Genomic DNA, 71,736 nt, shown 5'->3' with positions numbered 1-71,736 from the left:
CCTCCTAAGGAATCGGGCCCACGTGCACCTATCGTTGTCTTAACAGACCTCGGATAGCATACACGAGTTCCCAACAACTCAATAGGTCTGTCGGGTGTCCTCGGGAGACCCGAATCATCCACGATTCTCTTTTAAAACATGATCCCAATCACAGTCATTATAGATTACAACAGTTTTTTTTCAAACATATATACCAGAGTAAAAGATAGCAGAAGTCTTAAGATAACATAGTTACAAACTAGTTGTTTTCAAACTTATAATACCATAAGTGTCATACAACTATAGTAGCGGAATAATATTACATTAACTTTATTTATCATACAAACTAGTGCCTTGTCCAAAGGCCATTCATTACTCCTCATCGTCATTGACTTCAAACACAGACATGCAGCAAGGACCAAAACAAGCCTGCGCATGGGATTCACCTGCAACAAGGGTTAACAAACCCTGAGTACAATGGTACTCAACAAGACTAACCCGACGTAACGGGGTGTAAGACTTTTAAAGATGCAGGGGTCTAGGACAAGGTACGGATGTAGCAAAATTCAAAGTCCTTTGCCAAAAACTTACTATTCTTATCCTATTTTCAAATTTTACCCTTAAGACCTTTAGTTCATTATCTCAAACTAATTGTACTTTTCCCATATTCCATCCCTTCTCATTCCATTCTTTTCTCATATTTTAGTAATTCACCAGTCCTGCATTGCTTCTGTAATGAATCGAGTCTCCATATCCGTGGAGCACCGGCAATTCGAATTGATTCAAGTCCCAGCTGGGGATTCCTTATCACACGACATATGTAGAACTTAATCTTGCATATATCAACCTCGCTATCGGATCCTCCTATACTAAGCCGTCTCTATGCCACCCGAGAGCACAACACACCTCAAATCCGGCCACATTCTAGCCACGAGGGTACACGCTACTCCTGCCATCTCTCCACTCCCAGTGCGTGGGCATTCGTCTTAGTATCGGATTAGCCGAAGTAGGCTTACCGGAGTATGTGACCAGTACTATAAAGTGTCTCGTTCAGAAGATCTACAATGAGTGGCCTTTAAGCGACATAGCCGGCAACATTACCCAACATTCAAGATAAGTCACCCGACTAGTCTCTAGTTCATTCTACATTCTTTCTTTCTTTGGCCAGTATGCCATCTTTGATTGTATCGAAACTTTTACTTTGAAAGCCTACCATAAAGCATACTAAGCATACTATGCCTTTATAAATGAAAACATCTTCAAGGATGGTAAACAATTATCAAGGTTGGTAATGCATCAAGTAGGTAACATCAGAATTAAACAACTTAATGCAATAAATAACATAGGTGATAAACTTTTCAAAGTAAACAAGGTAAGGGTTTAATGCATAAACCGGGGCTTGCCTTCGTTGACGATCTCAGGTTTCGGATCAGTATCACGATTACCGAATCCCGTGACAACCGAGGACTCTTCCAGAACTTGCTCAACTAGAATCGTTTCACTCTTGGGTTCTACACGAAATGATAACATATGCCTTAACATGATGATAATGTAAACATGATGCTTTCATGGTACATGAAATGTAAAAACACCCCGAATACGATTTTCCTTCACGGTACAGTTGCAAGGCAACAAAACCAACTTGTAAATCTACCGTCAAGGATCACACATGTGACTTGACCAAACTAATCTTGAAACCCTACTGGTCACACAACATGACCCAAACAAAAATTAAACCCTAACCCTAACAATTAGGGTTGCTTTTATTCAATTTTTAATTAATTTGAAATAAGCCCAAAAATAAACTTGTTCCAAATGACCTCAAAATTTTATGTAAGCTTCCTCATAACAAATTAGGGTACCAAAATAAATTTCATAATTTTTTGAGCTATACAGTGGCCTACAAAAATCATGGAAATTGCAATTATTAATTAATGGACTGAATATTTGAACATTAAAAATTTATTCAAATTTCAAGTTTCAAATTTTTAAACTATACAAGAGCATGTACAAAAGCTACACAAAATTTTTCAGAATTTTTGGATGTGTAAATAAATTCCTACAAAATTGAAAAATTGCTGCACTATTCAAAAAACAGAAATTAGAAAAACTCTCTGTTCTCTCTCTCTCTCGCTGACTGGTCGGCCCCACCCGTCAGTGACTCATACGCGAGCTCGGCGGCGCTGCCCGACTCCGACCGGCCAATTCGCGCCGTCGACAAGTGCTCCGGCGATACGGTTGGCATCAACACGATCAACATCACACGGCGGACCAATCTCGACACTCATACCAGTCGCAGGCACACCAGAGAAGGTATCTCGCCGGCCATGGCGGCTACGGCGGTGAACTCGTGGCGGTGCATGGTGGAACACCGACTATAACACGGTAGCGTCTAAAGCGAAGGGATTAACACGATCAGGGACTCACCACCAACACGTTGATGTGCTCGGTGAAGACGGAGATGCTCTGGAATGACCTGGCCACGGTGAGGTTGACGGTGGCGGAGCTCCGGCCGGTCCTAAGGAAGATGACGTCGCGCGGTGGCGCTGGACTTCTAGGGGCGACACGATCAGGCTTGGGAGGAGCAGAAAGACGAGGCGGAGCTACTAGCGGATGCTACTGACTTAGGATGCTACGACGGCGGTGAATTTCACGAGCACAGTGAGGTCGTCGGCGGCGAGCAGAGGCAGGAAAGGAGGAGAGGGACGACGACGGTACGACTATTTATAGCTAGGAGGAGCTCGTCTGGCTTCGACAGCACACAACGAAGACGCTACGGCGATGATGACGTGCCAGGGCACGAGGAAGCGGCGCAAAACGCTCGGCGGCGGCAGTGGCGTGGCGCCGGTGGTAAGTGGTGATGTAAATCTTGATTTTTGAATTATTTACAGAACTGCCACTGAGTCTATTTTTCAAATTACTCCCAAATTTTCTAAAGAAGTTGAAAATCTCCAAAAATGAAAGTTGTTCAATTTTTCAAACTCTACAACTTTGCTTCTAGGAACATTTTCAAATTCTACCTCCATTTTGAAATTTGAATTTGGGGTGCATTTGAGCATTTGAATCATTTCAAAATTACTCCAAATTATATATGTAAACTTGAAAAACTTTGAATACCAAAGTTGTTCCTCATAAAGTAATCTCCAACTTTGCTTTTTGCCTCAACCCCAAATTCCACATGGATTTTGAATTAGTCAAAGGGGCAAAAAGGACTTTTATAATTTGAATTTGAATTCAAATTTGATTTGTCTTCCTTTTACTTAAATTTTGATTTTTAACCAGTAACATGGCCCATTAGGGTTATTTGAGTCAAATGACACATGACCTCAAATGATCACATGAATTTTGACCCTTGTGGTCATGATCTTTATTTAGGGTTTTGAATCACATCACATGAAATAACAACATTATGAAATAAACCTTATTTAGTGAATGCATTCAAAACTTTATACTATATGAATGCTTTGCAATGCATATGATGACATGTCAAATTTTAGTGTTAGGTCAAAACACCAGAGGTGTTACAACCCTTCCCCTTAAAGAAATCTCGTCCCGAGATTTAAAACTTAAGGCTAAGTAATGGAAAAGGAAATGTGTCAAGCTAACACATCATAACTTTATTCAAAAGGCTAGTGAGGGGGTTTTCCATTCTGTAATTCAACGAGACAAGTTACAACATAGATAAGGTATTGCAACTAGATAGAAGCGAAGAAGTCAGGAAAGTTCTCTTCTAAATAATCCTTGGACTCCCAAGTAGCTTCATCTTCAGTGTGTTGATTCCATTATACTTTGTAGAACTTGATTGTACATCTTCGAGTGACTCGATCTTTCTAATCTAAGACTCTAATGGGGTACTCGGCATAAGTCAAATCAGGTTCTAGTTCTACATCACCAAAGTCGATCTCTTGGTCAGGTACTTGAAGACACTTCTTTAACTGAGATACATGAAAGATATCATGCACCGCTGACATGTGATCTGGTAGCTTGACGCGATAGGCGACTGGTCCACATCGTTGTTGGATTTGAAAAGGACCTACATAACGGGGTGCCAACTTTCCCTGAATCCCAAAACGATGAACTCCTTTCATCGGTGATACCTTGAGGTAGACATAATCTCCCACTTTGAATTCTAGCGGTCGTCTCCTCTTATCAGCATAGCTTTTCTATCGGGATTGAGCTACCTTCATATTGGCTTGTACCAGTTTAACTTTCTCTTCAGCATCCTTGACCACATCCGGTCCAAAGAACCAACGTTCTCTAGCTTCTGACCAATTTAAAGGTGTCTGACACCTACGGCCATACAGTGCTTCGAATGGTGCCATTTTAATGCTCTCTTGATGGCTATTGTTATATGAGAATTCAGCTAAGGGAAGGCATTCATCCCATTTAGCACCAAAGGAAAGGACACATGCTCTCAACATATCTTCAAGAATTTGATTTATCCTTTCAGTCTGTCCATCTGTTTGCGGATGATAAGCAGAACTACGGATAAGTTTAGTTCCCAAAGACTCATGTAGACTTTTCCAAAACTTGGATATGAACAATGACCCTCTGTTAGAGACAATAGTCTTGGGTGCCCCATGCAAACTGAAGATTCTATCAAGATAAAGCTTTGCATATTGTTTCGCTCGATATTTATCTCTAACTGGTAAGAAATGAGCTATCTTGGTTAGGCGATCAACAATAACCCATATGGAATTGTAGCCTGCAGATGTCCTAGGCAATCCCACGATAAAGTCCATACAGATATCTTCCCACTTCCAAGATGGAACTGGCAATGAATGTAATGGACCTACAGTCTTCATATGAACTGCTTTGACTCTCTGACAAATATCACACTTGGCTACATATTGAGCTATTTCTATTTTCATTTTGGTCCACCAATATCTCTTTCTCAGATCATGATACATTTTGTTGCTACCCGGATGAATGGAATATCTTGTCGAATGAGCTTCATCAAGAATCTGCTTTCGTAGCTCCGGATTTTTGGGTATTACCAATCTATCCTTGAACCATACGACACCCAATTCATCAATCTTGAAACATGTTGGTTTTCCAGATCTGACTTTGTCCTTGATATGGGCTATGCCCTTACTTTTCTATTGAGCAGCAATGATTTGATTTTTGATAGTGGACTCAACTACAATATTGGATAGGGAACCTTGTTCTATGATTTGTAAATCTAGATGCTCCATCTCTTGACACAATGTTCTCTGCATAGATTCTACAATTAGGCAATGACAATGACTCTTGCGACTCAGGGCATTGGCAACCACATTAGCCTTGCCCGGATGATAGTGCACTTCTAAATCATAATCTTTAATAAGTTCCAACCATCTTCTTTGCCTCATATTCAACTCTAACTAGGTGAAGATGTATTTCAAACTTTTGTAATCCATATAGATATGACATATGTTGCCCAATAAATAATGTCGCCAAATCTTGAGTGAATGGACAACAGTAGCTAATTCAAGATCATGGGTGGGATAATGTTCTTCATGCTTCTTGAGTTGTCTGGAAGCGTATGCTATGACTCTGCCTTCTTCTTCACGAAGATTGCAGGGCATCCCCAAGGTGATGAACTGGGTTGAATGAAACCCTGGTCTAACAACTCTTGTAGTTGCATTTTTAATTCTGCTAGTTCTTTCGGTGGCATCCTATATGCTCTTCTGGACACTGGTGCTGTCCCTGGTTTCAGATCAATTCTGAACTCTATGTCTCGGTCTGGTGGCAGACCAGGCAGATCATCGGGAAAGACATCCATAAACTCACATACCACTGAAATTTTCTCGACTCCTTCAACAATAGTTGCACAGACTGTTTCCACTGTACTCTTAGGAAAGGGAAGTTGGATGAGAAGTTGGGTTTTGCTGCCAAGTGCATTTACCCTTATGGTTCTACGCAGGACATCTATGATAGCCCCGTGTTGAGTTAACCAATTCATACCAAGGATCACATCTATATCTTGATCTTTTAATATCAGCATATTGGTAGGGAACTCATAACCTCCCAAATCAATAGGTACATGCTGAACTACCTCCCTTGTACAGATTCGTCCCCCGGGCGACTGTATATGATAGGGTTCTTTTGTTTCCCCAATAGCTATCCCATGCTTCACAACAAATGTACGATTGATGAATGTATGGGATGCACCAGAATCAAATAAGGTAATTGCAGGATGCTTAGCAATGGGAAATATACCCATCATAACTGGTTCTCCTTCTGGAATAGATTCCACTTGAGTATAGAAGACCCTTCCAGTTTTCTTCTCAGCCTGACCCTTCTGATTGTTCTGAGCATTGCCCTTGTACTGATTCTGAGCTTGATTAACAGGGGCTTTGGGTGCATCAGGATTGTTCTTCCTAGGATATGGACATTCTCGGGAAAAGTGTCCGGGTTTACCATAATTATAACATGGAAAATTGTGATTCTAGGGAGTAGCATTGCGGTTTGCATTATTTGTATTATTTTGTTGCTGCGGTGCTTGATGAGTATAAGGCATATTAGTTGCAGGGCGAATAAAGATCTGCTGCCTGCTTTGGCCTTGTTGTGGGCGTAATGATGCACGGCTATGATTCTAAGGATGGTAGACTATCTTTTGATGCTTTCCACTCGATGATCCGGAAGCAAATATTTTCTTCTTCTTCGCCTCCTTGTGTCGGCGGTAATTCTCTTCCGAAGCGATGGCAATGTTGATTGTCTCGTGGTAAGTTGCATTACCACAAGTTGCCATCATGGTCTGAAGTTTAGTGTTTAGGCCTCTAAGAAAATGATTCTTTTTCTTCCTGTCAGTATTCACATACTCAATAGCATACTACGATAGGTGGTTAAAACGCCCAACATAATGCATCACTGGGTGCTCCCCTTGCTTAAGAGCCAAGAACTCTTCTAACTTCATGGTCATCACACCGTCTAGAATATAATGTGCCCTAAAGGCATCTTTGAACTCCCTCCAGTTGATTTGGTGACCAGCGGGCTGTACTGCTACCAAATTTGCCCACCAGGCACCAGCAGCTCCTCGAAGTTGCTGTGCCGCAAACCTTGGTTTCTGAACCTCAGTACAGTAAATTAGCTTGAACTTTTGCTCTATTGTCCTAAGCCAATCGTCTGCTTCTAAAGGTTCGTCTGCCTTAGAGAACACAGGCGGACGTGTGTCAGTAAAATCCACATAGGTTGACTCATCGTTTCCATTATTACAACGGCCACGATTAGGGTATAGTGCCTGCTGGTTCTACGCCAATTCCCTTAACAGCCTAGCATTCTCTGCCGTTGCGTTGATGAGTGCGGCTATGGCATGTGCCATCGTCGAAGGCATTGGTGGAGGATTTGGGCACTCATCATCGTCGTGCGAGCCACTAGCACCAGTTCAGGTGATAGGACAAGGCATCTGTTGGAGAAACACGTTTACTTACATTATTCTTTATTGAAAGCATTTAAAAGGTTTCATACTAAAAAGGGTCCTTATTTATATTACATGTCTTGTATCCCACAAGACAACCCTGGTTTTCTAAGAAAGCAGTAAAGGAACTATTTCTACTCTGAGCTCTCAGTCTTCGGCATCCATGCCCATATCGGACGAAACCTCATCTTCATCTGAGAAGTACACTAACTCCTCAGGATCCTCCTCCTCTTCTTCATTCTCGACTTCTCCTGGAGCTACAATCATTTCTTCATCGGTAACTTCACCATCCCCATGAGGAGGATGAAGTTGAGCATACAGCATGTGGACATTCTCATGAAGAATGGCATTGTCCATCTCTAGGTCTTCTACGTAGAACTCCAACTCATGGACGCGTTCATTGGCCGCATCCTCTCGTGTCCAGGCTTCATTCCGCAGCTCCATGGTCATGGTGATGCCCCTTTGCATTTTCGCCAGCTCTTCTTAATCTTTGGCATGAGCTCGACGAAGAGTGTTGAGCTCCTTGTTAATGTTCTCGATGTTGGTAGGATTGCTTGAAGATCCTTCAGCTCCTAGGGTCTTGTCACTTCCTTCACCAAGCTCGTGGTTTCTTGGTGCCAACTGGTGATGAGGGACTCCATGAGGTCCGGTGGACTTGCGTGCGGTTTTCTTGGTCTTTGCCATAGCCTGTAGAATTTAGGGTAGGACTATAAGAATAGCTTGAGGATAATGGAGGTTAGCAAGAATGGGATTGACATTACTTATCCAACCACTATTAAGGGGAATTATTATGCAAGGTGCTCAAGCATGATGCATGAATCGATCTTACGAATCTAGGTACAAAAGATTTATATAATCATAAGTACTAGATTTTTAATACATAGGATAACCTAATCATATTATCCGCCACAAAATTTCAAATAAGACAGGATTGAGGCTAGATCAAAGGTAAGAAGAAAGAAATTTGAACTTTAAAATATCAAGTTTACTTTCTTTTATCCAAATCAATTTGAAGGTTTTCCAAAGTAACCGACAATGATCTTAGATGGGAACTGCTCTGATACCAGCTGTGGCAGAACCTCCTAAGGAATCGGGCCCATGTGCACCTATCGTTGTCTTAACAGACCTCGGATAGCGTACACGAGTTCCCAACAACTCAACAGGTCTATTAGGTGTCCTCGGGACACCTAAATCATCCACGATTCTCTTTTCAAACAGGATCCCAATCACAGTCATTGTAGATTACAACAGTTTTATTCAAACATATATACCAGAGTAAAAGATAGCGGAAGTCTTAAGATAACATAGTTACAAACCAGTTGTTTTCAAACTTATAATACCATAAGTGTCATACAACTATAGTAGCGGAATAATATTATATTAACTTTATTTATCATACAAACTAGTGCCTTGTCCAAAGGCCATTCATTACTCCTCATCGTCATTGACTTCAAACATAGACATGCAGCAGGGACCAAAACAAGCCTACGCATGGGACTCACCTGCAACAAGGGTTAACAAACCCTGAGTACAAAGGTACTCAACAAGACTAACCTGACATAACGGGGTGTAAGACTTTTAAAGATGCAGGGGTCTGGGACAAGGTACGAATGTAGCAAAATTCAAAGTCCTTTACCAAAAACTTACTATTCTTATCCTATTTTCAAATTTTACCCTTAAGACCTTTAGTTCATTATCTCAAACTAATTGTACTTTTCCCATATTCCATCCCTTCTCATTCCATTCTTTTCTCATATTTTAGTAATTCACCAGTCCTGCATTGCTTCTGTAATGAATCGAGTCTCCATATCCGCGGAGCACCGGCAATTCGAATTGATTCAAGTCCCAGATGGGGATTCCTTATCACACGACATATGTAGAACTTAATCTTGCATATATCAACCTCGCTACCAGATCCTCCTATACTAAGTCGTCTCCACGCCACCCGAGAGCGCAGCACACCTCAAATCCGGCCACATTCCAGCCACAAGGGTACACGCTACTCCCGCCATCTCTCCACTCCCAGTGCGTGGGCATTCGTCTTAGTATCGGATTAGCCAAAGTAGGCTTACCGGAGTATGTGACCAGTACTACAAAGTGTCTCGTTCAGAAGATCCACAATGAGTGGCCTTTAAGCGACATAGCCGGCAACATTACCCAATATTCAAGATAAGTCACCCGACTAGTCTCTAGTTCATTCTACATTCTTTCTTTCTTTGGCCAGTATGCCATCTTTGATTGTATCGAAACTTTTACTTTGAAAGCCTACCATAAAGCATACTAAGCATACTACGCCTTTATAAATGAAAACATCTTCAAGGATGGTAAACAATTATCAAGGTAGGTAATGCATCAAGTAGGTAACATTTGAATTAAACAACTTAATGCAATAAATAACATAGGTGATAAACTTTTCAAAGTAAACAAGGTAAGGGCTTAATGCATAAACCGGGGCTTGCCTTCGTTGACGATCTCAGGTTTCGGATCAGTATCACGATTACCGAATCCTGTGACAACCGGGGACTCTTCCAGAACTTGCTCAACTAGAATTGTTTCACTCTCGGGTTCTACACGAAACGATAACATATGCCTTAACATGATGATAATGTAAACATGATGCTTTCATGGTACATGAAATGTAAAAACACCCCGAATACGATTTTCCTTCACGGTACAGTTGCAAGCCAACAAAACCAACTTGTAAATCTACCGTCAAGGATCACACATGTGACTTGACCAAACTAATCTTGAAACCCTAATGGTCACACAACAGGACCCAAACAAAAATTAAACCCTAACCCTAACAATTAGGGTTGCTTTTATTCAATTTTTAATTAATTTGAAATAAGCCCAAAAATAAACTTGTTCCAAATGACCTCAAAATTTTAGGTAAGCTTCCTCATAACAAATTAGTGTACCAAAATAAATTTCATAATTTTTAGAGCTATACAGTGGCCTACAAAAATCATGGAAATTGCAATTATTAGTTAATGGACTGAATATTTGAACATTAAAAATTTATTCAAATTTCAATCTTCAAATTTTTAAACTATACTAGAGCATGTACAGAAGCTACACAAAATTTTTTAGAATTTTTGGATGTGTAAATAAATTCCTACAAAATTGAAAAATTGCTGCACTATTCAAAAAACAGAAATTAGAAAAACTCTTTGTTCTCTCTCTGTCGCTGACAGGTCGGCCCCACTCGTCAGTGACTCATACACGAGCTCGGCGGCGCTGCCCGACTCCGACCGGCCAATTCGCGCCGTCGGCAAGTGCTCCGGCGATACAGTTGGCATCAACACGATCAACATCACACGGTGGACCAATCTCGACACTCATACCAGTCGCGGGCACACCGGAGAAGGTATCTCGCCGGCCATGGCGGCTACGGCGGTGAACTCGCGGCGGTGCACGGTGGAACACCGACTACAACACGGTAGCGTCTAAAGCGAAGGGATTAACACGATCAGGGACTCACCACCAACACGTTGATGTGCTCGGTGAAGACGGAGATGCTCTAGAATGACCTAGCCACGGTGAGGTTGACGGTGGCGGAGCTCCGGCCGGTCCTGAGGAAGACGACGTCGCGCGGTGGCGCTAGACTTCCAGGGGCGACACGATCAGGCTTGGCAGGAGCAGAAAGATGAGGCGGAGCTACTGACGGATGCTACTGACTTAGGATGCTACGACGGCGGTGAATTTCACGAGCACAGTGAGGTCGTCGGCGGCGAGTAGAGGCAGGAAAGGAGGAGAGGGACGACGACGGTACGGCTATTTATAGCCGGGAGGAGCTCGTCTGGCTTCGACAGCACACGACGAAGATGCTACGGCGATGATGACGTGCCAGGGCGCGAGGAAGCGGCGCAAAACACTCGGCGGCGGCAGTGGCGTGGCGCCGGCGGTAAGCGGTGATGTAAATCTTGATTTTTGAATTATTTACAGAACTGCCACTGAGTCTATTTTTCAAATTACTCCCAAAATTTCTAAAGAAGTTGAAAATCTCCAAAAATGAAAGTTGTTCAATTTTTCAAACTCTACAACTTTGCTTCTAGGAACATTTTCAAATTCTGCCTCCATTTTGAAATTTGAATTTGGGGTGCATTTGAGCATTGGATCATTTCAAAATTACTCCAAATTATATATGTAAACTTGAAAAACTTTGAATACCAAAGTTGTTCCTCATAAAGTAATCTCCAACTTTGCTTTTTGCCTCAACCCCAAATTCCACATGGATTTTGAATTAGTCAAAAGGGGCAAAAAGGACTTTTATAATTTGAATTTGAATTCAAATTTGATTTGTCTTCCTTTTACTTAAATTTTGATTTTTGACCAGTAACATGGCCCATTAGGGTTATTTGAGTCAAATGACATATGACCTCACATGATCACATGAATTTTGACCCTTGTGGTCATGATCTTTATTTAGAGTTTTGAATCACATCACATGAAATAACAACATTATGAAATAAACCTTATTTAGTGAATGCATTCAAAACTTTATACTATATGAATGCTTTGCAATGCATATGATGACATGTCAAATTTTAGTGTTAGGTCAAAACACCAGAGGTGTTACAAGCATAGTCAAAGCCCTCCCACTCATCTCCATCGTTGATTCTTCATCTTTGTGAGATTGGGAGTGAATCTAAGTGCATTGCTTGAGTGTTTACATCTAGAGGCACTTGGTGTTCATGTTTTGCTGCGGGATTCGCTTGCTACTCTTGGTGGTTGCCGCCACCTAGACGGCTTGGAGCAGCGAGGGTCATCGAGCGGAGGGTGGTGATTGTCTCCGGCTCTGATCATGGTGATTGTGAAGGGTTCTTGACTTTTCTCCAGCGGAGAGCCAAAATGTACTCTAGTGGATTGCTCGTGGCTTGTGTGATCCTCATCTTGTGTTGGTTGTGCGGCACTCTATTGAGGGTTTGGCGTGTGATGCCAATTTGCGCTTAAACCTCCAAGTGAGTGAATCACCACAATGAGGAGTAGCTTGTCGGCAAGCAAGTGAACCTCGGTAAAAACTCATTGTGTTCATCATTTGATTCCGAGATGATTGGTCTTTATTGATATTCATTCTTATGATTAATTGGCTCCTACCTCAACACGGCGGTATAAACAAATTGCTCACTCTTTTTACATTACTACAAACTAGTTGTCAAGCTCTTTAGTGTAGCTAGTTGTGAGAGCTTGTTAGTTTGGTTAGTGTGGCTCTTTAGTTAGCCTTTGAGAGCACACTAACTTAGTGTAGTGACATAGCTATTGTGTGGATAAAATCTATATAAACTAGAATTATGGTAGGTGGCTTACTTTTTTAGTAGGCTAGCGCAACATTTGCTTCGTCTCATAATTGTCTAACCGTTTTGTTAAGTGTTGTTGTAGAAATTTTTATGAGGCTATTCACCCCCCTATAGCCATTAGGACCTTTCACACGGGCATGCATGAAAAATGAAGATATCTTTACACTACAGAAATCTTTCAAGAAGATCATGCATAGATTATTCTTGTATTGAATATTATATATATACAATCACCTAAATATTCTAATTAAACTATAAAATTTTGAATTAGGATACGAGGTAAGACATGCAAAAAGATATGTCAAAACTACCTGTAGAGTCCAAAGAACTTAATAAATAAATCCTTCTGGAGGCAATGCAAATTCTCTCTAATCTTTCATTTGGTGTAGTTAGTGTTATCATAGTACCCGCATGTATTCATGGGAAATAAATTGTGAACAAAACATGTATATTTTTTGGTGCGATATTTCAACATGGGCCCATCGTCATGCCAATATCATTGAGGCAGATCACATAAAGAATGAGAGTCCCTTTATGAGATTACTCACAAGAGACTCAAACTTATATCTAATCATGGTAATGTTGAATTGTTTTGCATCAAAAGCATCGGCAATGATAAACGGGGACATAGGTTTTAGTATGCATAGTGGAGAAAAACTCAACCTTAGCCTTCTCAACAGCTTTTCTGAGCCTTTGCAGTGCTAACTTGTCCTTACCCAGATAGTCAAAAGGTACACCATAAAATTATGCACCACTAAGAAAAGTGTCACCATTGGTTGCCTTGACCTGAAAAATATGTCGAAATTAAGAATTACAACACCTAATTCAACATCTTGGAACATACACTTAAGTGGATACCTTATTCTACAATATATGTCTGTGTGGAATAGTCATAACATACTTTGTTTTAAATTTTTATGAGAGATTTTTAAGACACGCAGTATTATCCATGTGACAGGCACTAATATTTACATATATACTCGAACCTGTATGTACAAGATTATATGGAGATGCAGCGGAACTTATTCATGGATTTATTGATGCATGAAAGAAATGGATATCGAAGAATTCTTTCTGCCGATATAAAATATTATCTTAGCCATATCACGAAAAGTCTATACAGTAGAGTTTGTGAGCCTGCGACGTCGCGCTCTCCGTGACTGTGTTAATTTCATGAACTTTGCTTTTTGAATTAAATGTCACTTTAACGTCGGTATTTAATTTAACAGTATTGTTATCTTATTGTGCGATCTGTGTTTTTAGTATAAAAAATTTAGTTGTTCCGTAGCAACGCACGGGCACGCTAACTAGTAGTCATTTCAAAATTTATAAGTATCACTAATATTCTTTATCTCATAGCTCATTTTTAGAAAAAAAAAGAGAACATTTTCCAGGAAGGCTTTTTTTTAGGGGAACATTTTCCAGAAGCCTAGAACCACTCGATTCCTCCCTGGGCCCTAGCCACAGTTCCCACATCAAAGCCCAGCCCATAAGACCCAACCCGACCAAGCACTCCGCGTCTCGCGCCGGCGCGCCCACACCAACCCCCTCCGACTACACCGATCTCCGCCCCCGCGTTCCGTCGAACACCTCGTCCGCACTCGCACCCACCGCACCGCACCACCAACACCACGACCACGACCACCACCCACCTTCCACATGTGCACACGCGCCCTTCTCCCGTCCACCACCGCTATATATCCCCGCACCCCCTCCTCCCTCCCCCGTCCTTCCCTCCGCCTCCGCCTCCGCCCCCGCCCCCTCCTCGCCTCCGCCACTCCTGTCACCCCCTCCCACGCCGCCGCAGCCGCCATGGACCCCGTCGCCACATGGGGGCTAACCCCGCTCGCCGGCGCTGACCCGGAGATCTACGACCTCCTGGAGCGCGAGAAGCGGCGCCAGCGTCGCGGCATCGAGCTCATCGCCTCCGAGAACTTCACCTCCTTCGCCGTCATGGAGGCGCTCGGCTCTCCGCTCACCAACAAGTATTCTGAGGGCATGCCCGGCGCCCGCTACTACGGCGGCAACGACGTCATCGACGAGATCGAGAACCTCTGCCGGTCACGCGCGCTCGCTGCCTTCCGCCTCGACGCCGCGTCCTGGGGCGTCAACGTGCAGCCCTACTCGGGCTCCCCCGCCAACTTCGCCGCCTACACCGCGCTGCTCAACCCGCACGACCGGATCATGGGGCTCGACCTTCCCTCCGGCGGACACCTCACTCACGGGTACTACACGGCCGGCGGGAAGAAGATCTCCGCCACCTCGATCTACTTTGAGAGCCTGCCGTACAAGGTGAGCGCCACCACCGGGTACATCGACTACGAGAAGCTTGAGGAGAAGGCTCTTGACTTCCGCCCCAAGCTCATCATCTGCGGTGGCAGCGCGTACCCGAGGGACTGGGACTACGCCAGGCTCAGGGCCGTCGCCGATAAGGTCGGGGCCCTGCTGCTCTGCGACATGGCGCACATCAGCGGGCTCGTCGCCGCTCAGGTACAACGTTCATTGATAACAATGATCTCGATTAACTAGTTGGTTTCATGAAATTAGATCTTCATGCTGTGCAGTCCTGTTGAAATGGCAATTGGATGGATATGGTAGATGTGGTGGTTTAGATTCTACTTGGGATCAGCAATCAATTCTGGTGACCGAGCGAAATGTTGGATTGTTTAATCGCATATTATAGATCTGAGTGTTTTGCAAGTTTACTGATTTAGGAACATTTTATATGGACGCTTTGCTGCCTGTCGTTTTGTGCATTGCTTTGTTTTATATATATCAATATCAAAATGTGGCTTGTAATCGTGGAAATGGATATTTTTGTCCTGCTTTAGTTTGTCTAAAAATATATTCCTTTGATGGTGATAGATCTGATATTCCATTTATTTTGGTGTTTTGGAGTATTCTCAATGGATATAAACCTGTGCACTCAGATAGTCACGTACCAATTGAAATCAACCTTTGCACGAGTTCTCAACAATTTTTACTCTTTGACGACAATATATAAGAGAACTTGTGCATAGTTGTGCTTTTGCAAATCACATTGCGCATCCTTGTGCACATTACTGCTTATCAAATTTGGGTTCATGCATGTTAATGTTACAGTAGTGACCTTTGGTCTACTTTTGTTATGCAATAATCATGCATATATAGGCAATCCACAGTGGAATCTAATAAACAGTCTGCTGTAATACGAGGCATACAGATTTCTAACTCAACTTTAGTGTGTAGACTTAGCTAATGCACTATTTTAGGGCCATAGTACAGAAGGTGATAAGATTTGGCTAGTTCTTCCATATCGTCCTTCTTTGAGTGCTGGGGTCGGGAGGCACAATAATGCACATTCTAGGGCCATAGTACAGAAGGTGATATTATTTGGCTAATGCTTCCATATTGTCCTTTTGAGTACTGGAGTCCGGACGAGACCTGAAGAGATTATTCACTGCAAATGTTTAGTTAGTTGAATAATCGGTGTTAAAAAAATCTCACTATTTGCCTTACTCCATTTCAGGAAGCTGCAAATCCTTTTGAATATTGTGATGTAGTTACCACTACCACACACAAGTCTCTCAGAGGGCCAAGGGCTGGCATGATCTTCTACAGGAAAGGCCCTAAGCCCCCGAAGAAGGGCCAGCCTGAGGGTGCTGTGTATGATTATGAAGACAAGATCAACTTTGCTGTGTTCCCATCTCTCCAAGGTGGCCCTCACAACCACCAGATTGCTGCACTTGCTGTTGCTCTGCAGCAAACTATGACACCTGGCTTCAAGGCGTATGCAAAGCAAGTGAAGGCCAATGCTGTTGCAATTGGAAACTATCTCATGAGCAAGGGCTACAAGATGGTGACTGATGGAACTGAGAACCACCTTGTTCTCTGGGATCTCCGCCCTCTTGGCTTGACTGGTATGCAAATTAGCATCTAATTGGGTTTCATTTTCGAGGGGCTATATTATAACTTGTTTTAATGTTGTCTTATATCTGCAGGAAACAAGGTTGAAAAGCTCTGTGACCTTTGCCACATCACATTGAACAAGAATGCTGTCTTTGGTGACAGCAGTGCATTGGCTCCGGGTGGTGTCCGCATTGGTTAGTATCATTTAATTTGTTCATTACTTCTGTTGTGGTGCAAGCCTAAATAAAGTATTAGTACAACATTGCTATCCACACGTCACTTTGAAAAATTGGGATGGTCTTTGAGCCTTTCTTCTTAATGAAGAGGTTGTCTAGACATTTCCTTGGTGTCTGCCCCTCGTATGCCCATTGTCGCCAAGCCAAAATTTGGCTACCATTTGGTTGGGTGCCAAAATTTAGATTAGAGCTCTGATTTGGCCATATAGTTCATCTTAGTGACCAATAAGCCAAAATCTTGGCCACCAAAGTGGTGGCCCTGATTCTGGCATGCAAAAAATTGACTTGGCCTGCCCATGGAAAAATTTATGCCTAACTAAACAGCCCCAAAATGATTCCTGAAAGCGGTAAAGTTTCAATATTTCCGGACATTTGTTCATGATGCATCTGATGCCTGATTCACATGCCCTCTTTTGCCAAGTGTAATCTTTTAAATTCTGAATTGCAAGTATATTTTATTGGACCGTTATACACTGGTTACCATTGTCCCAAATCCATATAGAATGATGCTTGTGCCTTTATTTGGTCCTTGTTCCCTGTGAAGGGATGCCTCCTGAAGGATCATCTGATCTCCTGAACTGTTGCAGTTAGATTAATAGTTCTGGTTCCATTTCATACTATTCTTCACATTTTTCCTTCGCAGAATAGTTTAGCTCTTGCAAATGTTAATTCGTGGTTGTCAAGATCCAAAGTTCCAAACCTTGCTTTATTGGTGTCACAAAATACATGGCCTACATGTGTAATCCAAGACTTATTGGTTGTCCAGTATCGTCCGCTAATGCTTTACCCTGAAAGTGCTGTTAACACCATAACACAGCTAAGAACTCTACTGGAAAACAATGTCATACAATAAAATACTGTAACCCAATCTTCAGAGTAGAATATGTTTTCATTTGTATTGATGCTATTCAGCGCTGCTGGTATTATCTCATATTAAGCTCTGGAAGGAAATTCTATTGCACCACAAGTCTACAACATTCCTGGAATGCTTAAACAAAGTTTCTCATATATTCTTGCTATATAGTACAATATTAGTCACATATCTTTGCTATCCACTTCAGGTGCGCCAGCAATGACCTCGAGGGGTCTAGTGGAGAAGGACTTTGAGCAGATTGGAGAGTTCCTCCACCAGGCAGTGACCATGTGCCTGAACATCCAGACTGAGTACGGCAAGCTCCTCAAGGACTTCAACAAGGGCCTGGTGAACAACAAGGACATTGAGAACCTCAAGACCCAGGTGGAGAAGTTCGCCGACTCCTTCGACATGCCTGGGTTCACGTTTGAGAGCATGAAGTACAAGGAGTAGATGCCTCACATGTGCGGCAAGGCCCTCCTGTACCAGTGTCTTTCTTTGCCGTGGCGCAGGGTGCCATGGCACTGCACCGCCACACTTATGCTGATGGTGGCTTATGGATTTTATCTACAACGTCAGCAGGATAGGCTCACAAGTGCCCCCTGCCCTCTGGTTTGGTCGCCTTCCTGTGTTTATCAGGTTTTCTTTTGGTAGTTGTTCGCAGGGAGTCATATGAGAATGTCAATCAGGTGTTTGCCAATAATAATTCGGTGGTTTCTGCTCTTGCCCTCGGCATTACCATGCGTTCTTGATTATGGTGGTTGATTGATTTATCTCCTGCGGGTACTGTCGATGGTCGATTGATTATCATGTATGAATCTTCCTGGAGATCTATCGCCGCAGACTAGCCCAGAACTGACCTAAAAGAGGACATTGTGAATTGAAGTGTCAGTGAAAAAAAAATGTAGAGCTGGTGTTGCTTACTTGCTTTGTTACATTTTGATGAACTATAGCGCCTGACTTGCTTAGGGCATGCACAATATTGACATTAAGCGTGGGATCCACATCTGTAGGCTTTCCCCGGCTGAAACTATTATTCTCTCTATCTCTGGCTCTCCAGATCCCATTGCCGCCGGTCATTCGGTCACGCTGCCATCCCCGCGCTGCCGCCAGGCGCGATTCCACCACCACACGTTGCCAAGGACTTCATCCACCAAATCGAGCTTCTAGATCAAGCAACCTAAGAGAGAAGCGATGCTCGAAGAAAAGGGAGATTAAAATTTTTAATTCTCTTGTGGTTAATCATAAGCTTAAGGTGTTTACAATGTTTGTGGTGTATTTCTATAGCAACATTAAATGCTTAAGGTTATCTTTTTTGCAATATTTTGGTTGCCATAAGTGGGCGTTTGGATTGTGGTCTCACAAGGGGAGCCCTGCTCATAGCTCACGCACGTCAATCCAGTCCCAGGCCTTAGAAATTGACAGCCTTGGGGAGCTGTCTGGCTCAAGCATCACACGTCAATACAGTCCCAGTCCCTAGAAATTAGCTGTCTGGCTCAAACGTCTTTCCTAGGTACCGATCCAAATAAGGCCACGTTTTCAAAAATTTTCACCCTAAAGTGTCACATCGAATCTTACGGCACATACATGGAGTACTAAATGTAGATAAAAAAAAATTAATTGCACAATTCTCGGCAAAATCGCGAGACGAATCTTTTAAGCCTAATTAGTCCATGAAAAGCCTTAAGTGCTACAGTAACCCGCATGTGCTAATGACCGATTAATTATTATCATTAGATTCGTCTCGCAGTTTCCTGATGGGTTCTGTAATTTATTTTTTTATTAGTATCCAAAAACCTCTCCCGACATCCTTCCGACACATCGATGTGACACCCAAAAATTTTCATTTCGTGAACTAAACACACCCAAGTCTTATGAACATCTCTCCTCAATACCCAATAAGGGCTCCTTTGGATTGAAGGAATGGGAAAGGGATTTTGTAGGATTCAAATTCCTAAGGAAACTTTCCTATCCTACTCTTTGGTTCACAGGAAGAGGCAAAGAAGCATTCCATAGGATTAGAAACCTACAACTGAATTCCACAGGAAAAAAATCATGAGCTCAGACCTCTTGGAATCTTTCTCGACGGGAAACGAGCGCATCGCTTCGCTCGTTTTTCTTTTCTACTTGGCGGTGCAACTGGCTTGGCGTTCTTTTAGTGGTAATGGAGATAATCCAGTACTACATTTTGGATTATTAAGGGCGATGCGGTAGCAGATGACCAATAATCTCCCCAAATACATGTAATCTACTCGATAGATTACATTTTATTTATTTTCTTTTTTTATTTCTTTCCTCTTTCCTCGGTATATCTTCTCCCACACTGCGGCGAGAAGTCGAGCCTGCCTTGCACATTTCACTGTGCCACCTGTGCCTCCACCTTGACTTCCTATTGTAGGCAGAGTACTTATTGAGTCGTCCGCCATCCCTTGTTCTGTGCTTCCATTGGCCTTGACCTCGCATGCGTTGAAGGGTCTAGGAACTTGCCCAAGCGACATGGATGGCTCTAGGTGTTCCACCGACATCGGTGAGGAGGGTGCATGCTATGTTACAACCATATGGTGCACAGTGAGCTCTAGTGTGGGTAGTGAGCATGGAAGAAGTGACACATTCTATTAGAGGATATATGCAACTTCCTCTTTATTTGAGGGGGGATAGTGAGTTTTTTAACCATAAAAAAGAAAAGCTATTGGAGGATAACTTGAGCAAGAAAAAAAATCCTATCTCTTCTAATATAGTTGTTTATGGGGATGATGAGTAGTCAAGGAGGATGGTACCCGTCTTTTCTAATATGACTATTTATGGTAACGCTAGAAGCTGATCCTCCGTTCCATTGGGCACTACGTGTGTAAGGAAAATAGACCCTTGGCCCATTTACTTTGGATTTTGGTGTTTGATGTCCAACACAACCAAATTGGACTAATGAATTTGCAAGTGTTTGTTTTGTAGTTCAATAGGGTGCAAGACGTAACTTGGACGAAGGCGACGTGATGATCCGATGATCAACACCTCAAGCAAGACCTTAGGAGCACAAGAGAAGACCCAAGAGATCAAGCAAAGTCCAAGCATGAAGATTGGAACCAAGCCGTACGAAAGATCGCTAAGAAACGAGCTCGCAGAGGCGACCGGACGCTGGACCGGACGCTGGTGGCTTGGCAGTCGGGACGACCGGACGCTGGACCGGTGGCTCTGCAGTCAGGACAACCGGACGCTGGACCGGTAGCTCTGCAGTCGAGATGACCGGACACGGGCGGCGAAACCGTCCGGACGCAGGAAAGCAGCGTCCGATCGAGTACAGAGAGGTTCCAGAGCGGTAAATCTGTGACCGGACACGTCCAGTGGTAGGCGATCAGATGCTGGCCAGCGTCCGATCAGTATATTGCCGGCTCAATGGTCGGGACGACCGGACGCGTCCGGTCAGGATGATTCAGCGTTCGGTCAGTAGCAGTTTCGCGGGAGTTCGACCCCAACGGCTACTTTCTCAGTGGGGCTTATAAATACAACCCCCAACCGGCTATTTGAGATCAGTGGAGCCGAGGAAACATACCAAGGGTGTTGATACACCATTTTAGTGATCTCCACTTGCATAGTGCTTAGTGATTCATCAGGTGATTAGCATAGGTGCTTTGCGAAGTGCTTAGGTTGATTAGACCACCGCTTATGCGCTTGCTCTAGGTTTAGGCCTAGTGTTTAGTGAGGTTTGCATACCTCTTACCACTCGGTGCTTTGCGAGCACCATTGTTGTACATTGGAGGAGCTTGAAGTCTTGCGAGATCACACCAACCGCGTTTGTGGTGTGGCTACCACCGTGTACCGAAGGGAACAAGGCCCGCGGCGTTTCGGCCGGAAGCTTGATAGTGAAGACGGCAGGGAGCATCCAGGAGAGGCTTGTCGGAAGGCATGTCGAAGACCCACTTGCGCGTGGGGAAGGCCCGAGGCTATCCACAGAGTTACCCGACCGGGAGCTTGGCCCTTGCGAGGGATTCCTTGCGAGGGGCTCCAACGAGGACTAGGTGAAGCTTGCGCGCTTCTCGATACCTCGGTAAAAATACCAGAGTCGTTGACGGGAGTTTGCATATCTCTACCTTGCTCTTTAGCTTCTGCATTTACATTGATTACTTTATTACGTTTGTGGTAGAGATAGCAACACACTAGCAAAACTATAGTTGCACATCTAGATAGTTTATCTATTGCATAGGTTTTACTAGGGTTAGAAAAAGAGGCCATAGTTTAGCGTTAGATTTTTAAGTTGCCTAATTCACCCCCCTTTAGGCATCACGGTCCCTTCAATTGGTATCAGAGCCGGTTGGCTCAATTTGGACCTTTGGCTTAACCGCCGTTGAGCCGACGCTATTTAGAGTGGTTGGGATGGATACCGCTAGGCCTCCGCACTTTGATGGCACTAACTTCCCATACTATAAAGCTAAAATGGCTTGCCACCTTGAGGCAGTTGATTTGGGTGTATGGAGAGTCACTCGGGACGGGATGAAACCCATCAAGAATCCCGAAAAACCCACAAAGAGTGATGAAAAAGAAATGCACTTCAATGCTAGAGCTAAAAATTGCTTGTTTGAATCACTTAGTATGGATGCTTTTAACCAAGTATTCACTCTAAATACGACACATGAAATTTGGTTAAAACTCGAAGAGCTCCATGACGGCACAAGCAATGTCCATGAGCAAAAACATTGTCTAGCAAAGCAAAACTATGATTCCTTTACTATGAATGATGATGAGCTTGTTCATGATATGTATTCTCATTTGAATCTAATTATCAATGAGCTCCATTCTATAGGATTATTAAAGCTAGATGATGCGGACATCGTGAGGAAGATCATCTCCGTGCTACCATAAAAGAAATATGCAAGCATCATCACCATCCTTCACAACATGGAGGACTTGAGCAACATGACCCTGGGCATAGTATTGGCAAGTTAGTGGCATTTGAAATGTCATGTAAGATGGGTCAAGAAGAAGCTTCTTCATCAAGCAAAGGCAAAGCTCTCGCTTGTAGCGAGAAAAAGAAGATGAAGGGCAAGCAAGTTGAGACAAGCTCAAGCTCAAGTTCCTCAAGTGAAGATGAAGAAGAAGATGAGTACGATGATGATGATGATGATGATTCAAGTGATGATCAATCTTCCTCCTCCACCTCTGAAAGCTCTAGTTTGGTTTTGGTTAATTGATGAAACCCTAAGTGCTAACCTAGTTTATCAAGATGATTATGAGATAGGTAGCACTACTCCAAGTGGTGAAGCAATGACGAAGATCATGACAATGGTGATGGCATGGTGATGGTCAAATGCTTAAACTTGGAGAAGAAGAAAGAGAAAAACAAAAGGCTCAAGGCAAAGGTATAAAATATAGGAGCCATTTTGTTTTGGTGATCAAGACACTTAGCGAGTGTGATCACATATAGGATTGATAGCCGTACTATTAAGAGCGGTGAAACTCATATCGGAATGCGGTTATCAAAGTGCCACTAGATGCTCTAAATCATTGCATATGCATTTAGGATCTAGTGGAGTGCTAACACCCTTGAAAATGTTTGTAAAAATACGCTAACACATGTGCACAAGGTGATACACTTGGTGGTTGGCACATTTGATCAAGGGTAGTGAAGTTTAGGTGCAAGGGCAAGAAACTCCACCGGCGGAGTGTCCGCCCGTAGAGTACGGACAGTCCGATGGTGCCACCGGCACCCTAGACAGAAAAAATTGGAGGTCAGTATGAGTGACCGGACGCTGATCTTGGGTGGACCGGCGCGTCCGGTCAGGTGTGGTAGAGAGGTCGCCAATTTCAGTGTTGCACCAGACGCTAGACCTGAGATGCACTGGACGCTGGTTTCTGTGTCCGATCAAACTGACATGGCAACACAGTGACTAGGGTTTAGCACCGAATGCTGGTCTGTGTCTGGTCAAGGTGGACTGGATGCGTCCGATCGAAGAAAACTGGATTTGGACCCTTACTGTAAATGACCAGACACTGGTGGTTCAGGGTCCGGTCAGTTTTGCCGGAGCGTCCGATCAGTTAATAGCCGTTGTGATCTGGCGGCTCCAGTTTAACTCAGAATGACACATGGCTTACATCTGTGGACCGGACGCTGTGTCTAGAGTTCAGTCAGTATGACTGGAGCGTCCGGTCAGAGCGCATTTTGCCCAGTGAAGGGGTACAACGGCTCTATTTTGTGGGGGCTTCTATTTAAGCCCCATGGCCGGTTCAATCTCACTCTCTTGCACATTTTCATTGACATAGCAACCTTGTGAGCTTAGCCAAAGTCCTCCCACTCATCTCCATCATTGATTCATCATCTTTGTGAGATTGGGAGAGAATCCAAGTGCATTGCTTGAGTGATTGCATCTAGGGGCACTTGGTATTCGTGTTGCGCTATGGATTTCGCTTGTTACTCTTGGTGGTTGCCACCACCTAGATGGTTGGAGCAGCGGTGGAGGATTGGCATGAGTTGGTGATTGTTCGTGGCCATCTCTGGTGATTGTGAGGGGAGTTGTACCTTCCCCGACGGAGCGCCGAAAGGTAACTCTAGTAAATTGCTCGTGTCATTGAGTTACCTCACTTGTGGGTCGGTTCTTGCGGTGTCCTATCGTGTGGACAAGGTTTGTGAAACACCTCTTAGCCGCAGAACCACCAAGTGTTGGTCGACATAATGGGGACTAGCGTGTTGGCAAGCACATGAACCTCGGGAGAAAAATTGGTTGTCTCTTGTCATTTGTATTCTCCCGGTGATTGGCTTAATCTTCATCTTGTGATTGGTTCATCCCCTACACGGCGGTATAATCACCCTACTCACCTATTTACATTCTTGCAAACTAGTTGATGCAAGCTCTTTAGTGTAATTAGAATTGAGAGCTTGCTTTATTATTGTCATTCATCTAGTTGAGGTCTTTAGAGTAGCAAGATTGAGAGCTCTTAGTGAGTAGTTACATAGCAAGTTTGGGTGCCTAAGTAATCATTGCAACTAGAATTATTGGATAGGTGGTTTACAACCCTTATAGAGCTAGAGCAAGTTTGCATTACGCTATTTGTCATACTAATCAAATTGCTCTAGTTGATTTGTAGATTTTTAAATAGGCTATTCACCCCCCCTCTAGCCATATTAGGACCTTTCAAGTGGTATCGGAGCCGTGGTCACTGTTTGATTAAAGGCTTAACAACCTCGGTGTCAAATTATAGCTCAAGTTGTGTTCAACCATGTGGGGGGCAAACCACCGTTCTTTGATGGCACATGCTATGGTTATTGGAAGAGAAAGATGAGAATGTATCTTGGTTCAATCAATGATCAAGTATGGGAAGTGACCGAGAATAACTATGCTATCATTGATCCTGATGATCCAACCAATCAAGATAAGATCAACAAGCAATGCAATACAATGGCTCTCAACACCATATACAATGCCATTGATTCCAAGGTGTTTGAGCAAATCAAGGATTGTGATAGAGTAAATGAGGTGTGGAAGAGATTGGAGGAAACATATGAGGGCACACCGGTGGTGAAGAGTGCCAAGTTGTATATCCTCAAGGACAAATTGACAAGCTTCAAGATGAAGGAAGATGAGAGCATTCCGGAGATGTTCCATCGATTGCAAGTCATTGTCAACGACTTGAAGGTATTGGGAGAGAAGATCAAGGATGATGATGTCTCCCATCGATTCTTGATGTGCTTACCTCCAAGATTTGAGATGTTAAGATTGTTCATCATAAGAGGAGGATTGAAGGACGTTACCCCCAACCAAGTACTAGGTGATGTCATGACACAAGAGACATACCGTGTGAAAAGGGAGGGGGATGACAAGGAGGACAAGAAGGAAGAAGAAGACAAGAAGAAAAGCATAGCATTCAAGGCTAGCTCATCATCATCAAAGAACAAGGGCAAGTCCAAGAAAGAATCAAGTGATGATGATAATCTTAGTGATATTGATGATGAAGCTATGGCTCTCTTTGTGCGTAAGATGGGAAAATTCATGAAGAAGAAGGGCTATGGTGCAAGAAAGAGAAGAGATCACACCAAGAAGAAGGAGTATGTGAGAAGATGCTACAATTGCAAGAGCCCCGATCATGTAGTAGCAAATTGTCCATATAATAGTGACAATGATGAGGATGAGAAGAAGCTCAAGGAGGATAAGAAAGAAAAGAAGGAGAAGAAGGAGAAGAGAATGACCTTCCAAAAGAAGAAGAATGGTAGAGGTTATGTGGTCACATGGGATAGTGATGGCTCTTCGGATAGTGATAGCTCTAGTGACGATGACAAGAAATCTATCAAGAGAGCACTAGCAAGCATCGCCATCAACAACAAGCCCTCCATCTTCGACACTCCATCGACATGCCTCATGGCAAAACCTACCAAGGTAAAATATGATGTGAGTGATGATGATGAATGTGAAAGTGATGCTTGTAGGAGTGATGATGATGATGAGGAGTACTCCAAGGAGGAGCTCATGGACATGTGTGAGCAAGTACATACTTGCTTTGAGATGAAGAGAAAGGAGTGCAAGGAATTGAACTCAATGCCACTCATGAGAGGCTAGTGGAAGCCCATGAGAAGCTTGGCAAAGCTCACTCTAAGCTTGAAAAGGCTCACTCCTCTCTCATTGAGCAAGTCAAAGTGGAGGAAGCCAAGAAGGAGCAAGTGATCATAACATGTGATGTGGGACTAACATGTGATCTTATTGATGAATCTTTTCATGAACCCATTATTGTTGCTCCTACTAACACTTCTTATAGCATTACTACTTCCACTTCACCCTTGAGTGATGGTCTCACTTGTGATGCCTCACTTATGGTGGAAAATGAAACCCTCAAGAAGGAGGTAAATGAGCTCACTCGTGCCTTAGGCAATGCCTATGGTGGAGAAGCCCACTTGCTAAAGTGCTTGGGTAGCCAAAGGTTTTCTCTCAACAAAGAGGGATTGGGCTATACCCCCAAGAAAGGCAAGGCGGCCTTTGTCACTCCCAAAGCTAGCTTTGTGAAGGGTAATGGTCGGTTTTGCAATAGATGTAAGCAAGTTGGGCATATAGAGCAAAATTGCAAGACTAACAAGAACAAGCTACCTAATGTATCCTCAATCAAATTTGATTCTTGTTACATGCTTTATAAGGGTTTCAATGGTGTGAAGGCTAAGTTCATTGGTACACCAATTGTGGGCCCAAAGAAGAAGGCCATTTGGGTACCAAAGACCTTGGTGACTAACCTACAAGGACCCAAGTAAGTTTGGGTACCTAAAAAGAATTGATCTTCTTTTATAGATAAATTATAAAGCCGGAGGAAGGCATTGGGTGCTTGATAGTGGGTGCACACAACACATGACCGGTGATTCAAGAATGTTCAATTCAATCAATGAAAGCAAGAGCAATGTGATTGATAGTATAACATTTGGTGACAATGGCAAAGGCAAGGTCAAAGGTCTTGGTAAGATTGCAATATCCAATGATTTGAGCATTTCCAATGTGCTACTAGTAGAGAGCTTGAACTTCAACCTATTGTCGGTAGCTCAATTGTGTGATCTTGGTTTCAAGTGCATATTTGGTGTGGATGATGTAGAGATCATAAGTGTAGATGGCTCTAACTTGATATTCAAAGGATTTAGATATGAGAATCTATACTTAGTTAATCAAGCTTGACTTAGTTAGAGGCTTGAAAGATGTCACTTTTGAGAAAGATAAGCTATGTAGTGCATGTCAAGCCGGAAAGCAAGTTGGTAACACACATCCTAAGAAGAGTATGATGAGCACATCTAAGGCATTTGAGTTGATGCATATGGACTTGTTTGGACCAACCACATACACTAGCATTGGTGGAAACAAATATGAATTTGTGATTATGGATGATTTCACTAGATACACATGGGTATTCTTTCTTGTTGACAAGAGTGATGTGTTTGCAACATTCAAATCATTTGTCAAAGGCATTCACAATGAGTTTGAAACAACAATCAAGAAAGTTAGAAGTGACAATGGAAGTGAGTTCAAGAACACTAAAATTGATGAGTTATGTGATGAATTTGGAATTAGACATCGATTCTCGGCCAAGTATACTCCTCAATCAAATGGGCTAGTTGAAAGAAAGAATAGAACCTTGATTGATATGGCAAGATCAATGTTGAGTGAGTACAATGTGAGTCATTCATTTTGGGCCGAAGCAATCAACACGGCTTGCTATTATAGCAACCGACTCTATTGTCACCTCATGATGGAGAAGACACCCTATGAGCTTTTGAATAGAAGAAAGCCCAACATAGCATACTTTTGGGTTTTTGGTTGTAAATGCTATATATTGAAGAAAGGCACTAGATTGAACAAGTTTGAAAAGAAACGCGATGAAGGTTTCTTGCTTGGTTACTCCACTACTAGCAAGGCTTATAGAGTTTGGAATTTGGCTAGTGGTACTCTTGAGGAGGTTCATGATGTGGAATTTGATGAAACAAATGGTTCCCAAGAGGAAGATGAGAATCTAGATGATGTAAGAGGCACTCAATTGGTCAATGCAATGAAGAACATGAACATTGGTGGTTTAAGGCCTAGAGAGGTGATTGATATTGAAGATAACAAGAACCAAGTGCTCTCTAACTCAAATGTACAAGCTAGTGGTTCTCATGATCAAATCCAAGCAAGCACTAGTGATGGCAATGTGTAAGATCAACAAATGGCTAATTCATCATCTCAACCAAGTGATCAATCTAATGCAAGCAATCAAGTGCAAGTGCTTCAACCAACCAATGTTGCAAGAGATCATCCATTGGATACTATCATTGGTGATATTTCAAGGGGAGTACAAACTAGATCAAGATTAGCATCATTTTGTGAGCACTTCTCATTTGTGTCATCCATTGAGCCTAAGAAGATAGATGAAGCTTTGAATGATATTGATTGGGTCAATGCTATGCATGAAGAGCTAAACAACTTCACAAGAAACCAAGTATGGGATTTAGTTGAGAGGCCTAAGGATCATAATGTGATTAGAACTAAGTGGGTCTTTCGGAACAAGCAAGATCAAGATGGGATAGTAATAAGGAATAAAGTAAGATTAGTGGCTCAAGGTTACACTCAAGTTGAAGGTCTTGACTTTGGAGAAACATATGCCTCGGTTGCAAAATTGGAAGCAATTAGGATCTTGCTAGCTTATGCTTGTGCCCACAACATCAAGTTGTACCAAATGGATATGAAAAGTGCATTTCTAAATAGGTACATCAATGAGCTTGTGTATGTTGAGCAACCTCCCGGTTTTGAAGATGAGAAGAAACCCAACCATGTCTACAAGTTGAGAAAAGCTTTGTATGGATTGAAACAAGCACCTAGAGCATGGTATGAGAGATTGAGGGATTTCCTACTCTCTAAGGGATTCAAGATGGGAAAGGTTGACACCACTCTCTTCACCAAGAAGCTTGAAAATGACTTGTTTGTAATGCAAATCTATGTTGATGATATCATCTTTGGATCAACAAATCAAGAATTTTGTAAGGAGTTTGGCAAGATGATGGCAAGTGAGTTTGAGATGTCTATGATTGGAGAACTTAGTTACTTCCTTGGTCTTCAAATCAAGTAAATGAAGAATGGCACATTTGTGAGTCAAGGCAAGTATATTAAGGACATGCTCAAGAAGTTTGAAATGGATGAGAGTAAAGCTATTAGTACACCAATGGGGACAAGTGGAAGCTTGGATAGTGATGCTAGTGGCAACATAGTGGATCAAAACATGTATCGGTCTATGATTGGAAGCCTACTCTATGTGACCGCATCAAGACCGGATGTGATGTTTAGTATATGCATGTGTGCTAGATTTCAAGCCTCACCAAGAGAAAGTCATTTGAAGGCAACTAAGAGAATATTGAGGTACTTAAAGCATACACAACATGTTGGATTATGGTATCCCAAAGGAGCAAGATTTGAGTTGATTGGATATTCGGACTCCGATTATGTGAGATGCAAAGTTGAGAGAAAGAGCACATCAGGCACATATCAACTATTGGGAAGATCACTTGTATCTTGGTCATCAAAGAAGCAAAATAGTGTAGCACTTTCAACCGCCGAAGCGGAGTACATTTCGGCCGGTAGTTGTTGTGCTCAATTATTTTGGATGAAGGCTACCTTGAGTGACTTTGGAATCAAGTTCAAGCAAGTGACATTGCTATGTGACAATGAAAGTGCCATAAAGCTCACCAACAACCCGGTTCAACACTCAAGAACAAAGCATATAGATGTCCGTCATCATTTCATAAGAGATCATCAACAAAAAGGGGATATTTGCATAGAGAGTGTGGGCACCGAAGATCAACTTGCCGACATATTCACCAAGCCACTTGATGAGAAGAGGTTTTGCAAGCTAAGGAATGAATTAAACATACTTGACTTCTCCAATATGTGTTGATGCACCCCCATTATATGACATGCCTCTCCTTCGAGCAATTCAAGGTAAAAGTTCATTGGCATGGCATACATCCTTGCTAAGGACATGATTAGTGCATCTAGACATATTTCACATTTGAATAGGCTCATTCATGAAAATCAAATGAATTTGATGCTTGTATGGTACCACTATTGCTTGTATGTTTGAAATGATCTAGTGGTAGCATATGACATGTTTGTGGGCTTGTAAACCTAGTGTTTGATTTAGAAAATGAGCTATAAGTGTTTAACTCAACATGGTACAAGATAACCCTTATTTGGAGGTGTGAAGAAGCTTGTCCTTGGATCAAACTGAGTTAAATATCTTTTGCAAGTAATCTAGATTGAACCAAATTGGGAAAATGATCCTCATTTCACATAGTCTCACCCCAACATATCTATAATTTGAGGCCACTTTTTGTACAAATTGTTGACATTAATAATCCTACCCTATCTATACTTTAAGCCTTTATGGTCATTGATGACAAATGGGGAGAAATAGTGTACAAAGATAGTGAAACAAAGGGGGAGAGATAATATATGACAAAACAAAGGGGGAGAGATAATATATGACAAAAGAAGGGGATCAATTAAAATTTTGAGCATACAAATAGGGGGAGCAAGCTCATAAACTTGTATGGTGCATTTGAATGAGCATTACATATGTTTGCCTACATGGCATAAGTTTTAATTTCAAATATCCATGCTTGCATGGTGTATGCTAGTTGTAGGTTTGAATGTTGAAATGAAAAACTAGCATGCATAGGCTAAGTAACTAGACTTATGTTCATTCTATGGAAACTAGACCCTTGTATGTAATGTTGATCTCACAGGGTATTCTAGTTCTTGTATATGTCTAGTTACTAATGGTGCTAAGGATGGTATATTGGTGCACTCCGATTGGTATCACGCTTCAAAGGTCCATCTCTTATACCTTAGCATCATTTGGTAGAAATTGACTCCTATATTTCCTATCTAATCATATGTGCAAAGCTTCAATCCAAACTCTTAGCACATATGTAGGGGGAGCAATTGCTATCATAAGGAATTCATGAAACTTGCCCATATCCTTTACACATGGTAAATATACTTGGGCAAGCAACATGGATTCAAATAAACTTTAATTCATATCTTTGTATAAGGGTTGTCATCAATTACCAAAAAGGGGGAGATTGAAAACTCTAGTTTGGTTTTGGTTAATTGATGAAACCCTAAGTGCTAACCTAGTTTATCAAGATGATTATGAGATAGGTAGCACTACTCCAAGTGGTGAAGCAATGATGAAGATCATGACAATGGTGATGGCATGGTGATGGTCAAATGCTTAAACTTGGGAAAGAAGAAAGAGAAAAACAAAAGGCTCAAGGCAAAGGTATAAAATGTAGGAGCCATTTTGTTTTGGTGATCAAGACACTTAGCGAGTATGATCACATTTAGGATTGATAGCCATACTATTAAGAGGGGTGAAACTCGTATCGGAATGCTGTTATCAAAGTGCCACTAGATGCTCTAACTCATTGCATATGCATTTAGGATCTAGTGGAGTGCTAACACCCTTGAAAATGTTTGTGAAAATATGCTAACACATGTGCACAAGGTGATATACTTGGTGGTTGGCACATTTGATCAAGGGTAGTGAAGTTTAGGTGCAAGGGCAAGAAACTCCACCAGCAGAGTGTCCGCCCATAGAGTGCGGACAGTCCGACGGTACCATCGGCACCCTAGACAGAAAAATTTGGAGGTCACTGTGAGTGACCGGACGCTGATCTTGGGTGGACCGGCGCGTCCGGTCAGGTGTGGCAGAGAGGTCGCCAGTTTCGGTGTTGCACCGGACGCTGGACCTGAGATGCACCGGACGCTGATTTCTGCGTCCGGTCAAACTGACATGGCAACACAGTGACTAGGGTTTAGCACCGGATGCTGGTTTGTGTCCGGTCAAGGTGGACCGGACGCGTCCGATCGAAGAAAACCGGATTTGGACCCTTACTGTAAACGACCGGACGCTGGTGGTTCAGGGTCCGGTCAGTTTTGCCGGAGCATCCGATCAGTTAATAGCCGTTGTGATCTGGCGGCTCCAGTTTAACTCAGAATGACACGTGGCTTACATCTGTGGACCAGACGCTGTGTCCAGAGTTCGGTCAGTATGACCGGAGCGTCCGGTCAGAGCGCGTTTTGCCCAGTGAAGGGGTACAACGGCTCTATTTTGTGGGGGCTTCTATTTAAGCCCCATGGCCGGTTCAATCTCACTCTCTTGCACATTTTCATTGACATAGCAACCTTGTGAGCTTAGCCAAAGTCCTCCCACTCATCTCCATCATTGATTCATCATCTTTGTGAGATTGGGAGAGAATCCAAGTGCATTGCTTGAGTGATTGCATCTAGGAGCACTTGGTATTCGTGTTGCGCTATAGATTTCGCTTGTTACTCTTGGTGGTTGCCACCATCTAGACAGTTGGAGCAGCGGTGGAGGATTGGCACGAGTTGGTGATTGTTCGTGGCCATCTCCGGTGATTGTAAGGGGAGTTGTACCTTTCCCGGCGGAGCGCCGAAAGGTAACTCTAGTAAATTGCTCGTGTCATTGAGTTACCTTACTTGTGGGTCGATTCTTGTGGTGTCCTATCGTGTGGACGAGGTTTGTGAAACACCTCTTAGCCACGGAACCACCAAGTGTTGGTCGACACAATGGGGACTAGCGTGTTGGCAAGCACGTGAACCTCGAGAGAAAAATTGGTTGTCTCTTGTCATTTGCATTCTCCCGGTGATTGGCTTAATCTTCATCTTGTGATTGGTTCATCCCCTACACTGCAGTATAATCACCCTACTCACCTATTTATATTCTTGCAAACTAGTTGATGTAAGCTCTGTAGTGTAATTAGAATTGAGAGCTTGCTTTATTATTGTCATTCATCTAGTTGAGGTCTTTAGAGTAGCAAGATTGAGAGCTCTTAGTGAGTAGTTACATAGCAAGTTTGGGTGCCTAAGTAATCATTGCAACTAGAATTATTGGATAGGTGGCTTGCAACCCTTGTAGAGCTAGAGTAAGTTTGCATTACGCTATTTGTCATACTAAGCAAATTGCTCTAGTTAATTTGTAGATTTTTAAATAGGCTATTCACCCCCCTCTAGCCATATTAGGACCTTTCAACCTCCGATCTTGATGAAGAATCAATCAAAGTGATCAACAAGGTGGAGAAGATGATCCAAAGGCTCAATGTCAAGGGTGTGCCTATCCAAATTCAAGATTTCATTTTCACTAATCAAAGAAATGAGCAAAGAAAGAGAGGATGCTATGGATGCGGCGAGTTGGGGCACTTTATGGAAATTTGTCCAAACAAGCCCACACCCAAGATAAAGAAGGCATGTAAGAACTAAGCCCTCACATCAATAAGATCATGGGATGATTCTTCAAGTGAAGAAGAACCCCATCACAAGAGGTGAGGTCGCAAGCACTCATCATCAAGCTCTTCTCGTGTGTGCCTTATGGCATGAGGTAACAAAAGCTCTTCCTCTAGTGAGAGTGATAGTGATGATGATATGCCTTCTTATCATGAAATTGTGCAAGAAAATCTTAATTATGCTAAAGCTTGCATTAGTCAACAAAAGAAGCTCAAAAGTTTAAAAGAAAAGCTAGATAGTTCACAAAAAGCATACAAAACCTTGCTTGAACAATATGAGAACTTTGCTAATCTCAATGTTGAATTATCTACTAAAATTGAGAAACTTGAGGCTAGTGCAACAACAAATGCATGCACAATCAATGATGAGCAACTTGAAAAGAAAAATGAAAAATCAAAAGAAAAGTTAGCTAGCTCACAAGAAGCATATAATAGTTTGCTTGCTAAAATGGAAACCATGTGCAAACATTGTGATTAGCTAACTAATAAAGTTGCTAATCTTGAAGCCGTTATCACAACCCCCACCAAGGCATCTAAAAAGAAAAGTTCTATCTTTAACGTGTCTAAAAATGATGCCTCTACTTCTTGCAATGATTTATGTTTAGATTCACCTTTGTGCAACCAAGTTTGTGTTGAGAAAGTTGTTGTAGATACATGCGCACAAGTGGTTGCAAAGGAGAATGAGCAACTCAAGCAAGAATTAGCTCGCCTCACAAACGACTTGACTCAAGTGAAAGGCAAGGTGAAGCAAACCTAACTTCATCAAGATAACACCATCAAGGAAGTAAAGAAGCTTGATGAAGGACAAACCGTGGTTTGTTACATATGCCACAAGGAAGGTCACAAGTCCTATGAGTGCAAGGTGAAGAATGGGGGAGGAGCAAAGAAAAAAGAGAAAAAGGAAACAAGTAAGCTCTCCAACATCTACACCAACAAGGTGGACAAGAAGGCCTCCACACCTTATCTCTTGAAGAAGAAAAAAAATGACAAAGTGGTGGCCGTCAAGGTGAACAAGCAAGCCAACAATAGGGTCAAATGCTTTTGGGTGCCAAAGGAAATCATTTCCAATATGAAGAGCACCAAGAAGGTTTGGATCCCGAAAGGGAAGTGAGAAGTCCGTTGGACTTCGGAGAATTTAGAGACTTGGCAAAGTATAGGTGTATTTCATGGGGTGCATCATGATGGATAAAATCATTGCCAAGTGGGTTAGTGAATACTATGGACCCAAATTCCCCTTCCCATGTTAGATAACTAGATGTCATTACTTTCAATTAGTATTCATTTCAATTGGCATTATTTTTCAATTGATCTACTCTTAAAGCATCTAGTTATCTTTCAGGCCTATGTTTGCATTTACATGCTTAAATCTTTTGTCATGCATTCAATAGGTATATCATATGGTAGACTTGCTCGGTTTCATTGTCAACCCTTGGAGCAAACCTACATGGTTTAAAATTGTTTAGGAGCATGACACATAGCTTGTCCTACTTTTGTTTATCTAATATGTGCCAAAGTCCAAATTGTAGATAATCTCTTCCGAATATCATTTTTGAAAATAATTCTAACATTCATGAGAAGTCATCTTTCAAGTGGTATTTTGATTCTAAAATCAATGTGCATGATTCCTACAAAGTGTTCCATATGTGTGTGCACATATTTAGGGGGAGTAATTCTACAACTTGGATGCTTTGAGACTAACACTTGTTCAAATGGTATCAATTTTTCAAACCTATCACATGTGTAGTAGTCTCATTGTAAGAAAATTGGAGTCCCCGGAGTTAAGCATTATTCTTCAATTGGCATCATCATGTTGATTTCATTTCATATTTATATGCTTTCTCCATGCATTATATAGATTAAACTCTCTTGTACAATAAATTGCTAATTATGCATATGCTTTGCTTTCTACCATATGTATGCATATATTTAGGGGGAGCTTAGTCTATATAATGTGAGAGTCAAATTTTGTGATCTATTTCACTCTATATAAAGGATCACGAAATTTGACCCTCCCTTGTGCTACTAATGTCTTCCTTTTCGGTGTTTGATGCCAAAGGGGGAGAATTTGAAGGACCAAAGGCAAGCATCAAGTTGATGTCTACAAGTGGTAATGGTCCGAGAAAGGGAGGAAAGTGAATTATGGATTAGTCTAAGTAATGGGAGAATTTTTTTAGAAAGCTAGGCTTTAATCCATAATATCACATGGGGATATTTGCAAGGGCAAGACAAGCTTTTAAGTAAAGTTTTAATTGGTATATGTCAATTAGTATCATATAACCTTGCCCTTTGCATTGCATCCTAGCAAGTAGGTAGCTTTTAACTTCCAAATTCTTATTATTTGCTTGCTTTGGTCATGTTGGCATCAATCACCAAAAAGGGGGAGATTGTAAGGAAAATGGACCCTTGGCCCATTTACTTTGGATTTTGGTGTTTGATGTCCAACACAACCAAATTGGACTAATGAATTTGCAAGTGTTTGTTTTGTAGTTCAACAGGGTGCAAGACGTAACTTGGACGAAGGCGACGTGATGATCCGACGATCAATACCTCAAGCAAGACCTTAGGAGCACAAGAGAAGACCCAAGAGATCAAGCAAAGTCTAAGCATGAAGATTGGAACCAAGCCATACAAAAAGATCGCGAAGAAACAAGCTCGTAGAGGTGACCGGACGCTGGACCGGACGCTGGTGGCTCAACAGTCAGGACGACCAGACGCTGGACCGGTGGCTCGGCAATCGGGACGACCGGACGCTAGACCGGTGGCTCTGTAGTCGGGACAACCAGACACTGGACCGGTAGCTCTACAGTCGGGACGACCGGACGTGGGTGGCGAAACCGACCAGACGCAGGAAAGCAGTGTCCGATCGAGTACAGAGAGGTTCCAGAGCGGCAAATCTACGACCGGACGTGTCCGGTGGTAGGCGACCGGATGCTGGCCAGCGTCCAATCAGTATATTGCCAGCTCAACGGTCGGGACGACCGGACATGTCCGGTCAGGACGATTCAGCGTCCGGTCAGTAGCAGTTTCGCAGGAGTTCGACCCCAACGGCTACTTTCTCAGTGGGGCTTATAAATACAACCCCCAACCGGCCATTTGAGAGTAGTGGAGCTGAGGAAACATACCAAGGGTATTGATACACTATTTTAGTGATCTCCACTTGTATAGTGCTTAGTGATTCATCATGTGATTAGCATAGGTGCTTTGCGAAGTGCTTAGGTTGATTAGACCACCGCTTATGCGCTTGCTCTAGGTTTAGGCCTAGTGTTTAGTGAGGTTTGCATACCTCTTACCACTCGATATTTGCGAGCACCATTGTTGTACATCGGAGGGGCTTGAAGTCTTGCGAGATCACACCAACCGCGTTTGTGGTGTGGCCGCCACCGTGTACCGGAGGGAAGAAGGCCCACGGTGTTTCGACCGGAAGCTTGATAGTGAAGACGGCGGGGAGCATCTAGGAGAGGCTTGTCGGAAGGCACGTCGGAGACCCACTTGAGCGTGGGGAAGGCCCGAGGCTATCCACAGAGTTACTCGACTGGGAGCTTGGTCCTTGCGAGGGATTCCTTGTTTGGGGCTCCAACGAGGACTAGGGGAAAGCTTGCGTGCTTCTCGATACCTTGGTAAAAATACCGGAGTCGTCGACGGGAGTTTGCATATCTCTACCTTGCTCTTTAGCTTCCACATTTACATTGATTACTTTATTACATTTGTGGTAGAGATAGCAACGCACTAGCAAAACCATATTTGCACATCTAGATAGTTTATCTATTGCATAGGTTTTGCTAGGGTTAGAAAAAGAGGCCATAGTTTAGTGTTAGATTTTTAAGTTGCCTAATTCACCCCCCCTTTTAGGCGTCACGGTCCCTTCAGCGTGCTTAGGGTTTAGAGTCCCGGTGACCTTAGAAGGGGATCGGCGGTTGTAGTCAATCTGGTAGTGGGGTGATTCGGTGGCGAGCGAGTAAGGCTACAGGGGCGCCGCCTAGCAGGTAGTGGAGGACATCCAATGGGCAGGATCAGCAATAGGGGCGAAGGTTGTGTTGTCATCCTGCTCTAATTCTGGTTATAAGCGGGGCGGCATGGTAGGGGAAGTTGGTGTGCAGCATGATTGACGACATGGCGCTGTTGGTCAGGGGCGGCGGTGCAGGGCTGAAAGGTCCTTGTGTGGTTTTGGTAATTGAGTGACAACTTAGGTGGACTAATTGTGTTTATGTGAGATACACAAGTGATTAGTCCACAGGTACATGTGTGTGAGCAACATATGCCATAAAGGTGAAAATGGCTTGGAGATGTTGCAAAGCTCACACATGTGATGATGAAGGAGCTTATTGTACATGAGACATGACATTGAGTCATGTGATCAAGGTGGAGAAGATCAAGACAAGACTTGGCTTGATGGACCGGTTGCAAGCGTGAAGGGCAAGTCGAAGGCTTTGGAGTGATGGACCACGTGGCGGTGAAGCTTGAGCAAGACTTGGGGCTGATGGACGATGGCAATGGTGAAGAGCAAGTAAAGCCAAGATCGATGAACCAATATGATCACGTGATGATATGAAGTGGATCATATCATTGTTGATCGTGTTGGTGCATGTGTTGCATCGACATTGGAGGAGATGAAATGGAATGCGCAAGGCAAAGGTATAACCTAGGGCATTTCATTTTACCGGTCATAGGTGTGTAGAGAAGTTTATGACCGGGTTTAGGATAGATGGCCGTACTATCAAGAGGGGCAAACTTGTTTGCATATCGGTCATCTAGTGCCACTCGAGTGATCTAACTTTGCATCGTCGCTAGGATCGAGTGGCGTGGCAAGTTGAGTGGCTAACATCCTTTGGGAAATGATTGTAAAAAGCTAACACATATACACATGGTGGTGTACACTTGGTGGTGTTGGCACATTTACAAAGGAGGTGGTGTTTGCAGGGTTGAGATGGGTTTGGGTCCCTCTCGGCGGGATTCGGCGCTTTTGGGAAAATGGAATGCCTATTTTCTATTACGTCGGATGCAAATTCTTGTGGTTGGCACATTGGAGCAAGGGTGAAGAAGTTAGAAGTGAAAACGAGTTGATCGCGAAGACGCTGGCGTCGGTCAACTGACCGGACGCTGGGTCTGAAAGCACCGGACGCTGGCAGGGTGCGTCCGGTCAGGCTGACGTACGGTGACGCAGAAGCTGGAGTGTGACCGGACGCTGGACTGCGTCCGATCACGTGCGACCGGACGCGTCCGGTCGAAGAAATACGCCTCGGGTACCTTACTGGAAACGACCGGATGCTGGGGTCCAGCGTCCGGTCAGTTGAAGCTGCTGCGTCCGATCAGGTCAAGTGACTGTTGGAATCGGGACACGTGGCCGTCTGTGGGTGACCGGACGCTGAGGTCCAGCGTCCGATCAACACGACCGGAGCGTCCGGTCAGCCTGACTTTTGCCCAGTGAAGGGGTAACGGCTAGTTTAGCCCTTGGGGCTATAAATAGAAGTGGCTCTCGGCCATGGCAAGTGCTGAGCACCTTGGGGGACTTTGTGTCCATGCTTGAGAGTGCTTAGGAGCCCTCCATCTCACACATACTTGATAGCGATCATCCGATTGTGTGAGTGAGCGATTCTAGTGCGATTGCATCGTGAGGTTGCATCGAGTGGCACTAGGTGATCGAGTTGCAAGCCGGTGGTACTTGTTACTCTTGGAGATTGCCACCTCCTAGACGGCTTGGTGGTGGTCTCCGTGGAAGCCCGCAAGAAGCTTGTGCGGCGCTCCGGAGAAGTGCTTGTGAGGGGCATTGTGCTCGCCCCGCAGGAGCCACGAAGAGCAACTCTAGTAAAGCGTGTCATTGAGCTACCCTCACTCAAGGGGTAGGTTCTTGCGGCGCCCGACGTGCGGGTTTAGCGGGTGATGCTAATTAGCCGCCGAACCACCAAGTGAGCTGTCGATACAACAGGGACTAGCGTGTTGGCAAACACGTGAACCTCGGGAGAAAAATCATCGTGTCAACCTTGTTCTTCCCGTTGGTTTGCATCCCCATTACACAAGCTTGCAATTACTTTTATACATATTAAGCTTGTGTAGTTGCTCTTGTAATCAGATAGCTTGTGTAGCTTGCTAATTACCCTCTTGCTTGTGTAGCATAGAAGTAGCTCCCTTGCGTGGCTAATTTGGTTTTAGTAACCTTGTTAGTCACATTGCTTAGTTTGTGTAGCTAAGTATTTGCGCTCTCTAATTAAGCATTGGTTGTCTTGTTATTAAGCGTTGCTAGTGAGCTTAGTTAGCTTTGTGCTTTTGCTTACTAGCAAGTGTAGGAGCTCCCTTGTTGCTTAAAGTACTAGCGGCATAGGTTTGTGTGATCTTGCTTCTAGAATTGGTTAGGAGAGCTCTAGCTAGCCCGGCACCTTTGTTGCTTGATTAGTATCTTTGCAAGGTGCTAGTGAACATAGATAGAGGGGTGTAGTCTTGGCTAGACCGATAGTTTTAATTCCGCACTTGTTTCGGTTAGCCAACGTGATTAAGTTTTAAAAAGGACTATTCACCCCCCTCTAGTCGACATCTCAACTCTTCAAGGGCAAGCGGCAAGGGGCATTGTGTGGCTTAATAAGGGCATTTGGGGTTAAAATCACTAGCTCCGAAGCGCAGCTAGCCAATCAGAAGGAGGGATGCTACCGTGCTAGCGAGCGCTCAAGCGCCTGGCTCGCACGTCTCCCTATAATTTCTTAGTCTCTAAAAGCTTCACAATAGGAGTAACTTTTTTATTTTTTAATTGTTTCTGGTGTCCACCTCAGCCAGTGATTCCTACCTGTTGGGACGCAGTAAGGAAGAAGAAAAATAGGGAGAGAGAAACCATGCGTGGGAGCCTCTCACGTATTCATCTCCGTCTGGACCTCCAGGTGCCAGCAGGTCGGAGCTTAAACATGCTCAGGTGTGTTTAGTTCGTGAAATAAAAATTTTTGGGTGTCATATCGATGTGTCGGAAGGATGTCGGGAGGGGTTTTTGGATACTAATAAAAAAACAAATTACAGAACCCATCAGAAAACTGCGAGACGAATCTAATGATACTAATTAATCGGGTATTAGCACATGTGGGTTACTGTAGCACATAAGGCTTTTCATGGACTAATTAGGCTTAAAAGATTCGTCTTGCGATTTTGTCGAGAACTGTGTAATTAGTTTTTTTTCGTCTATATTTAGTATTCCATGCATGTGCCGCAAGATTCGATGTGACACTTTGAGATGAAATTTTTTGGAAACTAAACAGGGCCAGTCTCAATGTCTTTGCAGTACTGTAGTGCAGAGAATACGAGTCCGCTGTTGGTGCAGGTGGCGTCCACCGGAGAGTCAATAGTGCGTCGATGCTCGCTGCATTGCCACTACCATCCACGGATCTGGGATCGTGACCAGGGATGCCATCCGAGATGCTCAGTGGAGCGTCCTAAAATAAATAAGCAAATTTTTTTACGGTCAGTGTGAAAATTTGCAGTAACCGGTTTAGGTGGTGTTTGGATCCGATGACTAAAATTTAGGAGGTGTGTCGAGAGGATGTTGCATGGGGTATTTGGATACTAATAAAAAATAAATTATATAATTCATAAGTACTCCATGAGACAATTTTTTTAGCACATATTTACCGTAGCACCACATTATCAAATTATGGTTTAATTAGGCTTAAAAGATTCGTTTTATAAATTAATCGTAAACTATATAATTAATTTTGTAATTAATCTATATTTAATACTTGTGCATGTGTCTACCAAACACCACCTTGTACCGCTACCAGTCTACCAGTAACTGGCCAACGCCGGCATGCACAAGAATATCTATCGACAGTCACGTAGTTGACCAATTTCGGAGTACCAGCTGCAGCAGACAACAGTCAATTTCTTGTCAGACCCAACTGGGCGTGCTCTCTGGCAGTAAGGCTGGATAACGCTCGGCTCGACTCGGGCTCGTTCTAGCTCATTAAGATAATGAGTTAGTTCGGCTCGACTCGTTATTTTAATGAGTTAAAAAGCCAGCTTGGTTTGATTCATTAAAAGTTTGAACAGGTTCATTAAGCTTGCGAGCCAGGTATAAAAAATACACAAAAAAATAATATTTGTATTTATCTAAAGTTTAAGAATAATAATAATATAAAAGAAATACATCTAGATCAGTTACTAGTCAATTTATAGGGTCTATACCGGTTGCCAGTCAATTGTAAAGTGCAAGATATAAAGTAATACAAAAACTAATATAAGTTTTCATACCTTTTTTTACTGAAAGCTTGGCTCGTTTAGCTCGCGAGCGGCTCGCGACCCGACTCGAGTTGGCTCGTTATAGCTAACGAGCTAAAATCTCGGCTCATAACGAGCCGAGCCGAGCCGAGTCGAGTCGAGCCAGCCACGAGCCGAGCGAGCTAACGAGCTTCGAGTTTTTCGTCCAGCCTTATCTGGCAGTTTGAACTTTTTTTTTTAAAAAAAACAACACTTTTGCAGCTTGTCGGTGCATCCATGTGAGCTCTGAACGAATAAGCAATGGATGGTTGAATGCACAGCATTTTCAGCACCAGCCATGCTGAAAGGCACGGCGCTGACATTTCCTGAGGTGGTTCATTCAACACACCGCATTGGGGAGACGAACTGAAATCATGCTTTTAACTCATATATACATACATTATATTTTGGCTGATTTTCCAAAAACTATAACGACATTAGTTGCATGTTCCCGAAAAACTCTTTTTCAACAAACTGAAAACTCAATGAAGTCTCTCCGATAATAATCTAAAGCATTGCTCATCAACATCTTGCACTGCCAACAGCAGTATAAATACCCACATTCACCTCCGCACCAGAAGCAAAAGATCTGAAGGTAATAGAAGTCTAGAGCACCTCAAACATGAAATTCATCCATTAGTCCTTCCTTACTACACTTACTAATATTCCAGCAAAGGAGGAAGGACCAAGAAAAGAGATATATAACACGAAATATTACATTTCATTAGCATCTAGCAACACCTTGCGTTGCAGGAGGCAGGACCCCTTCGATTCCCTTGCAAGCGATGGAGCAAGAATCTAGGGATCTGCGTCCCTGCACCTAGTGATGCTCTCGCAACCCCGGGTGTAGGGGTTGGCGGTGGTCGAGATCCTGCAGTTGTAGTACGGCACCCCGGTCCTGGAGCACGGCACCACGTCGCCCCTCAGGGCAGCGTAGCTGATGTACCTCTGCCCGGTGGTCGCCTCCCACAACAGCCGCCGGTGCGCCTCCGAGTCCATCTCCAGCTCCGCCGCCTCCATGCCGAGGCCGATGCAGTGGCCTCCCTTCCCATGGAGGACAAGAAGCAGCAGCAGGATGAGTGACGCTGCTGCCCATGCCCTTGGGAGCAAGATCAGCTTCGTGGTTGCCGGCATTGTAGGAGACTGACTGAGATATCTCTCTGGCTGGCTCTTTTCTTGCTGAGAGTGCCATGGAGTTTCTTGCTCTCTCTCTCCCTCTCTCTCTCTCTCTCTCTCTCTGCACTGGATCTTTGCTGTTTTCTTGACGGAGGGAACAGGGGAGCACTGAGATCTCTCTGAGCTAGTGGAGGAGGCCGAAGGGTGGGCTTAAATGCGGTGCCGGACAGCCAGTTGTTGGCAGCAGCCCCCGTGTCCTGAGCGAGCGAGGATATCAAAAGGGGGAGAGGATGAGGTTTCCTCAAAATGTCACTGAGCTCATATTTTACCATGGCCGAATGGTCTGTAACTGGAACTTTTCTGAAATTGTTTTCTTACCGAAAGTTCAGAGAAGTTATTTCTTCATAGAAATTTTCATGTATTCCAGAGTGCAGGCATCTGATGGGTTCTGAAATTTGCACCCTGTGAATGCTCAGGTGCCATCATGGGGTTTTGGCAGCTCATGTGGTCACGAGATGTCAAGTTGCCTGCCTGGCACAAGCTTTGGAAGTCATCTCACTAGACAGTAGTCCTCACTATGGCTAGGAACGGAGGGGATGTTTGGTTTCATACACTAAAGATTAGTTCAGGTCACATCGAATATTTAGATACTAATTAAGAGAACTAAACATAAGTTAATTATAAAACTAATTACATGGATGAAGACTAATTCACGAGATGAATCTATTAAGTCTAATTAATCCATCATTAGCATATATTTATTGTAGCATCACATTGTCAAATCATAGTCTGATTAAGCTTAATAGATTCGTCTCGCAGATTAGTCTTAATCTGTGCAATTAGTTTTTTAATTAATCTATATTTAAAACTTCAAATTAATGTCCTAGTCGGTGAAACCCAACACCGCCGGAGTCCAAGATGTGGGTACTCCTCCGTCCCTCCATTTCAAAGTATCCAAAGTAACTTACTATCTCGTTTCTTGAAGAGTTAAACCATTTTAAATTTAACTAAATTAAAAAAATATATGGTACATAATAAACTTATTTCGAGGTATAAATATTGATACTACTCATTTCATTCCAAATTATAAACCTTTCTGCATTAGCACAATGTGCAGTTATTTTGGGCCATAAAATTATGTCAGATGTCCTCTGTGTTGACAGGGAGATGCTTTTGAGCACTAGTGCAAGATGACATAAACAAATTTGTGTACTTGTAATTTGTAGGGCACATTCAAGCTCCCCTCCAAAAAGAAAACTTGGGATGAAGATGTATATACATGTACATAACAGCTTGCAACTACTCTTTCAGCTGGCTTCATTTATCCACAACCACAAGGCTGTAGGAGCTTTCCGTATCACTTTGTTCAGCTATCTGATAACTTATAAATCTTGTCCACATAATCTTCGACATCCCAGAGGAAGGAACCAAATGCAATGGCTTCAAGCAGTAGTCTTTTCAGGGATGAAGGATCAAGTATAACCGCTTCATCATTCTCCTGGGAGAGTTCCATGCTGCCCCCAAAAAGCGCCCAGCTGTGCCTCTCGATGAGATTAGAAGCTTCAAAAGAGCGCAGCTTCGCACAAAGCTGCAAGGTCTTTGGATCAAAGCCCATCATGTAGCCCCTCAAGTCGTGTGGGTTGACCACAGAGTTTGGTCTTGAAGAAGATGAAACTTCCCTAGAGCCTCCAATGGCCTCTTCCTGCTCTTGTTTATTTGTAAATTGAGGATTCAGAAATTGAATTGGAGGTAGAAGTTCTTCTGAGTGAGTGAGAGTCAGCTCCAATCGATGCCTGATGCTGACAGATTTCAGGAAGTATCCATACATTATTGAAGCAGAATACATCCGACCAAATTGCAGTCTTTTAATGCGAAGTGTTGAACGATTAATCTTGGGACCATTTCTGTGCACCCATCTGATAATGCTGGTCAAGTGTTCCCTAATTAGTTCTAGCACCTCAGGTCCATGAATGGATTCAAGATCTGTCTCCCTTGGTGGCCATAATTGTAACCTTCTGTTGCTGATGAGTTTCGATAGATTGGGAACCATTGGAACTTCAATCTTAAAAAACTTATAAACAATCAACATGTACATGATGTCCTCAATAGCTGTCTGACACTCTTGTTCCTTGAGTTCAGCAATCCTCCTATTTGTCGGGTTTCCAACAAACTAGTTAGCTACAAATACTAAAACCCAAAAGAGCAAGAAATTTATCAAATACACTAGGAAAGATTTTCAGGTTTTGTTACTGTTTGCCATGTCAGGGCATCCTCTTCATGAGCCTTAATGAATGTTGCGAGCTAGATTCTATGCATTCTCAGGATGATACTCTTGAAGAAACATATAGTACACACAGCAATAACTATAATATCACCCAAATAATATGAATCCACACCCATCATTCTTTCATATGGTCCACAATTTTAGATTTATAATGGTGATAATTTATAACATGTTCAGACGAAAGACAACTATGCAATAAGTTGTGTAAGCTTCACCAGTTTTTTTTCTAAATTTCCAGTAGCACAGTCTTAGTCTGAATCAGAGTCTTAGTTGCAACATCAGCACTAAATAGTCTGCCCTTGTAGTCGCTTCCACCTCTATTTTAAGCACTTACTTAATTCATCTAAGTAGTTGCTAATGGTTCAATACTATTCCTGAAAACACAAGTAGCTTACAGACCGAGGATTTATCTATCTACTGTTCTTCATAAGTGAATAAGTGATATGAGATAATGGGTATATTAAAACGAACAGTGCTTATAAATTCACAAAAGAGCATCACGGTTCATGCACAAAATTTCTGTTGATAACTCGATATGCATAAAAAAATATTGAAGAAAGAACAATAAAAGCACATCCCCTAAGACAACATGTTTCCTATCACTTAAATCAGAGATTAAGTACTAACCTGTGAAGGCAATCCTCTTTAGAACCAATACTATGCTCCCAGCGGTTCAAGGTGTCTTCCCTTTGGTGAGCCAGTTCTTGCAGCTGCTTTGCTGCTGCAGCTAGAAAAATGTGTGGCAGGTTCTTCAGCAGACCACACAAGAAACTGCCTTCCCATGTTTGGGGCTCAAGTGGTGCATCCACACTTTCAAATTTAGAATCATCAGGCTTTGCACTAGCTACTGTACTCCATAATTTCTTAGTTGCGGATATAGACCTCCAATTAAAAATATTTCCCTGCATTTTGATGTTGACAAGGAACTATTTCATAATAATGTAGAACTATTTCATAATAATGTAAGCAGATTAAACAATCAAAGTTGCAGATTTTAGATGAGTGACTCAATCAAAATAATTATTAACTATACAAAGGAATGTTCTTGGCATTAAAATTTCTGAAACTTATATTTAGACAACAGTCATAGAAGGGCAGGCCTGGTGCAGTGGTGAGAGCTGTCTCACTGAGTCACCAGGTCGCGGGTTCGAAGCAGCCTCTACGCAGATTTTGCGGGGGGAAGGCTTGCCCCGGTTTTTCCCTTCCCCAGACCTCACTCATGTGGGAGCCTCCGGCACTGGGTCTGCCCTTTTTTTATATTTAGACTACAGTTATGTTAGTTACTTAGAACAACTAGATCAGTCACTATTATACTGTAGATGGAAAACATTTCTTTTTATTGCACAGCGAATGTGTCTTTTGTTCCATAAATCAAGTAAAAAGTCCGTACTATGTTTCAAATGGCTTCGTTTAGAAAAAAAAATTTAGGCAATACCAGAGTATTGGCTTATATTTAGGAAAAGGCTGTAAACAGCATTGGGCGTCTAAGCATTGAATACTTGGTGCATCAACTTGTAAGGAACATTTCTGTAGTTACATACAGATGCTCAAAGTTTTAGCAATTTCATTGTCCTCATGAAATGACTTATGTACAATTAGAAAGAATATTAAATTTAACTCCAAACCACCGAGCATGGAACATGAAACTGATCCCAAATAAAATGCCAAGTCGAAGAAATCCACCTTAAAAAGGAGGTTTTATTAATCAATTGCCTTTCCAAAATAAAGCGGAGTGACTATAATTTGCAAGATAACTACAAATGCACCTAAAGTCAAGTAATTTTTTTACCTCGAGAAAAAATATTAGTTAGCACATGGTTGACGAGGAATTATTTCATGATAACGAAGCATATTCAGCAATCAAAGTTGCATAATTCAAATTAAACAATCATCAACCAATACGCTAATGTTCTTGGAATTACAATTCCCTAAACTTTTATTTAGCAAACATGATATTAGTCAGTAGAATAACTAGTGCATAAATCCGGTGAAAAGTGTTTCTATTTTGCTTCAAATTTAGAGGAAAAATGTTAGGCAATACCAAAGTATTGGCTTGATGGGGGAAGGCTGTAAATAGGCATTGGACCTCATACAAATGTTCTAGATGTTTAGCAATTCCATTGTCCTGAAGAAATGACTTACTACAATTAAAGGTTCATGAGGTACTACTAGGATCAAATGAAAAGCAAGAATGTTAACTAAATTTCTCTACTGCAGAATTTTAATTCGAACATGGGATCGATCCCATGTAAACCGTCAACTCTATCAACCAAATCGCCTTTCCAAAATGAAGTTGAGAAATTGCAATTTGCAAGATAAACTCTACGGATAAAAAGAGTATTCAAGTAATCCTTCTCCTACTTGGTTAGATTAAACCCTACCTTGAAAAATTTTACAGGCTCAAGAACCCCCAAGAACCGTTACCAAACCCACCAATTACGCGCGCGCGAGCACACACACAAAAACGCCGCGCTCCCATGTCCATAAGTAGCAACATCGCCTCCTGACTATACACGAATTCACTAAACCCACTTCCAATTTCAGAGCTACATAATAAGCTGTAAAAAATCAGAAAAAGAACCTCTAGCTGCCAGCAGTTGTAGTATCGGAACGCTGCCCCCGAGGAGCGACGGGCGCCTCGCCGAACTGCCGGTCGGAGGCCAGTCGATGCTACGGCGGCGCGAGGGCGGAGGGCGGCCATGCCGGGGCAAGGGGTGGGGCGAGCAGGTGTTTAGGTGAAGTGGGGAGAGGTAGGAGTTGGATAACGTCGGGAGGGCCGGAGGGGAGTCAGCGCGGCGCAGTGCTCGCTCGCGTCAAACCACGACCGGCTGCCGTACTCCGCGCATGTGGTGAGCGGAGTGGGGTGGGCCAGGTGGCCGGGATTGGTTGGCTGCCGTACGACGGTTCGCTGGTTCAGGGTTCTCGCTTCGGTTCCTTCGGTTATTGATGAAATTCGGTTATTAGAAAACACGAACCGATTAGTTCCAAAAAAGTTTTAGAAACCGAGTATTTTGGTTCTCGGTCATTTCGGTTCGGTTCCGGTTCTAACCGAATTAATCGAAATTTTTCAGAAGACCTCAAGACAATAATAAATATACTTGTTCTAAGGCAAATTTATGTAACACTATATTTATTTTTAATAATAATAATATATAAGAAAACAATAACAATATAGTAACACAAGTTCAAATATAAAACACTATACATAAACCAAACATAATCCTACAAAATACAAGTAAGTGAAGTATAATTCATGTAATTCGGTTAATTCGGTTAACCGAGAGTAGGAACCGAATTTTCTTCGGTTATTTTGGTTCCTCAATATTAGGAACCGAATAAGGAATCGAATTTTTCGATTCCAGTTCTTTCGGTTTTGGTTCTGGTTCTTTCGGTTCGGTTCTCGGTTAAATTTGCCCAGGACTAGTTGGGCTTATCAGCTAAACAACGTAGTTTTTCTCTTACAACAAATCAGTATCAACCGGACTTATCAGCCAAAAACCAACCAACATACAGGCTCAACATGAGATCCTAGAATTTATATTTTCTTTTAGTTGAATCTATTGATTTACTTTATCCATTTCAAATTATAAGATGTTTACATTACTTTTATTATATATTTAAACGTCTGATAATTCAGATGAAGGGAACATCTATCTATACCGATACGGAACAATTGAAAAATATTATCCACCCTACCATGTTCTATCCACCACTTTTTTATCGCATGGATGTGTTTTAAAACCCAAAATAACATGCGTGCCTGCCTGTACATCAACGCTAAGAGGCATGTTTTTCCACCTGCTCGCCTACCCATTGATCACTCCACGGATGCGGTGGTGACATAGGGCTCGACAGCACGAAGGTACGAGGGATCGATAGTGGTGGCGCACGGGCTCAGTGGCGATGATGCTCAAGACTCAGACACCAGACTCTTTATTCATCCTTGTGAAATCAATCCTACCGTCGTGCCCTCCGACCCTATCATGACCTGATGGTCTTTCCAAATTCTAACTTTGCAAAAAAATCTTGGAAGCTTTAACTTCTAGCCATCACCTCCTTGATACTCAATGTTGACCTCGTTAACCATTCGACAACCCCCTTGAATTGTGAAACTCAATTTGACCATGCTCCGTGGCATCTCTCTTTTCCACAATGACTACGCTCACTAACAAAGTATCTCAATTTAACCTGAATGGCGGTTTTCCCCAAAATAAGCTCGCAGATCCTATGAATGTCTCTGGTTAAATCAAATCAACCCAATCAACTTATTTGGCTCGAGGTCTCGACCACTCAACTAGAAGACAATCTCCAAGTTCCAATGGTGCTAATCTACTCTCTACAAGCATAGTTGATCTCAATCCCCAATTCATCACCTTAATTAGAGAAATCAAATGTTTTGATGCTCACTTGGACCGTCCAAAGTTACCTTTGGGCCATTCTCAAGAACATGCTAGACCTCAAATTGACCAGTCAACACGGCGGAGTCAACAAGATTCTGACGGACCATTCGACCTTTCCTACAAGACCGTCTGCTAGGACACTAAGTCAGCAAACAAACAACACAAATGAGGTGTCCTCCTCTCTTAAAGGAGATGGCTAGAGGGGGTGAATAACCTATGAAAAATGTCCTACAAACTTCACAACACTAGTGCAAAAAGAGATTAGTACAATAATAAGCCATACAACCCTCTACTTGCACTAGTACTACTTTCATCCAATGCAAGCCCCCTACACAAGTCTGGTACCTTTGGTTTCTACTCTAGAGCTCCACACAAGAGCCACTAAGAAGCAACTACTACACAACATAAGCAAGGTATGAAAGTAAAGAGCAAGTGTGTAGAATGCAAACCACAGAGGGCAAGAGATGAACACAAGATTTATCTATGTGGTTTGGTTACTTGCCGGCAACCTACATCCATATTGTGGCGAGTCCCCAAGTGATGATTCGCATGCTAACTAGTGTGGCAAGCAATACCAACAACTTGGGTGCCGCAAGAATCAATCAAGTGGTGCACTCCAACTAGCCACGGAGTTGCTCTTTGCGATCGCCTGTGAGGACAAGCACAAGAGCCCCTTTGAAAGCCCTATATTTGGTTTTGGTAATTAAGACAACTAGTGGACTAACCTTTTGCTAAGTGTGTGATTAAGCTAGGTTAGGTCCACACCAAGATGGAGAGCAAGGTTTAGAGATGGATGAAGGTTAATCAATCTAATTGGAGCAAGCTCTCACTAGGAAAAGAAGGATGTTGACGGTAGTTAACATTCATCATAAACCATCAATATAACTTGTATAAATGGCTAAAATGGATAACCAATGGAGACTTAGGGGTTTAAACTGATAAATTTCATGAGTTTTGGTGAATCTATGTTTTTAGTAGGATTTAATCAAAAAACCGCCAAGGAGGACCTATTCGTTAAAAGAAATTACGGAATTCCGCCGCGTAATCAATGTGAGAAGACTCTAGAAGACTCCAGAAGGTGAATCACCGAAGCGGGACACGTGTCTCTGACATGTGGGGCCGCTCAGCCCCACCTAGAGGCCACCCAGCCTCTATGAGTCCCACCTGTCAGCCTCGTTGTTATGTCGGTTCTCCATCGCCTTAAGGATTGCATCTCCATCGTTTATTCAAGTCGGTTTGATCTGAGGGCTCAGGATTGATGCTCTAGCCTATATATACTAGCCTGCACCCCCTCTAGGGCATGTCTCATTTGATCCTAAGAGTTGAGAAGCCAGAAACCCTAATTCATATATCCACTAGGATCAGAGCTAGTAATCAAGAGACGATTAGTCCTCAATAGGATCTAGTCTTGTATTGGAGATAGTGAGATAGAGTGAGAGGGAAGAGTTTGGAGGAGTCTCGGCCTGTCGGTGCTCTCTCTATGGCTTATACCCTGGTGGAACCAAGTTCTTCTTGAGCTTGCTTCTGAGATTTCTCTGGTAATCGACTTCTAATTCAAGTAAGCATCTTGTTCATATTGTTCTTCAGGTTTGCGACTCTCTTTTGAGTACTTTAATCCTTGTAGCTCTTGGGTTAAAGTAGTATTCGTAGTGTAAACATGGTGCTTAGACTTAGTTACTCGTGGATGTACCCTATTTTTTGGATCAGTGGTAGCTCACGAGGGTGACTCTTATAGCCTCGTTGAATCCTTTGTAGTCCACCTCCCGTTAGTAGGCCTAGCAGGACTTTATTGCTATAGGAAACATACTATGTATATGTTTTCTCTAGTAATATCCTCATAATTGAATAATAGAAGACGAAGCTTACTGAAGTAGAACTAAAAGACCTTAGCAGTCTCCTCTACGCTCCTATTATCTAGCATTGATTATGAAGTTGGGATAAGTTAGATTTGGTTATTCTCACACACGTTTCCTCGAGCTCGATATAAAACTGGATACTCCCGGTGAAGTGCTACATTGGTATATTATCTGTATGCTTATGGATTATTCTGTCTGCATTAATTTATACCAACAAGTATTTCTGGTGCCGTTGTCTGGGAAACGGTTGCTGAGTTAACTTCGAACCTAGCTTATCCTTGTATCATTATTCTTTTATCTTTTCTTTTTCTTTTTACCATGGATCTAGAATCCACCTCTATCTACCAATATGGTGCACCTACGAGTGCAAGCCTATAGCTAAAAGAGTCTTCAAAGCCTATCCTAACACCTGGATATGAGCTGCGCCCGCGTTTAATCAACATGGTTCAGGATCAACCCTTTTCGGGTGAAGATGATGAAAGCCCCTATTCCCACCGAAATGAGTTTGAGCAGACATGTGTATGCCTACGTATTGCAGGCATGTCAGACAAAACCTTATGATGGAAGCTTTTTCCCTTCTCTTTGATGGGAAAAGCTAAACATTGGTATAATCTCACCATAGGGAGTAGACAAGGAGATTGGGAAGCCCTGTGTTCTAGCTTTTGCTTGCAATTCTTTCCCATCTCTAGGATAGTCAGACTTCGCTCAGAGGTTCTATCTTTTAAACAAAAGAAAAAAGAATCTCTAGGCATGACATGAGAACGCTTTAGGGTCCGTTTGGTTGGGCTTTTGGCTTTGGCTTTTGGCCTCAAAAGCCAAAATCCCAACCAAAGGGGCTGCTTTTTTAGGTGGCTTTTTCTGAAGCAGCTGCTTTTCTGTAGTATAGTTTTGAAAGCTGGTTTGACCCTGCTTTTGGTTTTTGGCTTTCTGCTTTTCGAAATTGATGGAATAAAAAGCTCTTCCATAGTTGTTTCAAGAGAGATAAAGATAAAAAGTATATTTTATACTTGTTTAACCAAATAGCTTTTAGCTTTTCTACAGCTCATAGCCCACAACAGCTTTCCCACAGCTCACAACCCACAATAGGTTTTTCCCACAGCCATAGCTCAACCAAACACACCATTAATACTGGCCCTGACCTTGCCATTCAAGACCTTATTTTTCTTCAACACTTCTATATGGGTCTTGATAGGAAAACTTCGAAGCTTCTTAATATGGCCTCAGGAGTCTCTTTCTTGCATGTCTCTGCCAATGCGGGGAGAAGCATTCTTACGAAAATCTTAGAGAACATCCCTAAAGAAGTAGAAGAGAAACAATTAGAGAAAGCATCCTAGATAGCTAAACCCGAATCTTTACCAGACCCATCACCAACTTCAGATATCTCAAATCCTGAACCACCAGAAAAGGAGGAAACTTCGATTTCGGATTTCATGCTTGAATTCGAGGATGAACTTTTCGATGAATATGGAAATACCTTGACTTATCAGAAGGCTAGGAAATCATCATCCAATGAAGAACCTTTAGACCCTTCTAAGGAAGCTTTCCTTAAAAAGACTATGAAAGAGCTAGTGTCTATTATAAGCCATGAATGGTTAGAAGAATCAAAGCTTTCCTCTAATGTGATTCGTTTAGATTCACCTTCTATATTCATTCATTGTCAAATTAATAAAGCTCCTTTTGATGCTCTTTATAATCTAGTTGTGGCTGTTAATATCATGTCTACATCTTTTGCTCATGGTTTATTAAAATACATGCCATTGACCCCAACAACAAAATTATTGAAAAGTCTTTTAGGACACATTCTCTTGAGTTTGGAAATCTTGTATGTCCTCCCTATCTAGGTAAAAGGAACCAAAATTCATTTGAGCTTCTATATCTTTGATATTATGGAGTTCGACCTATTGATAGGACAACCAATCGAAAGACTTATCCAAGAAGGACAAACGAGGAAGTTGAATATAAGACTTGGGAAAAACTTTACACTTTTTATACCCATTACTCATTCTCTAAATGCTGAGAGTGAGCCAATTCTCGAGGAAGACCCAATGAAAGAGGTTAAGGTTGCATCTCTTGACTATTTGATCGAACCCAACCTTGAAGATGATGCCTAGTTCTTCATTGAGGAGCAAGATGAAAATCCCATAGAGCCTAAACCTCTAGATGAATTGCTAGAACCACCTAAGCCCACCATTAAGCTCAAACCCCTGCCTTCTGGTCTTAGATATGCTTTTCTCAATAATGATCATGATTCTCCTATGATCATAAGTGATGAGCTTTCTCAGGAGAAATCCCTATGCTTAATAATTGTCTTAGAAAAGCATCGTTCTACCTTTGGCTATTCACTCCAAGACCTTAAGGGAATTAGCCCTGCTCTTTGCACCCATTGCATCCCTATAGATCCTAACTCTATACCTTCTAGGGAGCCTCAGCGTAGGCTTAATAATGCGATGAGAGAGGTTGTTAAGAAAGAGGTTTTAAAACTCTTGCACGCTGGGATTATCTATCCTGTGCCGCATAGTGAGTGGATTAGCCCTGTTCAAGTTGTACCTAAAAAGGGAGGTATGACTGTTGTTAAAAATAAAAATAATGAATTAATCCCCCAAAGAACCATCACTGGATGGCAGATGTGCATAGATTACCGAAAACATAACAAGGCAATAAAGAAAGACCACTTTTCGTTGCCCTTCATTGATGAAATGTTGGAGCGACTTGCGAATCACTCTTTCTTCTGTTTCCTTGATGGGTATTCAGGTTATCACCAGATTCTGATCCATCTTGATGACCAAAGCAAAATCACTTTTACATGTCCATATGGAACTTATGCTTATCGTAGAATGTCTTTTGGACTATGTAATGCTGTAGCTTCTTTTCAAAGATGCATGATGTCTATATTTTCTGATATGATTGAAGAAATCATGGAAGTTTTCATGGATGGATTTTCTATTTATGGAAAAACTTTTGATGACCATCTTAAAAATTTAGACAAGGTTTTGCAAAGATGTGAAGAAAACCATTTAGTCCTTAATTGAGAAAAATGTTATTTCATGGTTAGAGAAGGCATAGTGCTTGGACATTTGATGTCCGAACGAGGGATTGAGGTAGATAAAGCTAAAATTGAAGTAATTGAACAATTATCTCCTCCCATAAATATCAGAGGGATCCATAGTTTCCTTGGTCATGCTGGTTTTTACCATCGCTTTATAAAAGATTTTTCTCATATTGCTAGACCACTTACAAATCTTTTGGCTAAGGATGTTTCCTTTGAATTTGATGATGCATGCTTTAAATCTTTTAACATTCTTAAGAAAACACTCATCTCTGCACCAATCATCAATCCCCTGATTTGTCGCTACCTTTTGAAATTATGTGTGATGCTAGTGATTCATAATCAATTCACTAGCATCACAATTAAGTTGATGATGCATAATCACTAGCATTACCAACAACCTTTCGATTGAGCTCTTAATGTCTGGAGAATTGATTACAAGGGACCTTTCCGAAGTCAAAGAACTGTGAATACATCTTGGTGGTAGTTGATTATATCTCCAAGTGGGTTGAAGCCATGCCATGTAAGGCTGCTAATGCAAAGAACTCCAAGAAGATGTTTGAAGAGACACTAATTCCAAGATTTTTAGTTCCAAGAATGGTGATTAGTGATGGAGGCACTCACTTTACTGACAAGAATTTTCACAATTACTTGTCAAAACATGGGATCCATCACAATGTCGCTACTCCATATCACCCTCAAACAAGTGGCCAAGCAGAAACATCAAATAAACAAATCAAGAACATTATGCAAAAGACGGTCAATGAGATGGGAACTACATGGAAAGATAGACTATCCGATGCACTATGGGCTTACAAAATGGTCTAAAAAACACCACTTGGGATGTCACCATACCAACTCATCTATGGGAAGACCTATCATCTACCTGTTGAGCTAGAATTCAAAGCTCACTGGGCCATCAAGCGATGGAATATGGACTTTGAAGCCACAGGAATTAAGAGAAAGATGCAACTCTCTGAACTTGATGAATGGCATGAAAAAGCATATTGTCGGTGTTTCATACGAACACCAGCAAGTAAATTTATAGTAATACGCGTTAGGCTCAGATGGTGCGCTAAAGGACACAAGATTTATACTGGTTCGGGCCGAATGTCCCTACGTCCAGTTTGTTGCTGCTCATGTTATTAGCACCATGAACGGTTCGTAGTAGGGGGTACAAACGATCGAGAGAGGGACTGGTCCCAAGTCTCTGATGGAAGGATTGAAAGGGGGTCAAGAGCTTGGTAGCAGCTTGACTGTGTGTGTGTGTCTTGTATTGTTCGGTCAAAAGTCCGTCCCTTTGATGGAGGAAGCGCATCCCCTTTTATAGAGGAAGGGGCTGGCTTTTACAAGGGTGAGGGCTTTAGGACTCGTACTCTACTTAGTCTTGTGGCTCGCGTCTACCTGGCCTGGTTCTTTTTTCTGATGGGTACGAAGGAAGATAAGCACCTACAAAACTGTCGATGTCTCTGTAGAATGTCAGGTTGATTACAGAATGCTGCCCCGCGTAGGGTATGGGCTGTAGTACAATGGTTTTGAATTATTAGCCTCTCCCAGCCTTGCTCCGCATGCCTTCTGGTTCCTATGAGTATTTGTCGGAGGGACAAGGGGTCGGGGTCTGGAGTAACGTCGTGGTCAAGGTCTTCTGACTTGGTGGACCTGAGGGGTCGGGAAGCGGGCGCCGCTCCCTTGGGTCCATGGCGTGATGACGGAATATCCGTCATTCGTGGATATGGCAAATCCTTTTCTAGAGCGTAGTGGTTGTCGTATATCTTCATCGGGTTCCGTGTCCCAGGGCTGAAGGCGGTGCCTACAACTCTACAGGGCGAGGAGTTCACGCCTGTAATACCTTTCGGGCTCTATGGCGCCCGGAAGGGTCTAAAGCACCTGTCCCATCGTTCCCTGGCAGCACTTTTCCTGCTAGGGCACATGGTATGGTCCTTGGAGCCATGGTTGACCTGAACGTCTTGTCTTACCCTATACCCATCATCTTGAGGGAGTGGGGAGAAGTTGTCAGGCATGATGAAACCAGTATTAGATATCGAGCAGGGCGAGGCTCGTTCCTTGCCGTCGGGCAAAACGGAGACCAATCCCTATCTCTTGGGCGAGACCGACCCTGCCCCTCCGAGGTTGGGCGAGGCGGAATCTATCTCTTAGCCCTCAGGCGAGACCGAACCCGCCAAAAAGGTGTCGAGCGAGACGAAGACTAGTCCTGAGCCCTCGGGCGAGGCAGAGCTATCCTCAAAGGCGTCGGGCAAGGCGGAGTCTATCCCTCGGCCCTCGGGCGAGACCGAGCCCGCCCCAAAGGCGTCGGGCGAGACGGAGACTAACCCTGAGCCCTCGGGCGAGGTAGAGCTATCTCAAAAGGCGTCGGGCGAGGCGGAACCAAACTCTTGTCATTCGAATAAGGGACAACGGTGCCCTTATGCGTCCAGAAGTTTTTAACGTTCGGTGGTCATTGGTTCCACCTTCTGGGGTACCCCGGTATTAGGTCCCCGACAGTAGCCCCCGAGCCTCTAGGTGATTCGAGTAGAACCGCCTAGAGGGTGTTTTTTGATTTTGTCGAAGTTACTTTGCCAGAGGGTGCGCGCGAGCGCACCCGATGGGTGTAGCCCCCGAGCCCTTGGGTGTTTCGAGTAGAGTTGCCCGGGGGGTTGTATCGGATCCTTCGCGGGTAAGGGTAAAGGACTTAGTTTTTCATCAACTGGATATTTTTCGAGGGGGTCATGGTATCCCGTTCATGGGGATTTCATTCAGGGCTGACTTAGCCGGGGCTTGACCATGGATCGAGACCTCAGTAATGCTTGCGCCCTTGATTTTGGATTGTGCGTGGACCCATCCCTAGTTGGGCCAGTTGCCGAGCTTTTGGGCCTTAGGTGGGCCAAAGAGAGAACAAATCTTCATGACCTGCGTTTCCCAGATGGGTAGAGAGTCCGAATTCGCTTGGGGGAGGCGAACCGTCCACCGCGATTTTTTGGTGGGAGAGGATAGGGACTATGGGCGCGTGTCCCACGCCGTGACGCGGTGGGGCGCGTGGCAGGCCCGGAGATCGAGGCGGACGGTTGCCCTTCTTACGTCTGTCACCCCTATAAAACCACGGGGTTTGCCCCCATGGTTTCGTATTTCGCTCCCTTGCCTCTGCGTCTCAAAACACCCACCACCGTCAGCTAGTTTGCATCCGTGTTGCAGCCACTGTCAAGCTTGCGCCTGCCCCGTAGCCGCCGTTGAGCTCGCGCCCACCTTTCTCTCCAATTGCTTTGATGGAGTTGTGGGGCAGATCTAGCATCACCCCACGGCGTTTGGAGGGCCTCATCTGCCGTGGCCTTCTCCGCCCGCTGTCCGCCGTCCAGGAGTGACTGCTACCTAGCGACAAGGGTGAGCCGGTGCCGCCCGAAGGGTATGTCGTTTCTTTCGCCATCTTCCATGAGCGGGGATTTGTGGTACCCACGCATAGATTCCTTTGGGGGCTACTGGATTATTATGAGGTGGAGCTGCAGCATCTAACTCCCAACGGGGTTCAACATATGGCGGCGTTTGTTGCCTTGTGCGCGGGTTTCCTAGGGATCGATCCCCATTTTGATCTGTGGCGGTATTTCTTTAACATTAGTTTGTCGAAGAGGAAGATTGGGGGGAAAGATGTGAACACGCCAATGGGATGTGCCAGCATTCATCTGCGCCATACCCGGTCGAGGGGTTACCCATACATGCGTCTAGCGACATCCAACAAGGGATGGCACTTGCAGTGGTTTTATGTTAGGGATGATGCGAGTGCCACCCTACCACGGTACACTGGACGCCTTATTGAAGAGGCTCTAGAGTCGTGGAGCTGGGGCGTCCAGTCCAAAGACAAGAAACACCTCTCCGACCTTCTTTTCGCCCTTCAAGCCCTGAAGGATTGGGGCGTAAAGGGGACGAAGATTATCAGCGCCTATCATGTGAGGAGGGTGGCGCCGCTGATGGTGCACGTGGTTCCCCTACATCGGATGATGCCCGGAATGTCGTTCGAGGGGACGGTGCTTGTTGATGAGGCACTCCCTTTTTTAGAAGTGGTGCAGCGCATTAAGGAGGCGACGGAGCCGATGAAGGATTCCAAAGGCAGCGTCCTCGACATTGTGTATCCGGTGCCCGGACATCCCCCAATGCGGCTAGAACCTAGGTTCTTTGAATTCGTAAGCCCTCTTCTCCCGTGCTCTTTTCTTTTTCCTGAATCTCCATTTTTTAATACTTGCTTTTGTGACATTGGGACCAGCCGAGGGGGCTAGTCTTCAAGGATAGTCTGGTTCCACTGCCGAAGGACAAGGCCGTGGCGGTGGCGAATCGACTCGTGGCCGAGCGGGACAAGGAAGCAAGGGAGCAGATGAAGAAGGCGAAACGACTGAAGCAGGAGGCACGAGATCGAGGAGAGGACGTGAGCAGTGAGGATGACGATGATGACGATGACGATGATGACGAGGTAGCCATCAGCGTGGATTGGGACATCCTGGAGGACGAGGACACACTGACAAGTGGCCACCCGTCCGTGCAGGGACCCTTCCCGTTCCACGTGGAGGGAAGTGAATCGGTGAGGTCGGTGGAGGCTGGGGAGTCCGCCGCTTCGCACGACGTGCCAGCCGAGGACCGGTGGATGGAGGAAAGCGGGCCTGCCACTGCTAACCCCAAGGTGATGGTGGAGGGGAGTGGCTCTGGTGCCATGCCCCATGAGACGATGGAGGGGAGCAGCTCTGGTGCTACGCCCCACGAGGTGAGCCCCCTGCCCCGGAGCAAGGGGCAGGCTCAAAATGGTCCCGCCCAGATGAGTCGGGGCAGGGATCTGGGGATCCGTCCCCAAATCGCTTCTGCCGGCCGAGGACGTCAACGTGAGCTGCTGATTCCCCTGTTTTCATCCTTTTTCTATTTCTATTTTGATCTAATGGCTATTACCTTTGTGTAGGTTCTTGTGGACGGGTCACCCCCTGGGGCTGGCGCCCAAGAAGAGTCTTGCCATTCAAGTGGGACAGATGGCGTCGCCTAGCGTCACCCCTATTTCGGGCAGGAGTGGTGCCGATGTTGGATCTGCGTTGGCCAACCCGATGGCGTCTATGGTGGCACCCACGCCCACGGAGGTTACTGAGCAGGCGGCTTCCTCCATGGCGGACGTGGTACAGCCGGCCGAGGGCCGCATACCGCCAGTGGAGGTGGTTGTGACCGCGCCAAGCTAGGATCAGCCAGGCGCAGCCGTGGTGGCGCTCGAAGGCGTAGTGCAATCCGCGCCACCGGGGGCCCAGGTGGATCCACCCATGGTGGCACTCGAAGTGGCCTAGATGGAGGAGGGTCCAGTCGGAGGGTCCTCGAGTGCGGCAGTGGTGCCGCATAGGGTCAGGAGGGAGCTGCCCCCGGCCCCCTTGTTAGGAGGAAGCCGCTCCCCCGTGCGGGGGGAGCCGCCGCTTCAGTGGATGGCCGCTCAGGACCCGATGTTGGCTCTTTTCTCGCTCGATGATCATTCCGAGAGCATGGAGCAGGAGGGTCTTGACATCGGAATTTTGACCATGCTAGAGGCCCTGGACCAGGCCAGAGGAGCCTTGCATGAAATCGTTGTTCCTACTACCCAGGTATTCGCTTGATTTTCTTCTTTCTTCGCATGTTTTTGTGTTTTTGCATTTTTGATACCAGTCTTCTTCCTCTTTAGGTTCTTGTTGCTCGTAGCCAGAATAAATCCCAATTCCTCCGCGAGCAGAAGGCGGAGTGGGATCGCCTCTCCGAGGAGGCCCGGCTACGAACAGACATGGCCGCACAGCTTTCTGCCGCCCAGGAGCGGGAGGCCCAGGCGTGTCAAGACGCGGAGGAGGCCCATAGGATGTTCGAGGATTTGTCGGTGAGGTCCAAGCTAGATGGGGAGGAGATCGCCAGGCTCCAAAAGGAGCGAGACGAGCTGCTGCAGAGGAATGCTGCGGCTAATGAGAAGGCCGGCGAGGTCCTGAAGGAGCTGGAGCTGGAGCGGGACCTCTAGCAGAAGGCCAAGAGTAGGGCCACGGCCCTTCAGCAGAAGGTGGACGAGGACGTCGAGGTGGTCCGCTCTCTCCAGGTAGAGCTCGGTGACGCGGTGAGCCAAAGGTTGAGCGCTGAAAACGTCTCCATCAAGCTAGAAAAAGAGGCTGCCCATGCACGAAGGGCCCTTCAGGTTGAGAGCGATGAGCACAATCTTCTGCAAGCTGTGGTCGGGGTGGTCCTTAATGCCCTGAAGGTGGTGGAGCCGGTGGAGACTAGCCCGCTCACGGCTCATGCCGCAGGTATCACGGCTCGGGTGGGCCAGCTTGAGGAGAGTGCTTTTCATGCCATGATCACCTAGGCCTTCACTGTCGCCCATGCCCATTACGAGAAGGAAATCAACCTAAAGGTGATGAGTGAAGGTTTCCCATCCACCTATGAGGATGATGAGCTGGAGGAAATGGAGAAGATGGTTGCTCCCCTTGCGAAAAACTTGGCGGATAATCTGAAAGAGATGGTTCTCCCTTCACAGGAGTAGTTAGTCGAATAATTTTGAGAACAACTTATATGTAATATGTGGACAAGTGTCGGTATTTTTGAGTCTGGACACGGTTTCATGATTTTGCTTCGTATTTTCGTTTTGTTTGATTTTTTACGATCTTACCAATCTGTTCCCCCAAATCTTGCTGCTGGTCTTGATGCGAGGAGATTGTTTCGAAAGAAAGAAAGGAGGTAGTCGTACCTTAACCAGCCCCCGAGTAAGGTCCGACCCCCTACATTTGCTGGGGTCGAGAGTTACTGGAGACCAGAACCATGGTTTTGGTGACAGGGTCGATGAAGTCCTTGGATGGCATTACAATGTTCCCCGCCCTATCTTCCAATAGAAATCCCCAACTGGGGACTCTATGGGCTCGGCAAGGTAGGGCCTTCGAACCTACATCCCTGTATTGATTGGCTCGAGCCCCCGAGCCTTGTCAGGGTCTGATAGGGGTCAGCCATAATTTGCGTGTTACCCCGTCCTCGATTTTCGCAATCGGAGGGGCTGAGCAAACGACACTTGCCTCGACGACTCGAGTATCGTGCTCAACGAGCTCACTAACGGGTACGTTCGTGTGGAATCCGGGTCCATCATTTGCTAATGGGGTCGGCAGAGCCCTCTGGTGGCACTCCACAACTTCTTAACCCGCCTCCCGGTAGATGCCCGAGCCGTTCGATAGGCTCAGGCGGCCCGATGGCCTCTCCTCGATGGAGATTCTGTGGGTTTGGCTCGGGGTTAGAATCGAACGAGAAAAGGTTGAGACGTCCCTGTTCGCTTCTGAGCGGGGTCGGGCAGGGCCGCTGGGGCTTGTCTCAGTTATTTCTCCCTGGCTCTTTTCGGCACGAGGCAGCCTCGAGCCCTTCATGGGCCAGCCTTCGAACCTCAGCCTGCGGCCGCCTATATCGAATGAGGCGATGGTCGTTTCGTGATGCGACACGAAGCGTTGGGATGTTTTGCATATATATAATATAATCAAAATGAAGGCGGGGTCGGTAACATTACCTTGGCGGTATGAGTGACGAAAAGCTCCTACCAGATGTGTCCATGCGGGCTTTGGGCCCTGATGTTCGTGATGAGGTTGGAGTAACCTGCATAAGAATCGCTATTCTTTGTTTTTCGTATCTCGGTGGTGGTCCGAGCCATTTAATTAAATTGGGCAACCTGACAGCTTTTCCTTTGGGGGAGATTCTATATGCGGACCGCTCCGAACCCTTCTTGAGAAGGCAGACGTCGAAGCCGGAGATGCGAGGGGTGTTGAGCATGATTTTTCTGGTGAACAGAAACTCCGTAGCTACCGAGGCGTAGGGTCTGCTAGTTCGTCCAGTTTTACTCAAAGTTTTATGCTCGTATTTCGTGCCCTTAGCTTCAAGCATATGGGGGGGGGGTTGGGTGAGGAGGATGTCTAGGCTGGTAGACATCCTCAGCAGCCCCCGAGTGATGTTCGTATCCCCGCCGTTTGACGGGGTCGGAAGCTCGAGAACGAATTTTAACGCGTAAAGTAAGAAGGCAGAGATGCTTATCTTTCTTTGGACGTTCGTTCGTCGTCTCTTCTGGACCGAATGGCTAGCCCAGGAGATCCGTTGGGGCTCTGCTTCACAGAGGTCCTATCATCGTATCGTCCTATGGCCCTGCATGGGGAGGCGAAGGGTTGTCTGCCTATGTGGACGGCCTTAATTGCCGTGTCCAGAGTGGGTCAGTGGTGGGCCATACCAAGGCAGTGTCCAGTTTGATCGGGGGGGGGGGGGGACACCTCGTCGACTGGGGCACGTCCCGTCAGTTCCAGTGCGTCCCCTCAGGTGTCTATCAGCATTAATTTCGTATTTAAGGAGGGGAAGAGAGAGGGTTTTCCGTCCAACCTTTTGCCTTTCCTTAGCTACAGCGCCTCCTCTTTAAATAGGGAGGGGGAGGGGAGTTCTCATCCCACCTCCTCTTCTACCTCTGAGCCGCTATCTCTCCTTCTTCTTCCTTTCCACCGAATGCGTCCGTGCATCGCGGCGGTTCCTGAGTGAGGAAGAGTAATGCTAGAGAGAGAGAGAACTCACAAATTCGCTAATGAATCTAGAGCATGATGTCGAGCTGGAGGTTATCCAGCGTAGATGAGATGGTGCGTGCTGCCCTTGCTGAGGAGTCGCTGCTGCCGAAGGAGAAGAGGTGCCGGAGGGCGCCGCACATTGTCGACTGCGCCATCGTTCGATGTGCTCCTCCTTTGGTGGGAGGCATTTCCTACCCTTACATCGCTATCAGGGTTGTGGATGGTGACGATGGTGTAGTCCCCGAATGCCCTGGCGGAGGCGTTGCAGATGATGGCGCCTTCGAGGATCCCGCGAAGCGGCGGGATATCGCCGATGGAGAGCGTGGCGCGGCGACCGCAGTAGACGAGCTGGCCCATGTACACGTCCCGGGCGTCACCGATGGAGAGCGTGGCACGGCGACCGTAGTAGACGAGCTGACCCATGTACACGCCCTAGGCGTCACCGATGGAGAGCGTGGCATGGCGACTGCAGCAGTACTTGTAGTAGAGCTAAGTAGAGATTGTAATTGAATAACTTTGTGGGGAAGCCCCCGAGTAAATAGTCCTCTGAATTTACAAGTATATTGTTCCTTTTTGTAATGAAATCACTTTGTAAGTGATGAATTTGTGCAAAAAATGAACAAATTTTCATCTTTTGCTTATGGCAAGCAATTTTTTATCTTTCTCCTTTTTGTAGAAAGGATTTTAGTGCTTTCCGACCCTTCTCATGGTCTAAGTCATAAGAAACTAGGAATGTGGGCGAACTAATTCTGATTGAGCTGGTGAGCAAAGAGGTTGCAGCCGCTAGGGCGTGGGTGTCCCGTAGTCCTACCAGTTGTATTCAGAATTGGTTCCCAAAATCTTAGCCCTTAGGACTCGTTTATGAGACGAATGGAAAACTTAGAGAATGTTTGTAAATATAACACAGGAGGTTTTTGCAAGCGTAATACTTGTATTACATATGTCATATGTTATGATCACATGCCAGCCCCCGAGTGAGGTCTGACCCCTCACGATTTGCAGGGGTCGGAAGTCACTAAGGATCGGGGTTTTGTTATGATAAAAACTGATAAGGAATAGTGTATGCTTATTTTAAGGATAAAAACGACGTAGCTACTCAATGTTCCAGGCATTGGTGAAGACCTCGCCGTTGATGGTTTTCAACCGGTAGGTGCCTGGACAAAGTACTTCCACGATGACGTAGGGCCCTTCCTAGGGCAGGGAGAGTTTGTGGCGGTCCTTGTTGCTCTGCACAAGATGGAGGACGAGGTCTCTGACGTTGAAGGCTCGACCCCGCACCCGTCGGCTGTGGTACCGTCGCAACGCCTGCTGGTACTTAGCCGAACAGAGGAGGGCAATGTCGCGGGCTTCTTCTAGCTGGTCCATGGCGTCTTGGTGGGATGCCTCAGCTCCCTGTTCATCGTATGCTCTGATTCTTGGCGCTCCATAGTCAAGGTCCGTTGGAAGAATGGCCTCAGAACCATAGACCATGAAGAAGGGTGTGTAGCCAGTGGCCCGGCTAGGAGTTGTCCTTAGGCTCCAGAGCATGGTCGGGAGCTCAGCGAGCCAGCGCGCGCCGAACTTGTTCAACCGGTTGAAAATTCTGGGTTTGAGGCCTTGAAGGAGCATGTTGTTTGCGCGCTCGACCTGCCCGTTCGTCCGGGGGTGTGCGACGGCTGTCCAATCGATTCGGATGTGTTGTTCATCACAGAATCGAACAAATTTTCTGCCGGTGAACTGCGTGCCATTGTCTGTGATGATGGAGTTTGGTACTCCAAAGCGGTGGGTGATGTCAAGGAAAAATAGCACCGCTTGCTCGGATTTGATCGTGGATATTGCTCGAGCTTCAATCCATTTTGTAAACTTGTCTATGGTGACAAGCAGGTGGGTGAAACCCCCGGGCGCCTTTTTGAGTGGCCCAACCAGGTCGAGCCCCCAGACCTTGAAGGGCCACGTGATGGGGATCATCTGGAGTGCCTGGGTCAGGAGGTGTGTTTGCCGAGCGTAGTACCGACACCCTTCGCAGGTGCGTACAATTTGCTCGGCATCGGCTACCGCGGTGGGCTAGTAAAAGCCTTGTCGGAATGCATTTCCAACCAAGGTTCTTGGTGCAGCATGATGACCGCAGATTCCACCATGGATATCGCCTAGCAGGAGTTTTCCCTGTTCGCCAGGGATACAAAGTTGCAGAATCCCGATGTGACTCCGTTTGTAGAGTTCGCCCTCTACAAGAACGAAGGACTTGGCGCGTCGTGCAAGCCGTCAGGCTTCCGTCTTGTCTGCCAGTAGTATGTTGTGGAGGAGGTAGTTGAGGTAAAGCGTTCTCCAGTCATCGGGAGGGCCGGACTCCATAGCTGGGTCCTCTTCAAGCTCCATGACCTCGGGGTCGGGCGGAGCAGTTGGCGGATTGGCCCCTGGGGTCGGACTAGATGGGCCATCATCGGCTCGTTCCGACCCTGCGTAGCGTACCGAGGGTTTGTGTTGGTCGCTGGCAAAGACGCCTGCTGGGACTGGCTCTCGGCCGGACGCTACTTTCACGAGCATGTCGGCTGCTTCGTTGAGGTGCCTTGGGATGTGATTGAGTTTGAGGCCATCGAATCTATCCTCCAGTCGTCGGACTTCTTGACAGTATGCCTCCATCTTAGTGTCGTGGCAGCTTGACTCCTTCATGACCTGGTTGACGACCAGCTAGGAGTCGCCCCTGATGTCGAGGCATCGGATGCCCAGCTCGATGGCGATTCGTAGGCCGTTAACGAGCGCTTCATATTCTACCGTATTGTTTGATGAGGGGAAATGGAGGCGAACCATGTACCTCATGTGGACCCCAAGGGGAGATACAAAGACTAGTCCTGCTCCGGCGCCCTTCTTCATCAGCGATCCGTCAAAGTACATTGTCCAGTACTCTTGATCGACAGGTGCTGGTGGCATCTGGACCCCGGTCCACTCCACGATGAAGTCCGCTAGTACCTGAGATTTGATCGCTGTTCGGGGGGCATAAGAAATGCCCTGATCCATTAGCTCGAGTGCCCACTTTGCAGTTCTTCCCGTAGCGTCATGGCTACGGACAACCTCGTCGAGGGGGAACGATGTCACTACTGTCACGGGGTGTGACTCGAAGTAGTGGCACAGCTTCCTCTTGGTGATGAGGACGGTGTAGAGGAGTTTCTGGATTTGGGAGTAGTGAGCTCTGGAGTCGGATAACACCTCGCTGATGAAATATACAGGGCGGTGCACCTTGAAGGCATGCCCCTCTTCCTCTCGTTCTACCACTAAGGCAGAGCTGACCACTTGGGTGGTGGCCGATATATACAGTAGGAGGGATTCTCCGTTGCATGGAGGAACTAGGACTAGAGGTTTAGTTAAAAATCGTTTAACCATGTCAAGCGCTTCCTGAGCCTCGGCTGTCCACTCGAAGTGGTCAGATTTCTTCAGGAGTCGATAAAGGGGGAGTCCTCATTCGCTGAGGCACGAAATGAATTGGCTGAGGGCGGCAAGGCACCCTGTGATCCACTGAACCCCCTTTATGTTTTGGATCGGGCCCATCCTTGTGATGGCTGATATCTTCTCTAGGTTGGCTTCGATGCCATGCTCGAAGATGATGAAGCCGAGCAGCATGCCCCTCGGGACCCCGAAAACACATTTTTCAGGATTGAGTTTGATGCCGTTTACCCAGAGTTTTGCAAAGGTTTGTTCAAGGTCGGCGACAAGGTGGTCAGCTTGCTTGGACTTGACTATGATGTCATCGACATAGGCCTCAACTGTTTGCTCGATGAGGTTTCCGAAGCAATTGAGCATACAGCGCTGGTAAGTTGCCCTAGCATTCTTCAGACCGAACAGCATTGAAATGTAGCAAAACGATCCGAAGGGGGTGATAAAAGATGTCGCGAGCTGGTCGGACTCTTTCATCGCGATTTGGTGGTAGCCGGAGTATGTGTCAAGGAAGTAGAGGGTTTCGCACCCTGAGGTGGAATCGACTATTTGGTCTATTCGTGGCAAAGGAAACGGATCCTTTGGACACACCTTGTTGAGGCTGGTGTAATCGACACACATTCTCCATTTCCCGCTCTTTTTTCGCACAAGAACGGGATTTGCTAACCACTCTGGGTGGTATACTTCCTTAATGAATCATGTGGCCAGCAGTTTGGCTATCTCCTCGCCGATGGCCCTATGTTTCTCCTCGTCGAAGCAGCGCAGGCGTTGCTTCACCGGCTTGGAGCCCGGGAGGATCTAGAGAGTATGCTCGGTGACCTCCCTCGGGATGCCCGGCATATCCGAGGGTTTCCACGTAAAGATGTCTTTGTTGTCGCGGAGGAAGTCGACGAGCGCACTTTCCTATTTAGAGGAGAGCGCGGTCCCGATACGGACTTTTTTGCCCTCAGAGCTGCTGGGGTCCAAGAGGACCTCCCTGGAGCCTTCTGCCGATTCGAATGACCCAGTTGATTTCTTCGTGTCAGGTGCCTCTTCAATGACCTCTTCCCTGAGGGTGGCGAGTTCTTTGGAGGCGATGACTGCGGATGCGTGTCCACAGCATTTGACTTCGCACTCGTAAGCGTGCTGGAAGGAGGTGCCAATGGTGATGACCCCACGGGGACCCGCCATCTTTAGCTTAAGGTACATATAATTGGGGACGGCCATGAACTTCACGTAGCATGGTCATCCCAGGATGGCATGGAAAGTCCCCGGGAACCCCACTACGTTGAAGGTGAGGGTCTCGGTCTGGTAATTGGACTGATCCTTGAAAGTGACGGGCAGATCGATCTGCCCTAATGGCATAGCTTTCCTACTAGGCATGACACCATGGAAAGGCGCTCAGATGGGACAGAGGTTCGTTCGGTCGACGCCCATCTTGTCGAGCATCTTGGCGTACATGATGTTGAGGCCGCTACCTCCGTCCATCAGTACTTTCGTGAGCCGCTTTGGACTGACGATTGGATCGATGACAAGCGGGTACCTTCCCGGGTGTAGGACGGCTTCCGGATGGTCGGTCCGGTCGAAGGTTATGGTGGATTCTGACCACCGGAGGAAGGCAGGCGTGCCCGGTCCAGCTATGTAAACCTCACGGCGCGCGACCTTCTAGCGGCGCTTGGAGTCGTAGGCCATTGATCCTCTGAAGATCATGAGGGCGCTGGTCGGAGTTGGGAAGGTGTCATCCTTCTCTTCTATGTCGTCTGTAGCGGGAATAGGTTCCTTCCCCTGCTCCCATTTGTTAAGGCCCCCAGCCAAGTATTTGCACATGAGGCCGCAATCCTTGTATAGATGCTTGGCCAGGAAGGTGTGGTTTGGGCATGGCCCCTCGAGCATTTTCTCAAAGTGGTTCAAAGTGCCCTCCATGGGCTTTCGGCCACCTTTGCGGTCGGTCGTGGCCATGAGCGAGTTGTCGCACCATTGCTTCTTATTTTTCCTTTCGGCGGGACGGTTGGAGGCGCCTTTGCCAGTGTCCTTGTCCTGCCCCGTCTTTGCATCGGAGCGATCGAAGATGGCTCTGACTGCCTCCTCTCCAGAGGCGTGACTGGTGGCGATGTCTAGGAGTTCCTTGGTAGTCTGTGGGCCCCTGCGTCCTAGCTTGTGGACTAGGGATTCACAGGTTGTCCCAGATAGGAAGGCTCCTATCACGTTGGCGTCGGCGACGTTAGGGAGGTCATTGTACTACCGAGAGAAGCGCCGGATGTACCCGCGGAGGGTTTCATTAGCCTTCTGGCGACAGTTCTTGAGGTCCCATGGGTTTCTAGGGCGTTTGTACGTGCCCTAGAAGTTGCCCACGAAGATCTCCATCAGATCCGCCCAACTCTGAATGACATTGGACGGTAGGTGCTCCAGCCATGCTTGCGCCGAATCGGCTAAGAATAGCGGGAGATTGTGAATAATGAAATCATCATCACTCGCACCACCGGCCTGACATGCAAGCCGATAGTCTTCGAGCCAAAGCCTAGGATTTGTTTCGCCAGAATATTTAGGGATGTTGGTAGGCGGTCGATACCTTAGGGGGAACACGGCGTTGAGGATGTGTCGACCGAAGGCCTGAGGACCTGGCAGGCCAGGGCTCGGGCTTCGGTCCTCATTGCTGTCGTAGCGTCCGCCACGTCGGGGATGGTAGCCGCGGCATGCTGCTTCTCCATCGTCGCCATGGGCGCATTTTCGAGCGTCGATGATGCCGCGTACATCGCGGCCATGGCCGAGGCGTTGATGTACTGGGACGGCGGAAGGTTGCCTGCCACCTGGTGGTGTTTGGTGAACGGACGCATCCTTGGCGAGACACACTGAGGGTGTGCGCTGGCTAGTGTCGGGTTCACGTCGTCGAGACAACGAACTTTCCGCCTGCTGCGCCGCCGCACGCTCAAGCGACGTGCGAATCTCCCTGTGGGCCCGGTGATCTTCAGACGTCGCAGCCCTTGGGAGGCCATGAAGCAAGGCCGTCACGGCGGCGATGTTCTGGCTTGCCCGAGCAAAGTGAGGGAGAGTCCCATCATCGGTGAGGATCCTCCGATGCACATCACGGGCCGAGGCGCGCGCGTGCCCACTGTCTCTGCGACGTTTGATCTCCTCCTCGATGTTTCGGTACTCCCAGACAAGCTGTTGTCCGGCGTCATCGATCTCTAGCTTTCGTGCTCTTAGTTGCTCCATCCTTACATGGGATGGAGCCGCTGTCTCCACCTCGATCCTAGCGTTGGGGTTGCCTATTGGGGTTGTCTCCTCTCTAGAGATGCTTTGGACGTGCCCCTCGGGGGTTTGCATCATGAAGCATTCTCGGGAAGGGTGATGGCTCCCCTTGCTAGATTCAGAGCCGGAGGACGACTTTGGTTCCTCCACGAGGAGCCCGTAGAGTGTCTCCGGATCGTGTTCGATTACCCCTACGAACTCGCTGTCCGTAGGCGGCTGAACCATGCATAGTGCTAGAAGGTGGCTAGCCATCGCCGCGGCATTGTGGAGACTGAACGGAAACGCTGTCGGGGCGCTCCATACGGGACCTTCTGGACATAGAGTCACATTGTGCAAGGCCTCCCTTGATGACTGGGGTCCAAGGGAGTCGCCCGGCGGGCCCTCAAGCCTAAGACGGCTGAGGTTGATGGAAGGGAGAGACTGGGCGGCCGTGTGAGTCAGCGCCAGTTCTCCTCCTAGTGCGATGATGAAATCTAGGTCGCCAAAACGCACGTGCGCTCGGGGCCCAGCTGATTGCGTGGGTGGCCATCTGAGGCCTGGTTTGGAATGCGCAAGCACCCCTACCTGGTGCGCCAACTGTCGGTGTTTCGTATGAACACCGGCAAGTAAATTTATAGTAATGCACGTTAGGCTCGGATGGTGCGCTAAAGGACACAAGATTTATACTGGTTCGGGCCAAATGTCCCTACATCCAGTTTGTTGCTGCTCGTGTTATTAGCACCATGAACGGTTCGTAGTAGGGGCTACAAATGATCGAGAGAGGGACTGGTCCCAAGTCTCTGATGGAAGGATTGAAAGGGGGTCAAGAGCTTGGTAGCAGCTTGACTGTGTGTGTGTGTGTCTTGTATTGTTCGGTCAAAAGTCCGTCCCTTTGATGGAGGAAGCGCATCCCCTTTTATAGAGGAAGGGGCTGGCTTTTACAAGGGTGAGGGCTTTAGGACTCGTACTCTACTTAGTCTTGTGGCTCATGTCTACCTGGCCTGGTTCTTCATTCTGATGGGTACGAAGGAAGATAAGCGCCTACAATACTGTCGATGTCTCTATAGAATGTCAGGTTGATTACAGAATGCTGCCCCGCACAGGGTATGGGCTGTAGTATAGTGGTTTTGACTTATTAGCCTCTCCCAGCCTTGCTCCGCACGCCTTCTGGTTCCTGTGAGTATTCGTCAGAGGGGCGAGGGGTCGAGGTTCGGGGTAACGTCGTGGTCAAGGTCTTCTGACTTGGTGGACCTGAGGGGTCGGGAAGCGGGCGCCGCTCCCTCGGGTCCATGGCGTGGTGACGGAATATCCGTCGTTCATGGATATAGCAAATCCTTTTCTGGAGCATAGTGGTTGTCGTATATCTTCATCGGGTTCTGTGTCCTAGGGCTAAAGGCGGCACCTACAACTCTATAGGGCGAGGAGTTCACGCCTGTAATACCTTTCGGGCTCTGTGGCGCCCGAAAGGGTCTAAAGCACCTGTCCCGTCGTTCCCTGGCAGCACTTTTCCTGCCAGGGCGTAGGGTATGGTCCTTGGAGCCATGGTTGACCCAAACGTCTTGTCTTACCTTGTACCCATCATCTTGAGGGAGTGGGGAGAAGTTGTCAGGCAAGATGAAACCAGTATTAGATATCGAGCAGGGCATGGCTCGTTCCTTGCCGTCGGGCGAAATGGAGACCAATCCCTATCTCTTGGGCGAGACCGACCCTGCCCCTCTAGGGTCGGGCGAGGTGAAATCTATCCCTCAGCCCTTGGGCAAGACCGAACCCACCAAAAAGGCGTCGGGTGAGACAGAGACTAGTCCTGAGCCCTCGGGCGAGGCAGAGCTATCCTCAAAGGCGTCGGGCGAGGTGGAGTCTATCCCTCGGCCCTCGGGCGAGACCGAGCCTACCCCAAAGGCGTCGGGCGAGATGGAGACTAACCCTGAGCCCTCGGGCGAGGTAGAGCTATCTCAAAAGGCATCGGGCGAGGCAGAACCAAACTCCTGTCATTCGAATAAGGGACGAAACGGTGCCCTTATGCGTCCAGAAGTTTTTAACGTTCGGTGGTCATTGGTTCCACCTTCTGGGGTACCCCAGTATTAGGCCCCCGACACATATCACAACTCCAAGATTTACAAGGTGAGAATGAAAAGATGGCATGACAAGAGGATCAAGAAGAAGGAGTTCACTCCTAGAGATAATGTATTACTTTTCAATTCCTGGTTTAAATTATTTGGG

General features: G+C 45.3%; 3 protein-coding genes across 3 annotated transcripts; 1 reads left to right on the top strand and 2 right to left on the bottom strand.

Annotated features, from left to right (window-relative positions):
* The first annotated feature begins 14,319 nt into the window (after positions 1 to 14,319).
* LOC136483766 (serine hydroxymethyltransferase 4-like) lies at positions 14,320 to 18,376 on the top strand. The gene is made up of 4 exons (XM_066480933.1): positions 14,320 to 15,165; positions 16,184 to 16,574; positions 16,656 to 16,757; positions 17,861 to 18,376. Exons 1-4 carry the CDS (start codon positions 14,335 to 14,337, stop codon positions 18,103 to 18,105), a joined length of 1,569 nt encoding a protein of 522 aa, XP_066337030.1. The 5' UTR covers positions 14,320 to 14,334; the 3' UTR covers positions 18,106 to 18,376.
* A 24,087-nt stretch (positions 18,377 to 42,463) lies between these two features.
* On the bottom strand, positions 42,464 to 42,799 carry LOC136480041 (rapid alkalinization factor 23-like). The gene has a single exon (XM_066477715.1). The coding sequence runs from the start codon at positions 42,797 to 42,799 to the stop codon at positions 42,464 to 42,466; it is 336 nt and encodes a 111-aa protein (XP_066333812.1).
* Positions 42,800 to 43,893: 1,094 nt separating this feature from the next.
* LOC136482087 (UV-B-induced protein At3g17800, chloroplastic-like) lies at positions 43,894 to 47,872 on the bottom strand. Its single transcript, XM_066479338.1, has 3 exons — positions 47,647 to 47,872; positions 45,693 to 45,967; positions 43,894 to 44,928 (listed from the first exon to the last, which is right to left on the bottom strand). The coding sequence occupies exons 1-3, from the start codon at positions 47,764 to 47,766 to the stop codon at positions 44,148 to 44,150; spliced, it is 1,176 nt and encodes a 391-aa protein (XP_066335435.1). The 5' UTR covers positions 47,767 to 47,872; the 3' UTR covers positions 43,894 to 44,147.
* Between the last annotated feature and the right edge of the window lie 23,864 nt (positions 47,873 to 71,736).

Source organism: Miscanthus floridulus, chromosome 9 (genome assembly GCF_019320115.1).
Source record: "Miscanthus floridulus cultivar M001 chromosome 9, ASM1932011v1, whole genome shotgun sequence".
Lineage (NCBI taxonomy): Eukaryota > Viridiplantae > Streptophyta > Magnoliopsida > Poales > Poaceae > Miscanthus > Miscanthus floridulus.
Note: the sequence above shows the minus strand (reverse complement) of the source record. Positions and strands in the feature narration are given on the sequence as shown.

What these genes read in the sequence shown, in the direction of transcription:
- LOC136480041 (XM_066477715.1), bottom strand. Translation starts at nt 42,799, where the DNA reads ATGCCGGCAACCACGAAGCTGATCTTGCTCCCAAGGGCATGGGCAGCA.
- LOC136483766 (XM_066480933.1), top strand. Translation starts at nt 14,335, where the DNA reads ATGTGCACACGCGCCCTTCTCCCGTCCACCACCGCTATATATCCCCGC. An exon ending in GCGGGCTCGTCGCCGCTCAG is followed by an intron (nt 15,166 to 16,183) that starts GTACAACGTTCA and finishes ACTCCATTTCAG; the next exon opens with GAAGCTGCAAATCCTTTTGA. An exon ending in TCCGGGTGGTGTCCGCATTG is followed by an intron (nt 16,758 to 17,860) that starts GTTAGTATCATT and finishes TATCCACTTCAG; the next exon opens with GTGCGCCAGCAATGACCTCG.
- LOC136482087 (XM_066479338.1), bottom strand. Translation starts at nt 47,766, where the DNA reads ATGGCCGCCCTCCGCCCTCGCGCCGCCGTAGCATCGACTGGCCTCCGA. An exon ending in ACAACTGCTGGCAGCTAGAG is followed by an intron (nt 45,968 to 47,646) that starts GTTCTTTTTCTG and finishes ATCAAAATGCAG; the next exon opens with GGAAATATTTTTAATTGGAG. An exon ending in AAAGAGGATTGCCTTCACAG is followed by an intron (nt 44,929 to 45,692) that starts GTTAGTACTTAA and finishes CCCGACAAATAG; the next exon opens with GAGGATTGCTGAACTCAAGG.